Source organism: Silurus aristotelis, assembly GCF_946808225.1.
Source record: "Silurus aristotelis genome assembly, chromosome: 11".
Lineage (NCBI taxonomy): Eukaryota > Metazoa > Chordata > Actinopteri > Siluriformes > Siluridae > Silurus > Silurus aristotelis.
Window position 1 is genome coordinate 10,163,854 of NC_139584.1, and position 72,089 is coordinate 10,235,942.

The window sequence follows — 72,089 nt, forward strand, 5'->3', positions numbered from 1 at the left end:
GGTTTGGGTCTCATACTTTAAGTGAGGGAAAAATGTCATGCTACTGCACCTGAAGACATGCTATACAATTGTGAGCCTCCAGCTTTGTGGTAACAGTTTAGAGAAGAACTGAATATGCCTGGAAATGTCCAGTGTAATAGTACTTTAGTCAATTGTGTGTTTTTACATTTGTTGGAATTCAGAAATGTTGTCACTCAATTTACTTAACTCATTTGGGTCCAGAATTTTTCCTTCTCTTTGTTTTGCACAGATGCTGGTAAAGATGGATTATAATACATGCTTTGATAAAAATGTTTCAAAATATTACTGCTGTGTCAGCACATCACATTACCTGCTGTATATTTACTGTTTAGCTCTTGTGAGTAAAATAAAAGAAGAAAAGACCAGAAGAGGACCTGAACGTGTTGGGAATCTTGGGGGTAATGACAGCTGCACATGGGTTTGTAGTATCATAAAAATGATGAGCTTTCATGAAGTCAAATACAGGATTAGAGCTATATAGAAAGACTGTGATTCTTTATTTTAAAATAAGTGTTTTGGCTTTTATGTTCCACAGAGAGACATTCATTTTATCAATAAACAAAGCAAAATTACAACATTTTCCAGAGCACATTGTGCGAATGACCCGTGATAACTTTTTTTTTTGTGCCAAACAACATGAAATATTTGACATTGTTTGTTCAGAACTTCAAAAATGTGAAAAGTTTTCTGGATATAAATTTGTTCATTTAAACAAAGTAGAAATGCAAAATGAACTATTTTATGGATAATTCTCAATGTAGGAGAAATATATTTTTTATGTATTTTCTTTTTACTAATTTTGTGTCATTCTGAGAAATGTTGAGTTGCTGAAACTGAGCATTTGCATTTCGAGGCTTTTATTCAAGTGAATAAAGTATTTAACCAGACATTTCTGGAAAACAGATGAGTGAACTGCTGATACTATGCATATGTAAGGACTAAAGGAAGGAAGGAAATGTAAAATTTCTTCCTATTTATTATGCAATATGTTGCATTCTATACTCACATACAAACATTCTTCTGTAACATTATGACTATATGACTTCAATTCATCAAATTGAAATATATTCTACAGAAAACATGTTGCTTATAACTTTTGCATATACATATGTGAGAGGAGAAATTACCTGTACGTAAGACATTTTATTAAACTTCAGTTTTTAGACATACTGAATATTTTCCCAACGACTGAGACATTAATTTTTGATGGGTCACTTGACTCAAATAGTCAATTCCGCTTTATTTCAGAAGGGGGCGCAAAAATACAAAAGAAACAACAATTCACCTTGGTTGAAAAAATCAGGTGTTAATTCTTCCCACTATCTCCATCTCTTGTAAATGCAGCGATTACGTTATGTATTTACATCCATTCACGAAGTTATAAATGTATTTATATTTCCATTTTTAATGTACACTTCCTGAATAAAAGAGGCCTACTTTGTAAGTCATAGCCTAATGCACATATATATTAATGCGCATAGTCAAATGATGTATAACGATTCAAAATGTTATGTGTTAGAATAATATTTATAAAAAAGAAAGAATGTGAAATACACGTGGATGTGAAATAAATCACGTTTTCCGTAAAGACACTGCAGACAAAGAGGCGGCTACATAGGTCGGGTCTTTAGCCCCTCCCACTACACCTCTAACTCTTCTCCCATTCGTTAAAGCCTGCAAGTTCCCGCTCTCTATTGGTTGGCTACTTTGTCACCGACCCCAAGTCCATTTTTTCCCGCAGGGAATGCTGTACCATACAGTTCATAACAGGACATTTGATGCGTTAATAGCAGAAATAATCTGGGAATTGATGAACCACTACTGGATCGTATGAAGGTGAGTGGAATTGAGCTTTCACACGTTTTTCTGAGTGTGTGAGTTGCGATGTGCGGACACAAAGAGGTTATAAGGAGAGGCGGAATGTGCCATTCCTGAGTATAGTTCATAATGATGTTACCTACAGATTTAAAATCCACAGCACAGTCTGTGTGTAACGCTTATCGTGGTGTACCTGCATGTGGAAATAACTCTGGCTTTCTATGGAAAGCTTGCAAAGTTATCATTCAACGTAGATTCTTATTGATCATTGACTAGTATAGGATTTATTATTATTTCCTTTGCCATGATGTTTAACAGGGTGGCACGCGCTTTTGAACGCACCCTGTGTTCACTACTCTCATGATGTATTGCTTTGATTTGAGATATTATTTTAGTGTCTTGAGTATATTTTGTCGTTACTAGGTGTGTACAAGAGATATACACTGACTCTATGAACAGCACACAATGTAAAGGGGCATAATAACTTCTAATAAAGCAGAATTGTCATTCCCATGACCATCTTCAATACACTAAGGAGTAGGTAAACCCTCACTTCCTGCGTTTCTTTAATGTGGTGTGATTAGGTGTGCTGATGGCACCCTGTCATGTTCTCTTAAGTGCAAAAAAATGTAGTCAGGCTTGTTCTTGAACTTTCAGACGCATTGTGTTATGACATCCATGTCATACACAGCCATTGTCAACTTTCCTTCTTTTTATTTGGACAGTTTTTCCAACTGAAAAAGCTCTGTGATTAAGGGGATGAGCTCCTAGCTACACTTGTTACGACCCTCGGCCTGGTGCTATGATCGAAGGTTGTAAGGTTAACGTTTGACTATTAAAGGTTACTTTGTTTTTAAGGTGATGTTTCTGTGCATTGCAGTTGCAGAGAATGAAACATTTAGTGAAAGTTTCATTTATTCTTCACTCTTCATTCATCTTCAGTGACTGCTTTATCTTGATCATGGTCGCTGTGGATCCTGAGCCGATCCTGGGAACACTGGGTGCAGTCCATCACAGAGCATTAAAGCATTTACACATTCAGACCCTGGATGAGATGGCAGTCTGTTACAGAGCACCAAAGTTCCCACATATTCAGAGACTCATTCACTCTAAGGGGAAATACAGAGTAGAAAATCCATTAACATGCATGTTTCTGTGAGTTCTTGAGGAATCTGAAGGAAACTCATATAGATACAGGGAGAGCATGCACACGTGCAAACAGACATTTCAAGTCATTTTTCACTGACATTGTATTTCTCATTTTGAGACCACTTTGCATTGCAAATGTTAGTATTAGAAAGGATGCTTGCTTTAAATAAGGATGATATGCACACACTTCATGGCTGTTTAATTCAATTTAAGACTGTAGAAGGTTTTGTTAATATTTGATGTACATTCCAAAGATTCCTGTAACCCATGCACTTTTCTTTTACAAACACACCCACACGCACACCCTGTGTACTAGATCTCAGTGATCCTGAGCATTTAATATGTCTGGTATGGTTTGGGTTCTATTTTAACAGATTCAAAGCTGATCACATTGTTTAGGAATAAGCAAAACATGCCATATACCGATATCTTTTTTTTATTAAGTGTAATCTGGGTTATGTGTGTCATCTATGGGAAGGGATTTGGGTTGTAAGAGATGTGTATTTAATCCTGTATAACATGAGGTTAAAAACACCAGACATCCAGAAGTAGGTTAAATGAATATAAATCTGTTTTTTTTTAAATGCTCGGTTCTTGTGCAGAAGCATGTGAAAAACAATCAGGAAAATGTTTCATGTTCTCACTGCTTGCTTTACAAGAATTTCTCCTTAAGATAGTGTAGAGGAAGTGAAAAGGAGCTTGTGGTTTGGTGTAATGCTTGTCTTTACAGAGGTCATTTATAGCACTTTGGTTTCAGTTGATCATTTTCCAGCTTTGAGGGAGTTGATTAGTTGATGTTATAATTCAATAGACAGTTTACAGCATCACTGAATAGCTGTCACATGACTGAGCACCAAAAAGGAAAACCGGAACCCCTCTGTGATGAGCACGTTGTTAAGAGGTTCATTTAATAATAAATATGCTCTGCAGCAGGCGGTCAATACCAGTGTATGTAGAGTATGGCAGTAATTAAAATCATTTGCTGTGATTGTATGGCCTTAAATCACAGCACCACTGAACAAGCAAATAATCTCTGCTGGCTGTGGAAATAATTTCAAAGATCTTACAACAGGTACTGTATAAATCAAAACCGGACATTCTGAAGCGAATGCCTGGTTAGAAGAGTGGATGAATGGGTTATTGTAAAGATGAAGCTTGTATTACTATATACATACAAACATATAACAATATTAAGCTCACAACTAGGGGTGGAAACATTTCTTGAATAAAAATCGAAGTGATGGTTGACTATTTATTCCAATAGCAGCACATCCCAAACTGTTTGACATAGTTTTATTGAAATATTGTGGAAAGTCCACACAAATGCAGCAGTTACTTCCTGTTATCACATTTATTACAGCAGCTATAGACAGTAGTTCGGAGTTGTTCCCTTTCCAGCTTCCTTTTTTTTCTCTTTTACTGGTTAACATAAAATAAAAGTCAGCTTGTCTTGTTTAAGGGCACAGTTTTACATCTGACTGTAACACAGTGCTGACACTGGAGACTCCTTTGTTCACACAAATGCTGAATAAAGCAGAATATTTGGTTTCTACTCATTAAACCTTCAAGCATATCAAAAATTATACAGTTTTTTTTAGAGCATATTCATATATACTCATCAAGCATATAGTTTAAAGTTTATTAGTAGGACCTCCCTTTGCACTTAAAATGGTGCTTTTCTTGTTACAGCTTTACGTCTGATTGGTACAAAGACACTACGGAAATGTTTTTGGGAGGTAAGGGGAAACTGGAGAGCCCCTGTGTATGGAGAGAACATGTAAAGGAAATCAGGATCAAACCTGGGACCTTAGAACTGTGACAATTCAATGCTACCCACATGATGGTGATTTTTTTATGTTGTGTAAATGTTTGTTATTTTTTTATTTACTAAGCAAGAAGAGCATTTGTATTGGTCTGTTTGTTACAAAATGGCACAGCGGTGGAGCTCAGTTTTGATTGATTACCTGGCTGTGCAGATCTTTTCAGCACCTCAACGGTTTTGCCTTCAGGGACAGAATGCTTTTTTTTTTTTATGTAAAGTGAAAGTCTTTAGGAATGACATTATTTATTTCTCAGGCTTTTGCTTACATATTTACTGCATCTAAAAAAGATTTTTTTGGCAGTCTTTATACAGTGATTGAATATGATGTTTTAAAAAAGAAGTGGGAACGTTTTAAATTATGTGTATGTGTGTGTATTTGAGCAGAGAAAGAGAAAGTAAGAGAGAGAAAGAGTGGTAATGTGGAAGTAATGAGCTGTTGTGGTCAGTGGTTTGCTCATGAAATAGAAAGCACTTTTTGGTCTGAGTGCTGCAGTAAATCTCTGCTACGTCTTTTTATCCATATACATATACGTCCTGCCTGTAAAGCATTATTCCTCTCTCTGCATTTTTCCAATGATTGTGTCCCACAAATTGCCACTATGGTGATCAGAGTTGTTAGGCAGTGATGTACTCTTAGTAAACATAATATTTATAAGCAAAGGAAAATGCAATAAAGGAAAGAAAGAGCTGTGATTTAATTACTTCTTTTAGTAACTATGGCTTTATTGCAATAGACTGACTAATCCTCCGAGCTAGATTTTGTTTGCTTATAGATATGATCAGGGATGCCACATAATCACACCCCTTACTGTTTTCACACACAGGGTTTATTCTGAGGGTGCTTTCACACTTACCAATATATTCACCCCGGGCTAAGTCAGAGTGGAATTAATATTTCTGGCTTGTTTGCAACTTGAAATTGTCCTCATAAAACTGGAAAAAAAAAGCTAAACAAACCTTTTGCCAGGTGTATGCATAAAACAGCAAAAATGCCTATGTACCAACAATATGGAGCAGGCACTAAATAAATATTGATATAATTATATTGAATGTGTTTTTAAAAGTTATGTGTATTGCATAAAGTTTTTATTTTCCGTTTTTTTTTTGATAGGTCGGTTTAGCAGCTCACATTGACATCTGCAAGATAGATCTCGCTTTAAAAAAACAGTGCTAGGGGGTGGAGCTGGACCTGATCTAACTTATCCTATAAACCTAACCCTAACCACTAACTCTATCAAAAGTGATGTTTTACAACATCGAACAATGTATTCAGTACCCTTATGCTGCATGAAACACACTGAGAGTTAGATTTTTTTGGCCTTTCAAAGAAGAATATTTGGGCACCTCTGGTCTACAGGGTAAAGTCAGACCTGAATCCATTTAGTTTCTTCATCCAGGTCAGGGGCGCTACAGCTTCGGAACCTATCCTGGGAATACTGGGAATATACCTGCACCGGACACCAGTTCGTCACAGGGGACCCATGACTATTTACACGACAAGAAATTAACAGCGTTGATTGATGGCTTTAAGACAAAAGCATTTTTTATTTTACCAAACTGTATTATATTAAAATTAAAGTTACCATGTTTTCCCTCATTTATGATTTGTTAATATTAAATAAATAGAAAATATTTCTCTGTAATCTGCCTAATGCAGTTCCATTTTTCACATTTTCTTATTCACACCTACAGTATATAGAATATAAGCTATATGGCCATATACTTTTAATTTCAGTGATCTCTAATGAGACATATGAAGCTGGTCCTTATTTTTTAAAAGATTTTTTAAATGTTTATTTAAATTTACCCTAATTTCCGGACTATTAAGCGCACCCAAATATAAGCCACAGCCACTGAATTTTACAAAGATTTTTATTTTGAACATAAATAAGCCGCACCTGTCTATAAGCCGCAGGTGTCTACACTGAAACTAATGAACTTTACACAGACTTTAACGAAAGACAGTGTCTGTTACACGGTTGAAATATGTTGTGGGTTCTTTAAGAGCAGAGTGGCATTTTGGGAATAGCCTGCCGCCACATTTTTCCAGTATTACTGCATGTGTGCAAGACCGAGGAATATGTCCTTATTATTTTCTGATGCTCAGTTCTAAGTTTCTTTGACTAACCCGTAACGCTGTTGCCAAGAAAAATAAAAAAAGCACGAGTTTTGGAAACCTGTCTGTGCTTATATGATTTCTGTTGCAACTGGAGTTAGCGAGCTCTCCCATGACCCAGACTCAACGTGTTACAACGGCTTGTATCTAAACAGTAGCCGACCAAGAAAGTCATTGTTCACTGTCTTCCTCCTTCTTTTCACAACGAACGATTGAACGATTCAAACCTGTAACACCACGGTTACCTCAAAGTCAAAGTGTGTTTGCTGATCTCTACCATATTGTGAGAAAAAACACAATAGTGTGTGCGATTCAAAAGGGGATAAACACTTCACTTGTGTAAGCACCCCATAATGAAAACTTGTGGATTCACAAAAATCCAATGTAAATATTTGTATGAGTGCTCTGAACACACACAATGCAGCATGAACAACATTGAAGTTATGTCTTTTAAGAGAGCAGTCTGACAGATTAATTAAACAAAACATGAAAAATATTTTTCGGAAACCCTTCTGACTTATTAATCCGACTGAAGAGTTATGTCTTACTGTCTGTGGAATTTACCAGAACACCCAAAATGCCATTGGAAAAATGGTCTGTTTGAAAATAAAACAAACTCACACACATGGTGTGTGTGTGTGTGTGTGTGTGTGTGTGTGTGTGTGTGTGTGTGTGTGTGTGTGTGTGTGTGTGTGTGAAAAGACTCTGGACATGATATCATCATACAGTGGAAACTCGGGAGAACGGTGTACTGTCCCAGCATATCTGAGTCAACATGACTCATTATTAGTGAGGAAAACCGCAAGGCGTACTGGAAAGAATCCAGATGTTATCATTGCATCGAGTGTTTGTTTAGGCTGACCGGTGTAGCAGTGATGATGCAAGGCAGAGTCAGGAGTCTAACCTCATAAATGGTGCACATTCAGTTTCGAGGGAGTGAGTAAGTGCGAAGTACAGTGCAAACGGTTTATCTGAGGTTCAGATCCAGACCGATTTCAAATATTTTGATTTCAAATTGTAGTCCTGTGTATTTTTTTTTTTTACTCTGATGCATCTCGGTCGTGATGTCATGAAAGGGCTGTGGGTGAGATCTATGTGTGTGTGTGAGCAGAGACCAGGCAAAGGCCATCATCGCTTATTCCACTCCTCTGTGTTTTCCTTATCCGCAGTAAGGTCACATGGTCACTTTTGAAGCTATTACAAATGCACAGCTGTAGAACTGTAAAAAGACAAGTACCATTTGGTGCCTGAACTCTCAAAGTCTTATAAATAAGCATTCCAAAATGGTAAATGAGCAGCTTTTGAGTCAAGGAGGTTTTGGGGTCAATACATGGTCAAGCTTTAGGATCAACATTATGTTTACAGTAGACAACTGATATTTTCCATCAACAACTGGGATGCATTTAATGTTGGTGTTTATCCACATCACATTTAAGGCATGTTTTTCGTGTGTGTGTGTGAGTGTGTGTTTGTGTGGTTGGGCTAGAGCAGACTCCCATAATTTAGATATGTTAATCGTTTTTCAAAACTACCCGAACCACAAAACAGAAATAGTGAACATCTGTGTGTGTTTGTGTGTGTGTAAGTGTGGGTGAGTGAAAAATATGAAGGTTTTGACCTTGTAAGATCATTTGGCTAGATAAGGAAAAGTGCTAAATTTGAAAAACTGCAGCTTTAATTAAAAAAAACAAAAAACCCCCCCAAAAAACAAAAAACAACTTGACCAAGCCAAGGGTGTAGCTGTAGGCAGTGTATTTGTTGGTGATCAGCCCAGGTCTGAGATTGACCACTACAGAACTAAAAGAGTTGAAGTCGTATGTGTAGGATCATGGACTCATTTTAATCATTCATGACATAAAATGCTCATGTTGCCAAAATTTGCTCGTACCTACCCAATTGTACGTTATCTTTTTGGATAATAGACAGTTAGAGAGACAGACAGACAGGTAATATAGATTGATAGACAGAAAAGATTTTTCTATTTTATTTAAATATGTTCAGTGGTTTTATTTAACTCATATTTTTTTTTGTTTTGAAATATTTTACCCACCAGTAATTTTAATATTGTTTATTATAAGAATCCATAAAATAGTACTAATATTTTGTGTGTGTTGCAGCGTAGCAGGATGGATGTTGAGAGTCTGAGTAAAGCAGAGCTGCTAATGCTACTGAGCATACTAGAGGGAGAGCTGGAGGCGCAGGACCTCGTCATTCAAACTCTCAGGGTAAGAACTGGCAACGCACACATGCACACACCCAGGAGATAAACAACACTATTCAGACCTCACCTGTGACAAACAAGCAGACACCCAGTTACTGAAAGCAGCCGCAAGTCAGATACTGATTATTAGAGCTTTCCAGTTTGATTCATTTTCTCTACAAGACATAGACTCTAAGGTTTATATTTAATGCTCCCATTATTTCCCCATTTCTGTAAAAAAAATTAAAACAACGATTTTCCAAATATCTGTATAATAGTTGTAAAGCTGAATTGATATATAGTTGATATATACAGTAATATTTACAAAATCTACATCTTGAATAATAATTGCATTTTGGAAGTTTTGGAAAGTAGTTTTCAGTGTCAATGCTTTAAGGAGAATAGAAGGTTTTGCAGTTTTCTGTAGAACATGACACGAAGTAAAAAAAAAAAAAGGCTGGTAAAAGAGCAAAGATTTATAGATGTTATACAACAAGGGATAAAAGGCACTCATGGATGTTCCACAACTTTGAACATAACAATAAATGAATAAACAGTTTGATGTGTCATTGTTTAATAAGTTCATATGTATTAATATGTAGCTTTGGTACATTGTCTAGTATACCGTATTTTTCAGACTATAAGCCGCTACTTTTTTCCCACGTTTTAAACCCCGCGGCTTAAACAACGAAGCGGCTTATTTATGAATTTTTCCTGGGTTTTTCCCGGTTTCACAAACTACAAGCTAAAAAACTGCACCCCATAACATTAGACCAATTAAATTTCCGAACAGAAACAAAAATACGCAACCTGTGTTCTGAGCTGCACGGCATCGGGAGAAAAAACTTTTTTTAAACGCACAACAATGCCAAAAGAAAAACTACCGAGAGAAATAGTTGTGAAAGGAAGGAGGAAGACAGTGAACAATGACTTTCTTAGAAGTCTACTGTTTAGATACAAGCCGTTGTAACACGTTGAGTCTGGGTGAAGTGAGAGCTCGCTAACTCCAGTTGCAACAGAAATCATATAAACACAGACAGGTTTCCAAAACTCGTGCTTTTTAATTTTTCTTGGCAACAGTGTTATGGGTTAGTCAAAGAAACTTAGAAATAAGCATCAGAAAATAATAAGGACATAATCCTCGGTCTTGCACACATGCAGTAATACCGGTAAAAATGCCGCGGCAGGCTATTCCCAAATGCCACTCTGCTCTTAAAGGAGCCACAACATATTTCACCCGTTACACCGTGTAACAGACACTGTCTTACGTTAAAGCCTGTGTAAAGTTCATTAGTTTCAATGTAGACTTATTTATGTTTAAAATAAAAATCTTTGTCAAATTCAGTGGGTGCGGCTTATATATGTGCTTTATAGTCCGGAAATTACGGTAAATTAAATTATTTACATTATTAACCATTTAGGGATGATTATTTTCCTTTAATTATCCCTATATGTTTGCCTTCTTACTTTTCACATTCTTCTTGTACGGCAGATCTACGCTGTTTCAGCATTTAAACTTAAACTGAATTATACAATTTTTAGTTGCATAGCGCAGTACACATTGCTGTGATCACCAAAGTATGCCTGGAAATAGAAGGAAACGTTTTATGTAGGTGTGTGTCACACAGGAAATCAGCAGAGTAGAGAACAATGGCGAGCAGTGCTATTCCTGTAAGTGACACACACTCGCTCAGTGTAGGAAATCTGCATCAGCGTTGCTCAGAATGTGTTCAGAGCGCTGTAGCAGGCAGCCAGCAGCTTTTCAGCCAAGTGTGTTAGCTCATAGCTCTAACACACTCCGTGACACACTGTGTCAAATCAAGGGCTGATCTCTGAACGCTGGAGCTGTTGAACCGTAATTTGCACCAAATCGTTTTTTACACTAGGTAGTTGCTTGCCCTTTTTATGTTATCATATGAGTAATCCATATGCTTATTGTATTTATTTATTTTCTCTTTGCCCCTACTTGTGTATTAACAGTTGAACAAGGTTTTCATATATTATGCAAAATCTCCATGTTTCCATTTATTTGATGTTTCGTCATGTACAGACTTAAAATCTGAGCTTCTTAATAGACTCGGACCAGGCTGATTGGTAGATTGTTACCTTGGTAGATTGTGCTGTAATACACAGAACAGAATTGTGTGCATGTAAAAGTGTGTTTAACACTTTTGTAAGTGGTACACTGGGAGGATGAAAGCCGTGATAATGACAGAGCAGGATACACAGAGATCAGAGCGGACCTCATTAGGGCTTTAACCCCAAAACACAACCCCCCTGCCTGTTTTACGGTCACTTGCTTATCAAAGCTTTGCGCATGCTGGGATTCCGGCAACCCCCACAGACATGCTCAGGAAAAGAAGACCCCAGTATTGCATTTGTGAACAATGCAGGTCTTGGACTAGTTTTTAAGATTTTGACTCAGGATGACTGGCAGGACAATATGACAGGAGCTGCATGCTGGACTGGATCATGTACAAGTGTGAAAGAAGGAGGTGGTTGGTTAGAACTGGTGGTTGGAAAAGAGTGTTGTAGACAATGAATTGCCTAAATAAAAACAACACATGCAGATGTGCAACCAAGTGAAACAGGTCCAACACATAACCAAGTGTAAACTATTGCAGCAGCTCTCATAATTTTTGTGTGAGGCAAGTGCCATAATATAGGATATCATTCGGTTAAAAATAGGAATCAGTATTGCCCCAAAATGCTTTTATACATGAGGAATTGGAGAACATGCCTCCTGAACTAATAGGCAATGACTAATTTTTAGAGGCCACATCTTCACAGGAATCGGACGAAGACATCAGGCCGTCTTTCTCTTAGACCGACAGACCTGAAGGGTGACACTCTTATTATTGGAACTAACATGCATTAAAACCACATATTAATTATAGGAAAGGCACAGAGGCCAAGACCTCTTTCACCTCTATGACAGGCATCAAGGCCATATCACCATCTCTAGAACTAACAGGTAAAGAGACCATATTTCTGTCACTGGGACTGAAGCCATACAGTACCTCTATCTTTATATCTAAAAGCCAAGGAGGCCATACTGCAGTTATTAAAACAAAGAGGCATTAAGGCCATACTGTACCTCTATCACTGGGATTAACAGACATAAAGGCCAGTCTATAACAGGTACTGAAAGGCATAGGCACCTGATAGAAATATTTTATATGATACACAGAATTTCATTTTCCATTTTAATTAGCGCATTAACCTTGTAATTGTGTGGTAAACAATGAGGACTTATTGGCCACTTCATGAAATGGAGAATCCGTTCAATTAATGTGCAGAGTTACTAAAGTAACTAAAGTGCAGAGTTACTAAAGCAGCAGATGCATTACAGATGGCCATAGTAACAAATTGTTTGTTGTAACTAATGGGCTGTAGCCCATAATTGTAATCATATTTGTGTGGTGGTCAGAGATCTGCTGAATTCTGATAGGATTAGATGAAATTGGCATTTCCTTTCTTTAACATTTTATTTTTTTCGATACTTAAAGAACCCCCATAGATTTATAATTCTTTAAATTTGTGAAAGTATTTTTGTATAGTTTTCTGGAAGGCTTATGTTAAAGGTGCTAGTTTGATCAAAACCAGGAAAAAAACCTATGATGTCCAAAACTTGCTGTTGTATCTTTAGGAATATGTATATGGTTAATTTAACTCCCATTTCACTTTTGGGTTTAATCAGGTTTAAATTTATAAAAGAACCTTACTTGTGGTTGAGGTACATTTAAAATGGTAACATTTAAAAAAATTTGTAGATGTGTGTATTTACAAGGTAGCTAGAAACTGAAGCAATTTTGCAGTGAAAATTCATATGGATGTATTACGGCATAAATTATACATGATCCAACAGGCTGAGGGTGAAAACCTGTTGCTGTTACATTGGTCATTAATTATTGTTAATTTCATTTTGTGTTCTATTAGAGGAAGAAAAAGTTTAACAGTATTATTAATACTGTGTTGCATTGTACTACCACTGTGCTTGCTTTTTTTTAAAGGCCCATTTAGAGAGGAAATACTATCCCAGGAAGAGTTCACATTTCGTTTCAGAAAGCCTCACAGCATCTTATTGAACACATGATTCTGCCCAGAAATATAAGTTGAGGGAAACTGAACAAGCATGCAGCTCTTCTGTAATCTGAGTATGTGAGATGGCTAGTAATGACAAAATGACTAACTATTAACTATGCTTGTTCCAATACTTGAATTTTCACACATTCACACACACTTCACTCACAGGGTGTGATAATTGCTCGGGTTACTGTGGTTAGTAGAGTTTTTTTTTTTCATTACTTAGCCTGGCAGTGGCACTATTGAAACACTGGGCCTGTGTGTTGAGTTTATTATCAATCAGAGTAGAGGGAGTTGCCTTCAGACCCCCTGTCACAATGCACCACTGCTGTTTCCTTGACACACACACACATAGATATGCTTACACAGACACACAGACACAGACACAGACACACACACACACACACACACACACACACACACACAAGCCCGCTCTCAAGCCTTTATTGGTGCAGGCTGTGTTATTCACTGGGGTTTTCTCTCTGCCTGGAGGCTGTACTTTTCTTTTAAGCCCTGCTTTTACCACCCTGCCGGAGGAAACAGTGCATTTGTGTGCATGTGAGAGTTACTGTGTATTATTGTCTAAATCAGGACGAAAAGGCCACTACTCACAGTAGAGACATTCAGAAACCCCCCAATGCTCTGGAGACTTTCAGTCCCTGATTGGAACTCTGGATGTGTGTGTATTTGTGTGTTTGTGTGTGATACTGTCTGTGTCCACTGGTCTCACGCTGGATCTATACTCTTCTCTGTTTCCTGTTAGGCATGGTTTCCTGCCCTCCTAGTGTGCCATGCTGGGAATTCTTCTGCTTGTTTTTAGCAACGGATGCAGATAATGTGTGTATGACCCGACCTTTGTGCCACAGATTCCTTCTCTAAAGGAATTCCTCCAAATTAGGAAAGCTATAGATAAATCAAATATATTCTGAAGATCTTATAAATCTACACAGGCTGATATCCTTGTCTGTATCGACTAGTCAATGAAAGTGCAAAAAAAATAGGGACAAAATCTCACATTGTAGTGCGACCTAAAGTTTTGCGCTTTTATACTACACCAAAATTGACAACTAATCATTTCTTTAATGAAAAAACGATACAAAATAAGTCTTACTTACGTTCTTTCCCTTTATCATTTGTTATAGTGATATGCCAGCTTAAACGCTTTAGCTTTCAGCTTTGACAGTCACAAATAACAGATACTGGCAAATCTTTCGAACTCTTTAACATTAAAATGCTTGCATTTTAAAATCGATGTTTTTTCCCCATCTTACATATAAGGAAACTAGACACAATGTGCATTATAATAGTAAACCTATGCAGCCAGAACAGTTCCTGTAAATTACTAAACACCTTATGACCAAATCAGAATCGAGTAATCGAAAGTGTATACATATAATAAATGTAATATAGGACGTGTGGACCTCTAAAAAACAAAACTGTTTTTTTATTCTGTTATTATGTTCCCATAGTGTTGCCCTAAAAGGTCTGGAATCCTGATTGTTACATGAATCGAGCCAACAGTCTTTGTGCCTGCTGTGGTTAGAAACCTGAAATGGTACAAACCATATCCAAATAGATTGTTTACACCAGCATGACTCATTCCTTGTTTTTTTTTTTTTTTCATGAAGTAAATATATAAATAGTAGATCTGTTCATTAATATATTGCATTTAAAGGTATTCTTATAAGGAAAGTTGAGAGTCCAGTTGGGTGGAAGTACTGGTTTGTGCTTTGACTGGCATGAAAGTACAGTATTGTAGTGCTTTGGGACATTATTTGTGGCCGTAGACAGGAAGAAGGAGAGACAGAGAGAGAAAATGTGTGAGAGAAAGCGATCAAATTGAGATAAATACAGGAAGAGGGAAACATTTACTTAGCTCCATGTTTGGTCATGGTTATAATGTATCGTTCTGTGTGGCTTTTGGCATGACACACCCTGTGGGCAAAATGGGACATTTCTCAGCACTGAAAAGACCTGGAATGCAATTGGGTTTCTCTGGAAGTGTATGTTAAGTGTTGATTTCTTTTCATCCAGTTCCTCTCCTAATGGAACAACATGCCCAGCTCTCGCATGTTATTATTGTTAATTGATGGGAATGTTGACAGTATTGTAGGTGTGTGTATGTATTTGTGTGTGTGGTTTAGATTTGCTTATAACAGTCAAATCCAGAAGTATTGCCACTCTTTGTAGACATGTTGTAATGCCACACATGTTATAGACATGTTTGCTCGGTTCAGTTCTTTTCCAAATAAATGCACACATTTTTAAGGCATTTATTGTCTAAAAGACAGTAGGTGGAGCTGGAGGTAGCAGAGCTGAAGATGATGAGATTTTTGTTGAGAGTGACGAGGATGGACAGGATTAGAAATGAGTTTATTAGAGGGACAGCGCATGTAAGACGTTTTGGAGACAAATCGAGAGAGGCCCGGTTGAGATGGTTTGGAATGCGCTGAGGAGGGACATGGGGTATATCGGTAGGAGAATGCTGAGGATGGAGCCACCAGGAGGAGGAAAAGAAGAAAACCAAGGAGGAGGTTTATGGATGTGGTGAAGGAAGAAATTAAGGTAGTTGGTTTAAAAGGGGCAGATGTAGAGAACAGGGGGGTATGGAGACAGATGATCCGCTGTGGTGACCCCTAAAAAGAGCAGCTGAAAAAAGAAGAAGCTTTTTAAAGCATATTTATTTTGATCTTGATTGTTGTAACGCACCAATTTTTTCAACCACTGGAAATATTGAGGTTCAAATAACTGAGAACATAGCAGATATTGGCTCTAGTATCAAATTTGACAAATTAAACTAAAAAAAATAAAAATATTTTTTGAGACATGGTACTTTCACAATTTTCTCAAGGTTTCAGTATTTGTATTGGTATCAGAAAGAAAAGTGGTGTCTAAAATTTTTACTTTCCTTATGTATATATCCACTTTGTGGTCAATGGTTTGTGTACACCTGACCATCACACCCAGCTTTGTGGTAACCAATGTGAACCAACAAACTATTTCATAAGCATTGTATGCACCCTCAAAAAAAAGGAAATTTCAAGTTCTAACTTTCCAACATATTCTAAAGATTCTCAAAGGGGCTTAATGTCTTGATTCTGTGGCAGCCAACCCATGTGTGAAAATGATGTCTCATGCTCCCTGAACCATTTTTTTCAAATTTGAGCTTGATGAATCCAGCCATTGTCATCTTGGAACATGCCCGTGCCATCAGGGAAGAAAAAAATCTGTTGATGGAAAAAACAGTCATTCAGTATATTTAGATAGTCAGCTAACCTCATCTTTGGGCACATAATATTGTTGCATCTAGACATAACAAACTGAAGGATCCCCAGATCATGACACTGCCCCCACAGGCTTGTACTCTACATGGGTGATAGGTGTGTCACTTCATCCACTTCTCTTCTTACCCTGATGCACCCTGTACTCTGGAACAGGGTAAATCTGGACTCATCAGACCACATGACCTTTATTGTTGTTGCTCTAGAGTCTAATCCTAGCAAAATCTTTCCATCAGACTCACTAATAAGTGGTTAAGTCCCAACCTCTTAAGTTCTGTTCACATTATGCTTGTGGAAATGCTCAAAATCTTACTTTTAAACATATCTGTGAATTCTACTGTTGTTTTATTAAGATTGAATTTTCGCAAACATGTAAGTGCACTCAAATTCAAGATCAATCATGAATTTGTTTTTCAGATTTTTTTTCTTTTTCGAAGATGATGGTTTACCACTATCTTTTCAGCTTTTAATAATGGACTGGACAGTTCTTGTCCCAATTTTAGTAGTTTTAGCAATTTCCTTAGTTGTTTTCTTTGCTTGATGCAAAGCAATAATTTGACTTTTCTAAAACAGAGTAAATTTTTCTCATGACCACAGGATATGCTTTATAAATTCTTCATGCCAGGCTTTTATCTCTAATAAATATTTTACATCATATTAGATATTAAACTTATGGCAAAGAAAGATGAGCTCAGTTGTGAAAGTACACTTATCTTGTTGAAGATGGTCTCAGACTGGACTATATCTAAAAGCACTATGCAGGCAGGTGCTGTTGAACTCAACCTCAACAACATAACGCCGTCCAAATGTATATGCCTGCTGAGATCTGAGGAAATTTTATTTGCAGTGTGGTAATCCTAATAGTATGTGGTATATTAAGGCTCTGAGGTGTGTTTTGCTGCATGAGATCATGCTGGAACGACTGAAGGCTATATTAAGCAGAGCTACGAGGTCTCTGGCCCTCATTTCCCTTTCATATACACACACACACACTACACACAAGACAGGCCAAGAGTTTATTTGAGTAATTCACTCAGGAAATTGTAGGTCTGGGTTAATCTGCTCTATATTTATTCACATAAAATGACTGTTCTTTGACAAAAAACTGATTTTGTATGCTGCTGTATTTGCATTATTAATAGCTATGTTGAGAAACTCCACGCCTAGAATTCCTTGCTTAGTTTGAAAACCTGATAGGTTTGATGAGTTCACTTGAGAACTAGACACATGCAGACAGAGCGGCTACTCGTTTCAAGCAGCATGCAATGAACTTTGTATGTGTTTTTAAATCTGAGGACTGAGAAAGCCACTGCTTTCCCATGCTTCAGTTAAACATGAGCCATGAACACGTCTGTACTTGCCTCCTCGCGTTCTTATTCACTCATTAGAGCCCTCCTCCACTGCTTTCCTTTCCACCGCTGTTATTTTCTCATTCTTTTCTCCCGCAAGGCGACATAGAGGCACAAAAGACCACCAAATCTTCTTGCTTGAAACTTGAAATCAAACTCAACCACCTCAATTCAATTAAAATTCTATAGACATTATCCTAAAGCAGCTGTATAGAAATAAATAAAGGCGAATATAAATTTGAAACTTCAAAATTTCTTATCAATAATGAGCAAGCCATGGGCGAGGATATCAAAGAAAAGCTCCCTCCTAATGGAGCTCTATACATTCTCTTTTTTTCTCTCCTATTTTCCTCTCTATTGCTTGTCTCCTTTTTGTTTCTTTGACCTCAGAATCAGGCCTCCAGCACCAGAAGTGGTTAGACATAGAAAAAAAGAGAATAGCTTTATCCCCTGGAGTGGTGGTTCAGCAGTAATTTGCTGCAGTAATGTAGATTAATGCTTTACATTCAGTAAAAGAAAAATAAACAGTGATCTCCTGGTGGCCCGAGATTATAAATGACCATCATCCAGACAGCGGCACGCCCAGTTACTTCACCCTGTATTTACAAATTTAACACCAATATGCTTTACATGCAAATCCTGGAAGACCTGTGGTGTGTCATTTGTATAGTAATTTGGCTGATGTATTTTTGCTGTATTATTCAGGAGAGAATTCAGTTGTGTGGATTGCTGACACCACAGGGTGACATTTTTATTGCAAGCTCATTTATAATGGAGTTTAATAAGTGGAAAAAATATTGCAAGAACTGCCTGACTGATAAAAGTCAGATTTAGAGCTATTCACTCCTAAAACAAAGGAAAATGACTTTTGCTCTTATTCACAGTTTCTCAGTGATACTTGACCTTTAATAATCAGAAAGCCACTGTATATAAGTAGAAACAACAAGTTAGACTGTAGGTATCAGAATGCATTCTAAAAAATTAAATTGCCGCTGCATCACTTGCTAGGTACAGAAATCTTTAATTACTCCTGGTTTCACTTATCAGCAGGAAACCGTTAACTGGGCTTGTGAGGTCGGGTTGTAATACACCGTCGTCCTCTCATGCCCCCTAATCATTGCCTATTAATGATAACATCGTCTGTGGCTTTGAAGGAAATAAAGGTTTGGCCAGACATATGTATCGTCTGGTTATATGATTACAGCAGAAAAAATACCTGACACTAGTTATGAACTTTTGTGCTTTAGTTTTTAATGGTTGGTATGTTTTTCTTTTATCTTAATTATTCATTAACAAGCCAGGAAGGTCAAGTTTCAAGAAGTTTATTTCTATAGCGCTTTTCCCATGGACATTGTCCCTTTATCATTTGGGTGATATCAAGAGTGTGATTATAAATATTTCAAACAATACAAAACACCAGACAGTGAGAGATACTATGAGCACCGGAACGTGTGATTATGGGTAATGTCCTTTCTACAGTCTTATACAGTCAATTGACGTCAACTCATAAAATAGCTCAACATCTGAGATCCAACACCAACTCCTTCATGCCAGAGCCCGTTAAAAGAAGTCTAATCTCCAAACTCTACATGAAGTGGGATCCAAATGGCGCTGGTACATCTCTAGATTGGGCATGGGTCGACATCTACTTTTTGAAAGTCCATAATCTTCACAAGATGGGACACAACTGGAGCTGGCTAGAGAACCAATGAAGAGGAATTAGCGTAGCTGCTGTTCATGATATTAACAAGCACAACTTGATAATGTGCATTTGATCAGATGTACTGGAACACAAAGTTATGATAGGTGATGTGTGTTATGTGTAGGCCCTGCTAAAAAGATACAATTTTAATTTGCACTTAAACTGGTAAAGTGTGTCTGAGCCCCGAACACTGTCAGGAAGACTATTCCAAAGTTTAGGAGCTAAATGTGAGAATGCTCTACCACATTTAATGGACTTTGCTATTCTAGGAACTACTAGAAGTCCAGAGTTTTGGGACTTTTAGTCTTTTACTTTTGAACTAGTAGTTACATTACATTACAACATAGTATTTACAGTACATTGTTCTAAATGCAAGTTGAAATGCTGGCGCTTCTGTGTACTGTTTTTTTGCACCGATGAGCAAAATCTCTGTATAATCAGAATCTAATAATAGAAAGTTATGCGGCATCCAATCTTTTAATTTTTAACACTCTCAGTTAACCTTTTCAATTGAGATGTTTTGTCTGGTTTTGATGAGATATATAGTGGGGAATCCTTAGCATAACAGTGAAAGCTAATCTAATGCCTTCTAATAATTTTTCCCAAGGGACGCATGTATACTGAGAAAAACAGGGGTCCTAGAACTGAACTTTGTGGCACCCCAAAATTTACTTGCATTAACCAGGATAGTTCTCCATTTAAATCTACAAAATAGTATTGATCAGACAGATAAGATTTAAACCAACGTAATGCCTGTTTATGAATGCCTATGTCATTTTGTACACGATCTAGTAAAAATGTCATTATCTATAGTTTTGAATGCAGCACTAAGATCTAGTAAAACTAACCGAGAGATGTAGCTTTTTGTTCTGAAGATAAAAACAGGTCATTTGTGATTTTAACTAGCACAGTTTCAGTGCTATGATGGGGCCTGAATCCTGAATGAAACTCTTTACAATGATATTGTTTTCTTGTGAGAAGGAGCATAACTGGGATGACACAATCTTTTTTGTAAAATCTTAGACATAAACAGAAGGTTTGAAATTGGACTATAATTGATATGGGTCTAAATTAGGTGTCTTAACAAGGGGCTTATTAACTGCCAACTCAAGGGGTTTAGAGCCGTGACCTGAAGATAGTGAGGAGTTAATAATATTGAGAGAGAGGCTCACCAGCTGTAAGTAACACTTATTTTACTAACTTAGTTGGAATGGAATCTAACAGACATGTTGTTGATTTGGCTTTGGTGATAAGATCACATAGCTCTTCCTGTCCTATACTTGTTAAGCAATGTAATTGTAATTGTTGAGCTTTAGCTGAGACTGGATCACAAGATGCTGTCAGAGGTTGGACCTCCACAATAGTTTTTTTGATACTTTTAAGTTTTTTCAGTAAAGAAATTCATAAAGTCCTTACTACTACTTATTGTGATGAAATACTCTTTTCAAAAACCTGATTTGTTGTTAATCTAACCACTGTACTAAAAAGAAACCTAGCATTGTTTTGGTTGTTTTCTATGAGTTTGCTCAGGTGCTTGGCCCTAGCATCGTATAGCGCCTATCTGTAGTCTGTAGTACTGTATTTGTGCAATTCTAAAAACCTCTAATTTAGTTTTTCGCCATTTTCTCTCCAGATTACTGGCTGCTCTCTTGAGGGCATGAGTATGACTATTATACCATTGGTGCAGGTGTTTTTACTCTCAAACTTTTTGAATCGGATCGGGGCAACCGTGTCTAATATGCTAGTAAGGATAGTGCCTATGTTGTTAGCCATTTTGTGAATCGTCCTTAGTGATCAGAACAATTGTGTGTACAGTATGAGGTATTGGTCTGTGATATCACTCCGAGGTAAAATATTTACATCAGTGACGTCTGCTCCGTGGAATATTATTAAGTCTAGCGTGTGATTAAAAGAATGAGTAGGACTAGTAATGTTTTGTTTAACCCCAAAGGAGTTTAGTAAGTCCACAAATAATAGTCCTAGGGCATTATTTGCATCATCTATGTGAACATTAAACTCTCCTACAAGCAGCACTTTATCAAAATTGACAAAGGGGTCTAAAAAGAAAACAAGCAAACTCTTAAAGAAAGTCAACGTAGGGCCCTGGGGGTCTGTACAAAGTGGCAAGAGCGAGAGATAGTAGAGGTTTTCTATGCATGTCTGAAAGTACAACATAAAAACATGCACTTTAAAAGGTTTAAACCTAATGCCTAACATTAAGAAGGACGCTATATATGGATGTTACATTACCTACAAGACCAGTCTGACAGGGCTCATGCTTATACACATATACTGACTTTGTAGACTCATCCAGACCAATGCAATCATTTGGTTTAATCCAGGAAGGTTTGCTCAATGTTCAGAAGTTTCCTTGAATTCACAAACTCACTGTACAAATCAGAATTCTATGTCTGAGGATTATATATGTTATATATTCCCAGAAATTATGTGTATTCATTTGGAAGTAGTACTTAACTTTTAAATAGAATTAGAAAGCGAATCAGGAACTGACTCAGTTTGAATCAGTGTCAAATGTAGATTCATTTCTGAGCTGATTTAAGTGCAGTAGGGAAGAGCTTCAGCAGAAGTCATGTTTGATTGCTTATCTGGCCTGGTCAATGTGTCACCAATAGTTCAGTGTGTGTGTATGAGTGTGTGAAGGGTGTGGAGAAAAAAGAAAAAGATAGAAAAAAAAAAGAAACTCTCTCTCTCTCTCTCTCTCTCTCTCTCTCTCTCTCTCTATATATATATATATATATATATATATATATATATATATATATATATATATATATATATATATATATATATATAAATAAAAAATATTAGTTTTTATACAAAATTTGACTAATCCAGGAAGCACTGTAAATTGTGTACCTCACTAATAGTAAATGGAGTAAAAATGAAGGGTAGGTGGTGGGAAGTGCTTGCTTCTATAAGTGAAGTTAAATAGGTCACAGTTATATGTGTGCATTTAGAGAAAAAAAGTGCAATACAATTTTGTCAGCTCTTTTTAGGACAAAAAGATTAAATTCCTTCATCAGTGCAAGCAAAGCAGTTCAGAGGCTGTTGTAGGTAAATCCTTTAAATCCCCCCTTCAAATTCCGCATTTATTCTTGCACCTCTTCTGCCTCTATTTCAGATTCAGTCCCCTATTTATCTCATTTTCTTTTCCTCCAATGCACCTCACTCATCCTTTTTGTCCTACTCCCCAGTTTGGGATTTGGCCTCCATTAATCTCACTTTATAATCCTCCATTTAGCCCCTGCTTATTCTTTTCCTCTGTTTCCTCTTCTTCCGTTCAGGCCTGAGGTGTACCATCTTATCTGCTTCCTCTCTGTCCATTCGGTTTACATTTAACCTTTTCCTCTAATTTTTTTTTTTCATCCTCCCTCTATTCGGTACCCACTCATCCGCTTCCTCACTACTCGCTTGCTTTCTCTGTCGTTTTTGGGGTCCAGCTGCTCTCTCGCTTTTCATTTATCTGCAGTCCCTTGGGTGTCACACACTGCAGACATTTTTATGCAGGTTTATGGACAGGATTTGTACAGGTTCATCACAGTGCCCATAGAATGCACACATTCCACACACACACACACAGATTGAGAGAGAGAGAGAGAGAGAGAGAGAGAGAAGGAGGAAGGGAATTGGGGGGGGGGGTGTATGCTGTACTCTGCTGGTTGTGTTGGCTAGAGCTGCACTTTTCTTTATGCTGGTCCTATATAAATTCATGGCACAGTGAAAAGCACCTTGTCTTGTACTTTACACAAATATATGGGTGTGCATGAGACATGCAAGTTCATCTATCAAAAAAGCAAAAAACTTATGTTTCAGCGTTGGGTTTTCATTGGAATTGGATTTGAATTTTCATTGGAATGCCTCATCTTCATCTGTTTATCAGTTTAAACACACTTAGAGTACAGCAGCAGAAGATAATCCCTCCTCTGTGTGTGTTCGTGACTAAGCTTAGCTGTGGGTGTCTTGGACACAAGCTGAAATATGACACATTGGACTTATATCATAATAACACACACACACACACACACACACACACACACACACACACACTGGCCATAGCGCTCCTTCTAAAAAAGCATTTCCACCCACAGGGTTGTATATTTTTGTATATGGGTTATTTGTTGTTGTGGACTTTGTTACTCAACCTGGCATGATTAGTCAAATGAAGAACAGTGACACAGGCTCGTAAAAGCAAGTTTAAATATTACCCCCACATATGCACCCTTTTGTTATTTCAGTTTGTCTTGTAATTTAGTAGCCTTTAGAAGGATAACATGCAGATAGTCAGTGAGAAAATGTGAAGCGAGTGAGATGAAGGGAAGCAGATGAAAAGAGGAACAGGTGCAGTCAGCTACCTTGCGATGTAAACAAGCTTTTTAAACAGAGAAAAAAATCCCATTAGGAGGAATTGTGTGTGTGTGTGGGATGGTTTTACATGTCTTTAAGTTCACACACACAGGATATACAGCCTTAGACTGTATACTGCACTAAAATGCCTGTGAAATATGACCTTTTTCATGTCCTCAATAAATTCCATTTATTCAAAGGCAGAATATGGAGCCGCTTCTCTCCCAGAGCCTTTAACAGAATTCCCGGAATCATGCGTTCATACAGTCCTTAGGCTAATTCCATTATTGGTACGCATTTTAGTATATTTGGTATGCCCTTGCACCTAAAAAAAGTTTATTTTAAATAACTTTTCCACATTAAATCTATATATATATATATATATAGGGACTGACCACGAGGATATGATCATCTCATTGGTACGATACCAAAATGACTAATCTATACAGTTTTAATCGATCAGAGGCATCACAGTACAATTTATTTGGCTCTGTTTCTCTATTTGTGTTCCTCCAGTTTTAATAGTAGCCATGAAAAGTGAACATGGGCATGCTGTAGGCTGCTACGCTCGTTCTTTGTATTGTTCGTTCCTTTACTATTGAATGCAGTACACTTTGTGCACTGGGTAACTTGGGTGTGGTAGAAAAAGTGCTTTTTGGTTTACAGTGCATGTTTTTAATGTCCCATATTGGCTTATCATCAAGAACAAAATACAGGGAAAAAGCTGTGATTTTCACTCACCTCGTGAGTCTGTAGATTCTCCCAGCAAGCACTATCTGCAGTGTTGATTGCTGCTGTATACCACAGCGAGCTCATTGTGCCAAGTTTTATATTTGAGATGTTATAATATCAGTACTTGTGTTGGAGTTCTTTCTCTTGATTTTTGCAGAGAGCACAGTTTGCACCATTTTTTGTTTAGAATATTTTAGCCATTTTGTGTCGACCCGTCAGTAACAGGAGCATACTCCGGCTTTCCGTCACATACAGTAAATTACGTGTTTTCAAATGTTGGTATAGGGTTTTATAAAAAAATTTAAAAAAATGAGCATGGGATTAGAACGATACCTGATTCCTTTATCTGTTTTAATGCTTGAGTATTTGAAAAAGTGTGTTCTGTGTACCGTATGTTGTAGGAACGTTTTGTTTTGGATTTGGTCTTGAAAGTAAGGCATCTTGTTACTTTGTGCAAAAATAGTTAATAGAGTATACCAGAGGTCATTACATGATTATATACTGTAATTGTTCTTTTATGATTATTAATGTATGATCACTAAATCATAAAGACTGTGTGCGTGTGTGTGCTTGTTGTCCCATCTGCCAATTCATTCATTAAGGATGGCCCATATTGACATGCCAAATGCAACACACACACACACACACACACACACACACACACACACACACACACACACACACACACACACACACACACACGTTCCAGCCTCACCAGCTGCTCCTTTTGTGCTCCTTTCTGTGGTGGTGGTGACCCTCACTCCCCAAGGGAAGGTTTAACACCTGCCTATGGTGGCCTTGTGGGAAAGTATGTGTTCGGGGATTTGGGGGCAGGGCTGTATTGTGTGTGTGTGTGTGTGTGTGTGTGTATGTGTGTGTGTGTGTGTGTGTGTGTGTGTGTAAAATTCAGGTGGTTATTACTTGTGAAACAAGACCTAATGAAGCCCAGGCTGCACCTGCTCATCTCTCTATGGGTCTGTTTGGATGTACAGGATGACCCTCATCACCTGGTTAATGTTAAATAAGTGCAGAGATCCCTGCTGATGTTGCCATGGACATCATGAGGAAGATCATTCTGCTGTCTTGTCTCACCGTGTCCTTATAGCACATGCCTCTTTTAGTTTCTCCCTGCTCTAGCTTTTCATCTGTTGGTCTTTTTTTTTTGGTCTCCCAGCATGCCATGAGGAGTTGGTAAGTAGTGAAGCTTTGAATGTAGCGCAAGGTCCAACTAAAGCAGCTCTTAGTTGGTCATACATTCCACACATTCTCCGGAGTGTGCAAAAACGCCACATTCTCTCATTACATTCGTCTTCGGCGACTGCAAAAACCATTTGAGGAAAGAGCTGTAATTGGATAAATGTCTGCATGGCAGGTTGATTTATTTCTGTGAGTCTTGAGAACAGTTTAAAAGTTCAAATCCCTGTACACTCTATATAATTTCTATGAAAGAGTAGAAGCTGATTGAAAAAAATTGACTTTAGCTATAATGTTTCAGGCAGATGTGTAAAAAAACTGAGATCAAGGCCTTTATGAACAGACACCTCAATAATATAGTGTATACACACTATATAAACAAAAGTTTTGGGACACCCGATGTGGTTCTTCCCCAAATTGTTACAACAAAGTTGGACGTACACAATTGTACTTTGATTGCAGCAGAATTTAATTTTCCCTTCACCTGAACTAGGAGAGACAAACCTGATCCAGCATAGCAATGCCCCTATGCACAATGTGAACTTTATGAAGATATGGTTTAGTGGTCCTCTATAGAACTTCGACCTCTACCCTACTGAACACCTTTGGGATGAATTGGAATGCTGAATGCACCCCAGGCCTCCTCACATCACTTACATCAGTACCTGATTTTCCTAACACCCTTGTGGCTGAATAATCTCCACTAATTTCCTAAATCCCACTCCAAAATTTTCCCAGTATGGAGATTATTATAACAGCAAACGGAGATTAAATGGGATGGACATATGAATCTCTCTCTCTCTCTCTCTCTCTCTCTCTCTCTCTCTCTCTCTCTCTCTCTCTCTCTCTCTCTCTCTCTTTCTCTCTCTCTCTCTCTCTCTCTCTAGATAGATAGATAGATAGATAGATATATAGATAGATAGATAGATAGATAGATAGATAGATAGATAGATAGATAGATAGATAGATAGATAGATAGATAGATAGATAGATAGATAGATAGATATGCTTAGATGACATTTTGTTAGGAAAATATTGTGTTAGATATTGTGAAAGACTCTCTGTATCCCCAATGAAGTATATGACATGAATAAACTCACATTATGACACATTAAACTCATATTTGTAAGCTTCTTTTGATATTTATTTCATAAATAACTCCATTTCCTTTGCTGTTTTTACATTACACCACCCAACAATTAACTTTTAATGAGACCCCCCTCTGGAGAGTCAATGACCAGACGGCGTTTAACCAAATCATCTCATTACAAATGCATTACAAACATCTTCCCATATATCACTGAAAGAAAGCATGCCAATAGCATACCTTACCTGTGCTCTAACCTTTGACCTTCTGATATCCACCCCAGGGACAGCAGCGAGACGCATTTGTGCAGGAGCGGTACGGGCGCTATGACCTCAGCGATCCCTTCATGGCTCTACAGAGAGACAGCGAGGCAATGCAGGGTCACGACCAGGGTCAGCCCCAGGCTCGTGGTCATGGTGGGAGAGGCCAAATCAACCCAAGCCCGCTGGCTGTCCTGAAGCTGGTGATGAGCCACTGCAAGCGCATGCAGGAGAAGATGATGACACAGCTAGCGGCGGCCGAGAGCAGACACAGACGGGTGAGAGAGCGTTAGATGCATGAGCTGTAGTTCTAAAAATGAGAAAAATCTAAAATATGGATGTTTTTTTTATAATGTATGAATTCTAGTGAATGAATTATTTGATTAATTCAAATTCAAATTTGTATTCTATTCAATTATTCTATTGATTAATCATTCATTCATTATAATTAAACCAATAATGCAGGTAGCGAGCAGAAATGTAAAATGCGAACGAAAAATCGAGTTCATTTTAGGAGACTGAAGAACTTCATACAGTAGGAAATGTCAAAATGAAAACCATGAGAAAGATCCGGTTCTAAGCGGTTTACCCTGTGTTTATGCCTATTTAGTGTGAAGGAAAATATATCTGCCACAGAGGCACCAGAGAACTCTTCCTGCTTTCACAGCTCACATTGTGTGAAAGTGAAAAGAGATACACATATTTACTCAGGGTACAAATAGTCCTGGATCTGGATTTGTAACCAAACCCTGAACAGCCATGTTTTATTAGCTGACGTAGTCCAGCATCTGTAGTATGAAAGAGGATTGAGTACAGCGTGTCTGTATTGGTGTGTGGAGATGTGTACAAAGCCTTCATTCGTGTTTACTTGCACACGCCCTCACGGTTTCATCCGTGTTTACCTCCTGTCTGGAGTCCTGGAGACCAAAAGCAAGCAGCGTCATGAAGCAATGAGATAAGATTGGAGAAAAAGAGGAAAATATGATTTATACAAATTCAGGTTTCTGAATTTACACTTTGTTTTTTAACAAGCAATTTTGGTCATTTCATTTTTGGGAGTGTGTGTGCGTGTGATTAAGCCTTAACTCTCTCGTCTTAGATGAGTCTTGCGACCTCAAAAGGAACAATAGGCCGCCTGGGGTGAGGAGAATGAGTTCGAGTCAGAGACAAGGAATATGTGTGTGTGTGTGTGTGTGTGTGTGTGTGTGTGTGCGTGTGTGTCGTGAGAAAGCAAGATAGAGGAAATCCACGTGTGTCGTTCTTGTCTGTTCTAAATTTCAGTTACATACAATGACACTGTTATCAAGCCACAGGTTCCATGTGTGCGAGTGCATGTGTGTGCGTGCATGCGTGAGTGAGTGTGTGTGTGTGTGCGTGCGTGCGTGCGTGCGTGCGTGCGTGTGCGTGCGTGCGTGCGTGCGTGTGTGTGTGTGTGAGGGAGAGTATTCTGTCTCACAAAGAGCGTCTTGAAAAGACCAGGACTTGGTCTCGAAACACAGAGACCAAGATCTTATTTTTCTTGTCTAATCATTTCATTATCTCAATGTCTTTCTCTTTCTCTTTCTCGCAGGTACATTTTTTTTTTTTTTTTAAAGAGCACTGATTTAGAAACTTTAGTCACCCTGTGCTGATCATCAAAGAGAACAGCAGGCCTTCCGTATGATCTCAGTCTAGGAGAAACAGGAATGTGTGTTTGTGTGTGAGAGAGAGAGAGAGAGAGAGAGAGAGAGAGAGAGAGAGAGAGAGAGAGAGAGAGAGAGAGAGAGAGAGAGAGAGAGAGAGAGAGAGAGAGAGAGAGAGAGAGAGAGAGAGAGAGTAAGTAAGTAAGTAAGTAAGTAAGTAAACAGTGAAGGCAGTGGTGATGGACAAGTATGATCACTATTAACATGTACACACATGCATTTGTGTGCACAGACAAACACACTCCAAATCTATACACACACATGCTTCAGTTATTAATTTTAAGATAAAAAGCACTTATTATTTATTATTTGACCATATTACAAAGTGATGAAGTGATCTATCTATCTGCCTTTCTGTCTGTCTAGTCTGTTTAATCATTTTTATTTTAGCACCCAAAGATGAAGTTTTTTTTTTTATGTATTTTTTGGATTCACCATTCTTTTTAATCTATGCTGGTGTGTGTGTTTGTGTGTGTGTGTGTGTGTGTGTGTGTGTGTAGGTTATCGCTGATCTGGAGGAAGAGAAGCGGCGCCATGCCCAAGACATGGCTGAAGGCGATGATGTCACATACATGCTGGAGAAGGAAAGAGAGCGACTACTGCAGCAGGTAACCTAGCAGCGCTGCCAAAACATGAACAAACACACACACACACACACACACACACACACACACACACACACACACACACACACACACACACACACACAGGTATATACTCAGTGTTGTGCCAGTGTTAGCAGAATGCTGCATGTTCAGAACATTGCTGGATCTGCTGTGGTGCAGAACTGCGCTTTGTACTAGGATGAAATACGGATGTAAAAAAAAAAAAAATCTTTAACACAATGGCCCTTCTGCCCTTGTAAGTGTGTGTGTGTGTGTGTGTGTGTGTGTGTGTGTGTGTGTGTGTGTGTGAAAGAAAGAGAAAGAGAGAGAGAGAGAGAGAGAGAGAGAGAGAGAGAGAGAGAGAGAGAGAGAGAGAGAGAGAGAGAGAGAGAGAGACCAGCAGGGCTTCTGAGTCCAGAATTGCTTTATAGGAAACCAACAGAGGAAAAGAATCCATTGTTCAGTGTGCTGCTGCTGCTGTGTGTAGTATGGGTAGAGGAAAGGGTGAGAAGGTCAGAGGACAGACTAGACCATATTACGTAAAAGCTCTTTCCTGCCTTCAGGCCCTGCCCAAAATAAAGCCTGCACACACACCCCATACACACACACACACACACACACACACACAACACACATCATATATATTCATTACAAGACACACAAGTAGTGATATATTCTATAAGTAGCTTATATTGATCTCTTTTTTTCCCCAAGTGCTCTTACAATACTGCCTTGGATTTTCAAAAGCAACATCAGAGATCATCAGTATTATCTGAGCATGTTGTGTTCAAAAACAAATCCTAGAGTAATATACATATTAAAAGCACATGTATGTAGTTTGTGTTTGCATCAGTTCAGGCACAGGTGTTATTCAGATTGTTCAGAAACAGTCAGCGCTTTGTTTCCCCCTTGTGGTTGTAAAACGGTACGGCATAGAGATAGCTTGCTGTAATAACGAATATAAAATAGATAATAAATGTAACTGTCATCGTAAACGTGAGGTACATGGACATACTGTATAATAATAATAATATAATATGATATATTTGATATAATAATAATTATTATTAATATAATAATCTACTTCTTCTACTTTTAGCAGCTCTATATCACTCTGTCTACATCTGTTACCAAACCATGTCAATCGCACCTCTCTCAGCTTTTCTCGAAAACATCTTACCTGCACGGTCCCTCTAATAAACTCATTCCTGTCCATTCTTGTCACACCTGATGAAAATTGTAGCACCTTCAACTCTTCCATCTCAATCTCCGCCTCCTGTCTTTTGGTATTTAATGAACATGGATATTATAGATTTATTCTGCTATTTTAAATCATAGTTTATAGCTTTTTATAATAGACAACAATCATTTATTACTGGCAAGCTAAATTTGTGGGGAAAAGAAAAACAAAAAACATCTTTCCAAAGTTCATGATTATGTGGATTTCTCACTCCTGCTGTTCCTCCAGCTAATCTATGTTTTTCTACAGCTCACCTAGCATACTTTTAAACACTTTGTTAAAAACTATGGCAGCAGTTCAACGTCCAGACTCGTTTCAGCAGGCAGGAGCTCTATAGTACCCCAGCAAACTACTCATTACACTCATAGAAGGGCAGAAGAGCAATTCATGAGAAATTTGAGGTAGAAAAGCTACGACAGCAGAATGGCACATGTTCCAGTACACCAAGAAGAGGAATCTGTTTCCTTTTTTTATTTATTGATAGAAAACTACTGTCTTCCTATTAAAATGTAAAAAAAAAAAAAAAAAAAGACCTTTTCAAAAGTCTGGTCATAGTGCAGCCTAGGAGAATTTCTCACACGTCAGCAAGTTGCTGTCACATGACCCAGGTGTTCTAGATAATTTCACTCACTAAGTCAGCGACAAAAGCGTTGAAAAAAAGAAAGCAGGAAATTAGGAGAGACATTTGCAGCTGACTCATTAATGAATTATTGTTGATCACTCTTGTCTGTGTGCAGTTGGAGCTAGAGAGAGCACGGGCTGAGCGTCTGGAGCGCGAATGTCACTCGCTTTCCGCCCAGGTGGAGGAGAACCAGGCACAGCAGCAGCAGCTCTCTTCTAACCTGGCTAAAGAATGTCAGCGTGCCAGTGCCCAAGCTCAGGAAGAGAGTGAACGTGTTGCTCAGATGTGCAGGCAGCTGGAGCAGGAACGCAGTGCCACGCAGGGTCTGCAAGAAGACCTGGAGCGGGAGAAGGCACGTGCCATGCAAACAGAGGCCAGAGTCGAGCGCCAGATGGCCGAGTTCGACACGGAGCGCGAGCAGATGAGAGCGAAGCTGCTCAAGGAGGAAAGCCACAGCCAAGAGCTCCGAGAGCTGATCGAGCACCTAAGGAAAGAGCTGGAGGATATGAATGAGAAGGAGAAGGGATGGAGGGAAAAAGTGGAGGAGGATAGGAAAGCAGCTGAAAAGCAGACAAAAGCATTGTCAGCTTCCGCAGCCTGCCAGACTGAACCAGATGGGAAAGTGGTCGTCACTGAAAAAACCCAACGTCTGAGACTCAACGGGCATCAACTGCGTAAAGAGAGTGAGTCTTCAGAAGAGAAAAGTACTGAAAATGGCGGAGCAGAGAACGGAGGAGCTTTGAGCTCACCCGTGCATGCACTCCAGTCGCCTTCTCCAAGCAGCACGGCCTGCTCATCCCTCTCCTCCTCCCCATGCTCCTCACCTGTATTGGCCAAGCGCTTGGTGTCGCTGGGCACCAGCAGCCCCACGTACCCATCATCGTACCAAGCAAGCGTGAACCAGCGCTTCCATGCTGCCAGGCACAAGTTCCAGCAACAGGCGGAGCAGAGCGGAGCGACGCCCCTGTCGCCTCGTGAGCTTTCACCCACCTCTACACCAGTGCCCCCACTGTCCGAAAACTCCGCTGCAAAGCAGATGGCTCGCAACACTGTCACACAGGTTCTGTCACGCTTCACCAGCCAACAAACAGCAGGCAAGGCACCCGCTCCAAACAGCTCACCGTTTGGCACTGATTACCGTACACTTGCGACCGCCTCCTCACCCACCAGCAAAGCGGCGTGCCCTCTGTCTCCTGGTATCCGCTCGCCCATAATCCCACGGGGTGAGAGAAGCTTTGCATCTCCTGTAACCCAGAAGAAGCCTGGCACCAACCAGAATCCAGGCTCACCCATATCAGCATCGTCGCCTCGCTCTTCTAACTTCCCCGAGCTCTCAAATAGCTGCGGGATAAGCAGCACACAAGAGGGCGCTAAAGAGATTGACCTGCTCGTGTCCAAATCCAGCTAACCACTAACAAGGCTTCACCACTAAAACTTTTTTAATTTAGCACTAGGCTTACTAGAAGACTGGTATTCTGGAAACTGTACTTTGGTGAAATCCAAAATGGCATGAAGCCCTAAACATAATGGACAAAACTTATAGAAAAAAAAACACTTGCACATACTAAGGCTGCAGATTAACTAATGAGTCAAATCAAACACTGATGATTTTTTTCCTTTCTTTTTTTTTTTTTTTGCATGGTGAACAGTGAAGCTCAACAAAATATCCAAATCCGACGAACTACAGGCCAAAGCCACAAATAGCTCAGATTAAAGGGACTTATTCATACGCAGACCCTCTCGACTCCACCGGTATCCCTTCTTTAAAAGATTACCGAGCACTCGAAACACTCAAAGCACTCACACTTTCACTCCTCTGTTCCTTCACTCTCCAAATCCACACATAAAAACAGATTGGAGAAGCAGAGCAGGGGACTGTAGACACTACATGATCAAGACAACATTTATTTAAATGTCCTTTTTTTTTTTTTTTTTTTTAGTAAATACATTATAATATTAGCATCTTGTATATGAAGATATATTATTTATCCCTTTCAAGCTCCTCTCATGCATATTCTAAATTATAAAAAGCAAAAAAAAAAACCTAATTCTGATTTTAACCAGCAATAATTAATGACTCAGGTGACCAATCAAGGGTTAGAATAAACATGAACTGATCGCATTTAATATAATGTAGTAAAATGAAAGATATACGCTCTAAAAACTATTTGCAAGCAGAACAAATTGCACTTTGGATCTATGAAACCCTCCTGCTTTCACTGTATATTAAAGTGGCACCTCTTCTCATGGATGGGAGGACGAAAAAAAGCTTTTTCGAGCTACATGAGGAAGAATATTTCATAACATTAATACACATTTAGAGAATTTAATATAGTAGAAGACTTTTTACAGCTTTGAGACTCCGTTGTTCAGGACTCTGAGGATGTAGGTAGTAGTAATAGAAAAATGAGAATAAATGATTCAGTCTGCGCTGAATTGCTGCTATCAGAGTTCTGTGAAAGCAGCATTATGCTCGTCAATTTGCTGTGGCCTCATTGTGTGTCTTTTGCAAACTGTTAACAGCATATTAGCAGAACAAACTAATAACCTGAAGTTAGCGAGCTTGATGAAATCCTTACTTAAAGAGAAAAGAGTCACACCGGTATAATCTCAGAGCAAAGGCTGTGTGCATCTCCTGGATTTAGGGAGTGAGCAAGCTTGCTAGTTAGAATAAAACATGTAGAACAGATACTGATACTGTACTGATTTACTTGCTTAAAGTATCAAACTACTCAGAAACTTACCCAAAAACTGCTAGTTACATTAAAGCTAGTTATCTATTGACTTTTTTTATCTACTCATTGAAATACAAATTCCTCAACTCCAAATCAGATTACATCAACACTGCCAACACACCAATCACAGGACAAATAAATGCCTTACCTGTTCAAATAGACAAAAAAAAGTCAGTCCTGAATCTATTTTCCTTTTTGACTAAATTATTTCTCTTCTCTGATTGGCTGCCTGTCACTGTGTAGACTGCTTTCGTGCCTAAAATTAGGCCTCCATCTCTAACCAGACACAACTCTGACATTCAATTGAGTTTTATAAAGATTATAAAATCCTACTCTGTTATTTAAATCTGTCAAAGAAACAACAAAAAGCATTTGCATTATTGTCGAGATCAGAGGTGCCCAAACTTGTTCCTATGAGGAGGCGAAATCAAACTCGAATGAGGCCATTGGGCAAAAAAATCTATTTTGAGTTATAGCAAACACAATATTAAAACTGTGGTTTCTCTTATGATTTAATAAAAATGACTCTGTAAACTGCTTGACGAATGCAGTTTTATTTTCAAAGTTCGAGTTCAGTGAAACTTATAATACAATGAAAAACAATCCAATTGATTAAACACTACAGTTCAAGGCCTGATACAGTGATTCAGTGACCTCTAATAATAGACATAAAAATGGTCAGTGTTTTTCTAAAGTTTTTCCAATTGGCATCGCCCCCCCCCCCCCCACCCATTTTCTTCTCTTGGCATGGTGGTCCAAACCAAAGGTCACAATGTTTGGGCGTCTCTGGTCTGAAACCCAGTCTTTTGTGTTTTCATGTTACATTTTCATGTTATTTTGTGATGCATCACCTGATTGTTCACTTTGATGGATTTGTTAGTGAAGCTAAACTTTTACTTATTAGTCATAAAGTGTTTATTGTGACATTTTTGTACTTTTTTAAAATTGGAAATGATCTTAAAATCCCTTTAAGGAATATTATTTTCTTTTACAATTCTTTGTACTGTATACTATGCTGCTACTTTTGAAGCATCTCAGATGCAGGGTTGAAAATAACTGAATTTTTTAAATAAGTTTCATGCAAAGGATAAAAGTAAAAAAAAGGTTCTTTTGAACCGGATTATTTGATTGTTTAAGGCGATTTTATTCAGTCTAAAGTTTAATCTTTGACTAAATGTAAATCTGTGTAATGCAAACCATCATCCTGAGCATAAAGAGCATGTTCTTTTTAAGCAGTGAAATATAGAAGAGCAGATTTTTTTTTGGTCTAAGCATGTAAAGAAAGACAGCATAATTACTAAAAATATTTAACTCGAATTGACTGAGAGAACTGGGCAAACACCGCCCTCTAGTGTCAGTAATGAGGAAAAACTCTCACTCCCATTTAAACATACAATTCTTTTTACTCATTTGGAGCAATATGTAAAGTGATAGTGTTTTCTTTTTACTTTTTTTTCTGGAATAAGAGGTAAAAAACAACAATTCTCTCTGAATCTGCAGCCAGGTGGTAGTGTAGGTCAACTCTAGCACATGCTTTGAAACAATATATAATCTGAAAAATCATTAGGAAATCAATGAACCAGGACTTCCTGCATGCTTTCTTTTTTTATGTGATCATGTAACATCTAAAACATTTTTGCCTCATGTATACACAATTCGATCCACTTTATAAAGATTTGTATGTAACTATGTAGTCATTCATTCAAGATACTAGAAATAGCATACTAGGAATGAAGGTTACTCATTAGATTAAGCACAAATGGGTTCAAGAGGAAGGTTTTGTGATGATTTGAATCTTTTTCTAGGGCTGTGGAATAGATGTGAAGAGGCTTTAAAAAATATATACTATCACTTAATGGATTGTTGTATATTTCATGTTTTGAGTCTTACCGGCCGTTTAAATATTTCCTTAATCCTGTCACTCTGGTCGAAATGATTTAGATGCATATTGAAGTTTGAAACACTTCAGTGTGAAGTTTAACCTGTAGGTTCTAAAGATGATGTTTAACTCCTTCTTGTCTGATACCTCACACAGCTTTTACTGTACATTTGTTTTGCCCAGCACAATCCTGGGCTTGTACTACTGTACTTTTTGTGACTTTTTATTTTTCATAATAAGCCTGTTCATCTTGAAGATGGTGAATATGCATTTTAGCTGGTGTTCTTTAATAGAATTGCTCCACCTTGCAGTTTTTTTTTTTTTTTTTAAATACTTGGGAAAATAAAAACTTTTGGAGCTCAACTTATTTAGATGCAAACTTCTTTTTTTTAAATACTATTTAATCTTTATTCTCTTTTGTAACCTGTGTCCTGGTAAAGGCCTCAGCGGGTCCATAACCAATCCCAATCAGTGGAAGACAGGAATGGCAGTATTTTAATTTTTTTCTTTAAAATTGGCCTAAAAACCTAAAAGGCCTAGGAGTCGTCTTGTATTTTCTGACCATCTTGCATATGCTGCTATTTATTGAATTTAAAACACCTCAGATACAAGATTGAAATGAACTGAATTTCAAATGAGTTTCAGGGTGTAAAGTACCAGGATTAAAGTTGAAATCTATTGAAAAACTAGGAATTCGGAGTAATCTTTGCTGGCAGAAGCCGATGTTGGACTACATATCCATAAAATAGTGCAGACCACATTTAAAGGGTTTTGAATCCAGAACTTGGTTCTTTCTTTAGACTGGTGCTGGGATAAAATCATTGCTATGTGCTGTACCCCTGTGCCAGTCTGCATTTCATTTTTTAAATCAAATAATGTTAATTTTGGAGTAAAGCATTTGTTAAGTTTTGATTTATATGAGGGAGACGATTACTTTCTAGGTGCGTTCTGGAACTGCGTTATGTAACTTTAGAGACTTCACTTTGAGGACTTTTAGAGTTTACTACAATATAAAAATCACTTGAGCGTGTCAAAGCGGTCCAATCGGGTCAAGGTAAAGTCCACTAAAGCCAATAATGAATTACACTGAGAGTCAAAAAGCTATAAAAAAAGAGCCCTGAAAGAGGAAAAACATTCCAGACTGTTCCAGTCATCAGCTTTGATGCCAATTCTTTATTACCTGTGAGTAGCATAGACTTTGCTAAAATCAGCATAAGAGCTTTGTTACAGGACAGAGAGAGACAGAGAGGTGATGTGAGTGATATTATACAGTGTGACAATGCTTCTGTGTTCAGGGTGAATTTTACAGTGGTGAAGCACCGAACAGTACCATGACGTGAACATGCGACAGCAACACTGATGACGCCCCCTTCCTCTCCAGGACAGCAGAGTGCATAGAACAACTCCGATTTGCTGTTTGCATTGTAAGACTCGTTCGATTCCTGACACCCCAAAGCGCACAGGATGCCTAAAACAAAAGAGTGCTAGCGTGGGTTTTAAGGACTGCTTAGTAAAATATAACATCTGTATGTATAAATATGAAACTCAGAATTAAACAGGGATTTCTCTGCCATGAGAAAGAGGACTATTTATTTTTCCTTTATTGATCCTGGAAAGCATACATATTTTAAACATATTCCTTTTAGGGAGGAGGGTTTAAGTTACAGGTGGAAGGAGGTACTTAGAGTGAGGCATTAAGACAAAAGACCAATTCCAACACTCGGACACAAGCCTCCTGTCCTTACACACTCTGTAAATGAAAGGACAGGAGGTTTGTTCTAAATATTGTACTGCAGTCAGTAGTTGCTGATCGAGACAGACAACAGTTCTCTGCTTCTCTTAAGGACAATTAAACCGTACTCACAAACACCAAAAAACAAACAAAACAAAAAAAAAACACAAAGAAAAACCACTACACTGTACACACCCTTGCAAAAGAATTTGGATAGACAGGTCAGATGAATTCACATAAATGCAATAATGGCATCATTTTGCCAGAAATTTTGATCCAGACTCCCTCTAAGCTTATGTCTGACCCTCCTCCAATAACTGAGTCCTTTTACAAACCCAAAATTGAATGGAATCACATCCTCTTAGTAACATTGATAGAGCAAGTTCCATGACTTGGTTTTTTTTTGTTATTTTTTTTTTTCTGTTTTCTTTTTTCAGAGTTTGGGGGTCTCCCTCTGGTTAGAGAACAGCATGTGGTTTTCTTTTTGACCGGTTCTGCATTGAGAGAGGAAGAGAGCTGGAACCAGGCACGTTCTAGGCATTCTGCATCTCTTTGCCAATCTTGTAGCTGAGAATCTTGTTCCAGTCGATCTTGGTGCGGGTGACAGGGAGCTGTCTGCGCAGAGCTTTGAAGGTCGTGTCCGACATCGTCTGGTAGTTCTCACTGATGGCAGTCTATTGTGAAAAGTTGAAATGTCACTTATCTGAGAGATATATATCTTATAGTTACTAACACCTGAATACCAGATCTGCAGCTTATATTTACAAAAGGAACCAATGAAAGCCTTTATCAGAATCAGGGTTATTGGCCAAGTGTGTTGACACACACAAGGAATTTGGTTCCAGCTGTTAGTGATTTAAAAGTACAGACAAATAAAAACAAAAATTTACCTGGTAATCATTCTCTGCATTTTCAATTATTTTTACAAATTCCTTCGCGGTCGATTCTTCATCCTGTAGATAAGGAAAAATAACAAAATATTGTCCCATACCAGCATTAAAGGATCTGAGAGCAGAAATACTAGTATAAACAAGATTTGAAATGTTAACTTACAGAAACTATGATGGACTCCTCCACCTCTTTATGACTGACCAGCTGCACATTACCATCCTCATAATAATGCACCTGTCACAGCACAGTCAGCAATAAAGAATTGCACACAGTCAAATACAATCCAAATTTTTTATTAATATTTATATATATATATATATATATATTTATTATATATACATACATACATACACACACACCCCAAATGAGAGTCAGGGGCACTGCTTTAAATCATACTCCTAACAAGTACATTTACAAAATTCATAGGAAAATTAAAAAAGTGTTCTTTATCTTGCTGGAAGGGCACTTGTTGAAGCTGAATTCTCACCTGGATTTTCAGCACCCCCACCACTTGAGAGGAAGACTGGTTGATGGTGAACTTCCATTCTGACCTGCAGCGCCCATTCCTATGCACGTGCACACAAATATCCCATTGCACAAATGTTTATGTTGTCCATGAACATATTAGTTGTACTGAAACCATATTAGAAGCACAACTATATGCTATTCGATATGCTATTCTGACAGTAAACTGAATTCAGGCTTGTAAATGCCCGCAAACAGGCAATAAAATGTATATAAGCATGGAATTTTGGGAAAAATTCTTTACCAGAAGTTTTTAGGCTGAAACTGATGTCCTTCGATGCAGGCAATAATGGTCTTCTGTCCATCCACTGTTTTTCCATATACCTGTTCAAAAACATTACATTGAACACCAATCATGATCACTAAATTGTACTCAAATTCTTCACACCCATATATATGCGTGTTCCTGCATGTGTACCGTGCACACTCCGGTTGGGTAATGCTCCTTGACGTATGCACTAAGTGCAGTATCACAGGCGTCTCTCCAGGAGTGCAGCGCAGTCTCACCCTGGTAGGGCTGCGGATCACAGGCCTCCTTACGCAGGTGATCAAAACGGAATGACCTGCGGCTCTGTGGGTCAAAGAAGCGCCCCTGACCCAAATCCCCATGCTCCGTAATCAGAACCTAAGAGAGGAAAAGTAATTATTTACCTAGAGATTTTTTTTTTTTTTTTTTTTTTTTTTTTTTTTTTTAAAGGTCCCACATAGAGCAAAAGAGGAAGTTAGTCTATAAAACAGTTCTGCCATAAATGCACAACCTGCAGTGCAGGTTTTAACAGCCCATAAAAGCACAGGACAATTTCCCACATAATAAACTGATTAAATATGTTTCATGTACTGGTATTAGCAGCCGTTAGACCAGACAAACAATGAGATGGTAATGGACCAATTATAATACGAAATATAAAAGTTAGTTTAAAAAAAAAAAAAAAAAAAAATCCTGACAGGCAGACTAAAGGTTAAAGTAAATAATGAATAAAATTATCTATAAGGAGGTTTTAATAAATAATTGCCTGAGCAAATGAATTCACACTGCTCCATCTCATGGTGTCATATGATCCGAGCTGACTGAAGATAGAATGTTCCTAAATGACAGAACTGTGACTCCGTACTGAGACATACACTATAAGTATAAGTAAAATAAACATTTAAATATTAATAATTTTTCTACACAGACATTATGCAAGAGCAAGGCAAGTAAATCATCCTTAATCATTTTAGTTCAGCCAGAATAGGTCACTCAAATCAATGGAAAGTGACCACCATATGACCACCATTGGACAGATATTTAGGAGGATGACTATTTCTAGCACAGCAGTGATACTGACATGCTAATGTGTAAGGTATTGGTATACGTGTTTTTTTAACAACATTACCATTTAGAAATTAATGTAATTACAAACAATGCTTGTTACTCCACTTTATACATATGCAGTGACTATCTAATCCTAGTCATTGCTATCCATTTCTGAACAAATGACTGCTATTGGCCAGATATTTTGGTTGGCAGACTATCCTCGACCCTTCACTGTTAGAGTAGGGTGCTCCTAACCTTGCTACGGTAATTGATTAAAGGGAGCGACAAATTGTGGTTGGCAACAGATTGTCAGACTGTCAGCAATTGTGCAGTTATAGACATTTAGTCACACTCAAATAAACTGGACATGTACATCTTGGCTATAATGTGTAAAAAAAAAAATAAAAAAAAAAAAAAAAAGAAAAAGGACTCTCCATCGGGAAAATTATACACCAATAAAGTAACGCCTGTAAGAATTTTCTTTACCAAAGGGGACATGGTAAATCTAATCAGTACAGTGTCTAAAAGTTGTGAATCTGACACATAGGACAGACATTTAAAAGTACATTGTCTGTAGTACGTTAGGAACTACTCTTACCGACTCCTCCGAATTTTCCAGTTTAACAGGGGTGAACTGATCCATATTATACTGGGCAAAGGCACTGTGAGAAAGGGTGAAAAAGTGAAAATGAGATGAAAAATTCCTATACACAAAGAATAAAACTAAGAGTGAACCAAGACACTTACTGTGCTGCCCCCTCCCTGAGGAGGTTGTCATTGTTGAGTAGAAGCCGCACATCTGTAAGAAAGGCAAAATAATTTAGCAATCAAAGCTAGCATATTGTTAGACTTCTACAAAACAGGCACACCCATGCAAATATATCAAACTACGATCAATCCTAGAGAAAAATATTAGCAGAAATTTCAGTATTGTTGAGGATGTGTGCGTGTCAGGACATCTTCAGGGTGAGTAGGTGTTTCTATAGAATACTCATGACAAGTGGATCCTAAAATTGTTTGTTAAATACAGCATTATTCATTTGAATAACTCCCTCTGAGACGACATTGAAGCTTACCATTGAAGACTTCGTTGAACTCGCCAGGTGGAGCATGGGTAACAAAGTTAGCTGCTATGCGGACCTGCGCAGAGAAAGCGTTTGGCGCATGGAAACCATTTAGTTAAAACTCTTATAGCAATGACCCCTACACTGTTCATGTCCCAAAGGTGTGGCGAGTTAATAAACAGAATGTGCTGGAACGTCACTGAGAAAGGCAGGCATTATGCTCTTCCTTAACACAAACAACTGGGGCCACATCTACATGAACACTTGTAAATCTGAACCAGTCACCTCACCCCAAACGATGGGTTTGGTTTTTCATCCAGGAAATTGTGTTTAAAAAAAAAAAAAAAACAGCCCAGATTTTTTACGTCTAGACTTCCTAAATGGTGCAATCTACAGTAAAAATATTGTGGTAGACAAATACAAGTTTCTGCTTGACTTTTCTGTTAGTATAATCTGACTGGAAGTCTGGTCCGCTTGATCATTTTATTTATTTTTTTACTTAATTTACTTATTTTTTTTACAACAAAAAAAAAAAGTGTATTTATTTTGAGATGTTTTGCTTGACATTATAGTGGTCCTTGTTTCATTAAACATGCCTTGTTAAAATTTGCTACATTTTAAAAAGCACACGAGTAAAAAGGAGCTGTATATTGCGGGTTAGTATCCAGACAGCCACATCCAAAATCAGTGATCTGTCCACAGACTAACAAGCCCAAAGAAATTTTATTTTTAAGACTTGTATTACTGCTCTTTCTCAGTACTAACCAATGAGCTAAACAGCTTTCTATCCCGATCATGAAGTGGGAACTACAAAGGTGCAGTAGCACTTCCTCCATTTAAGCTACAGATCAACATAAAAGGACTAAGACTAGCCTAAATGAAACACACAACAAACCACAGCCAAGCAGCTGATTACCCTTACATGGATCTTATGCTGAGATGAAGAAAAAAAGGGAACCACTAAAAGAGCTGGTGTTAAAACAGGTTTCTCTAGGTAACAATATCTGCCGGCTCAAGAGGTAAGCTTATGTTTCATGCCTCAGTGGAGATAAAGAGTGGCTGGACAAAATATCCTAAAAATGTCAAGGCCTTAATACATTAGCCTGTTTAATCCATACAATAGTTAAATATTTTAAGATAAAAAAATTAATAAATAAACTTTCTACCATGGGCATGTTTTGATACCACTATCTGAAAGTTCAGATATAAACACAAACAAATATCCTTTTAATAATAAGAAAGACAAGTATACAGACTGCTAATTTATGACCAAATCTACTTCTCTTGCAGGTCTTGGTTGGGGAAGTTAGGGAAATCAAAACATTCTGATCACACTGACACATAAGCCAGTGCTGCCCCATAATAATACACAGACAACAATAGTGTTGCATTACATTATTGTTACAGTTGTTTCCATATGCGCATGAGCCAGACATTAATGAAAAGTGAATTAATATTTTAAAAGAATACATTTCAGTAGTTGCACGTGAATTTTTTAACAATCCAATGGATCTAAAAAGTTGGATCTCAATAAAAGTATGAGCAGACAACTAAATTAAAACATTTGTCAAGATATATTTATTCATTTCTACACAAAGCCCTGTGTTTGTAATTTTCTGGAATAACACTGAATAAACTTATTTCAACTATTTTATGTTAATCTATATATTTGTCTCTTTATTTCATTCATTATTATTATTTTATTTAATGATTTTAGAAAAGCTCTGCTCAGGGACTTTTGACAGACCCCAAGACAAATCCAAAAGCTTCAGGTTAATATTATGGTTATAATAAAAGGTTTATTATTATGTTGATTATTTGGATTATCATCAATCATTAATTAATTATTAAGGAAGTCTTAGATCAGGAAGTCTAACTCTGTGCGCTTAAGCAATTGTATTACTTACTTCCTAGAAACACATCCTGCTAATGTCTGCATGCAAGGTTTCAGACGCCATGACAAAACCAAACAAGCGGTACTATTATTTGCACAAGCACGCAGATAAGTCCCAAGTTGGCCGACTCAAAGTCAATGTATTTGCTAAGTAAAGACGTTAGTAACTTTAATAATCCTCCGTCTCTGGGCGAGCTGCATATTAAAGTTACACCCCACCCCGTGTCTGTAACTAGTTTCTCAGCGAAATCAAACCCTACAGTAGAGTGAGAATAGAGAGGACTATTTATGGCAGCTAGCTAGCGACTCGGCGCTACTTCCTGTACAGTTAGTCATTTTGACAAGTTAAGCGAGCTAACGCCCGGCTAACTCCTTGAACCCAGACGCGTTCAATCAAAGCAGCGATTCCGGAACCCTCGGTGCATAACCAAAAGAGATGTTCATCCATATCGCCTACTGGATGGACCAGCTGAAAGAAGTGTCAAATGAAATTAAATTCTAAATAAAGCCAAATATTCGCTTCGTTAGCAAAACAAGGACTGTTTACTACTAGGCTGGGCATTCCCTAAACGGGCAGCTATCGTGTAGCTTCCTGTGTAAGCTAAGTAAGCTAACCAAGCTAACGAAAGCGCTAGCCGGCTAAACGCGGTCAGATTTTTCCCTGAAATAGGCACCGAATTAACGCGAGTCGCTAGATATGAATTTAGAAGCTGCAGAATACTTCACATAGGACTTTTTGTTGCTTTCGACCGCCGTTAAATGAAGTATAACCCGTTTACCTTCTCGTCGTCGGAGAGCGGTTCCTCAAAGTCGGTCATCTTAGCTCTAGCAGACCTGCCTCAAAACGCAATGCATCTTGGGTACCAGCCTGTCACGTCCATTACCATAATAGGTCAGGAGAATCTGATTGGTCCAGCGAGGAGCGCGAGCTACAGGAGCTCATTACAGCCCTAGAGAAGCGTTGATCAAAATGAAACTAAAATTATTTACAACATAATTATAAACTCTTCAGGTGTAACGCGCCCCGCTCTAAAGGGATAAAAGCTAATCAAAAAGGTCAGGGTTTATTAAAATACTACACATCTCTTTCTCAACACTTAAAATATGCAGCTAAACGCATCCGGACCAACGCGGTGCAATGCTGCACTCTGATTGGTAAATAGATGAGCCTTAATGTACAGTAAAGAGCAGCTCGAACAACAGATCCGGCATCCTCGTGTGCTTATCGTTTCTTTTGCAATAAAAGGGCGTGTCATGATGATCAGTAAAAAACAAAAATAAGCAAAAAAAAAAAAGATGCTGTTGAAGGAACAATTGTCTATAATTAATGTCTCATGAATGTTAAATGTAACTGAATAAATAAAATGAAATGCATATGCATTATATTTGAAAGTAGTCAACGTGCAGCTTGTATAGAAGTCTACATCTACTGTCCTCTAAAAACAACTCAACACACATCCATTATTGTCAAGATAGCTGACAACAAAAGTAAGTACACCCTAAGTGATAACAAGTGTACATCACATAGCTATGCAAAGCTACATGTCCTGTTCATCATGTTCATGTTTTTGTCTGCTTGACACGACCATACAAATTTTGTATCTTGTATTAGAGCAGTTAAATGTGATGCTTAAAGTACAATTCTCTCATACTGACCACTGGATGTTCAGCAAATACTCTCTGAGGATTTGAGTATTAGATTTGTTGCTCTCCACAAAGATTAACGAGGCTATAAGAAGATCGGTAACACCCAGTTGAGTTCAGGGTCATACAGAGGTTTTCCAAAACGGGTTCAACTCGGAACAGGCCTCGCAAGGATCGATCAAAGAAGTTTAGTCCTTGTACTGTGCATCAGGTGCAGAAACTGGTTTTAAAAAACAGATGCATGAGTGCTACAGCAATGCTTCAGGGGTTGCAGAAGTGGAAAGTCCGCTCGTCAGTGGTCAGACCATACGCCACACACTGCAACAAGTTGGTTTGCATGGCCGTCGTCCCAAAAGGAAGCCTCTTCTGAATTTGGCTCACAAGAAAGCCCACAAACAGTTTGCTGAGAAAAATTTTGGCTCAGATTGTGTCCAGCATGTGTGGCGACACCCTGGTGAGGAGTACAAAGGAAAAAAAGCTGAATGAGGCTGCATAAGTGCTGCTGGTATGGGGGAGCTGTGGTTCATTGGGGAAACATGGATCCCAACATGTACTGTGACATTATGAAGCAGAACATGATGCCCTCTCTTCAGAAACTGCAGTTTTCCAACACAATAACGACCCCAAACACACCACCAGGATTACAACTGCCTTGCTGAGGGATCTAAAGGTGATGGAGTGGACAAGTATGTATCCAGACCATACCCCTATTGAGCACCTGTGATTTTTTAGACATAAAATCATACTTTTGGATTAGCAAGTCTACTTCCAAAAGGAAAACAACAGACAAACTGGATACTCAAGATTGGGAAGTTGTTTTGAAGAATTAGGAGAGACCAGAGATGAAGAAACAAATAGAAGAAAGAAACTTTCAAAATCTGATGAGATTAGGGTTTCTTCTTTGAAAGACATCCAGAATTCCAGCAAGGACCTGGCTGAGCATTTGGCAGCTTCAGAATGGCAAATTTATCTTTCTACTGTCCAAATAAGCTTGCTCAGGAATGGTCTATCTGGAAGGTTAGCAGTCAAGAGGCCACTTTGTATAAAGCAGAACAGGGTAAAAAGACTAAAATAATCTAAAGCTCACAAAGACTGAAATAAAGATCAGTGGGAAAAGTATTTTGGATCAACAAAACCAAATTTGAGATTTTTGGGTCTAATCGTTGACAATATGTGAGAAGAATAGCTATAAGAATGTTTGTGGCCTTAAATAAAACATGATTGAGCGTCTGCCCTGGTTTGGGGCTGCAGTTTGTCAGTGGTATTGGCGATATTGTCCCAACTGATGGGATCATGAATGCTGAGAGGTTACAGACAGGTTTTAATTCATTATTCAATTCCTTCTGGAAAGCATTGTAATAACAGTCCCAAGCACAATGCTAATGCAGTGAAATCATATTTAGAGAGAAAAACTGCTGAACGCTGACAATCCTTGACTGGCCTCCAAATAATCCAGGAGAAATAATAATACAAATAATAAATGATAAAAATAAAAGAAATAAAAGACAACCTAACTCTAAAAAAGGAAAGTGATTATATATATTCTTTTTATCTGGTTACAAAAGTTCTAATGTTATGCATTTCACATGCCTAATATTTCAGACAATAAAATTTTTTCTTGCCAAGCTGTTAATTAATTTTCTTAGATATACAAAATGTATGTATTTTATTTTAATGCAGAATTTTAGCTCCAGTACATTTTCATTTAAAGAGAGACTAACCAGGAGGTGGCGCTGTAGATTTGTAGAATGTAAAAATGTTGGTTTCACTCGCAGGAGGATGTCATTTAACGGAAGGCGCCTCTAAAAAGCTAAGCACCTTTCTTCTTTTTTTTCTTTCTTTTAAACTAAAGCAATGGGAAGGGAAAAAAAATCATGGACCTTTTGCGATAATATAATTGAAATATAATTAATGTATGTGCTTTTTGAATACAATTTAAAAACAGAATAGGAATGTAAATCACATTTATTTATAGAGCTTTTTAGATTATATAAAAATGTATTAATAAGAGTTGGTAGTAGTTGTAGCAAATCCCTCCCTAGATAGATAAATCAAAACATATTTGCCAATATAAGTGATCAAACGTGCATGTTACTGATAAATATGCTGTATTTGGAGGACAAGAGACTAATATTTTGAAGATGGAGAGAAGAAAAGCTGAAAATCTTGATTTTAAGAAAGGTGGTAAGGGATTAGACCTCAACTTTAGGCCCTGGAACTAATCTTCTTGGAGAAAAGAAAGACAGTGAAAGACATGCACTGGGAGAAGAGTGAAACAACTCTCCCTGTTGTTCACGATTGTGTAATATGCTGTGAAAACTTATCTGTGTCCATTCATTTGCTGCTGACTGCCAGCAGCAACTCAAAAAGCCGAAGTGTTCCTCCAAAACTGACCTGGTGAAGACTGTATTTTCTGTGTGTGTGTGTGTGTGTTGGAACATAAAATAAATTTCAGATATTTCATAAACCAGCATGATATGATTTGGGGGCCCAGTGGACGTCAGCTTGTGACATCAGAGGGAAAGGGTGATATCTCCTGGGTTTGGTCTGAAGAAGTTGGAGAAAGAGGGTGATTTCTAAGAAAAACGAATCAGAAGGAGACTAAGCTGAATCAGTGTGATACACCATCAGTCAAGAGCAAATGGACAGAATCCAGACTGAAACAAGACTCTGAAGTGACATCAGCCTGACCAGATTGGACACACCATATATTGAAATCAGACAGAATCCATACCGAAAGGAACACCAGTCTTTGCTGAAATAATATTGTTTCCAGATTGTTCATAGTCATCCGCTGTACCACACATCACTAAAACTACATTGCATTGTACAATAATAATGGACTCACTATTAAGGGCTGTCCTTCCAGATGTCATGTGTCATCTATGTATGCATACTGTATATGTAGAAAACACATGCCTTCTGGATATAGTCTTGACTGGTGAGTCTATTTTATATTCCATACTGTATGTTATTATATGTTGCTATTTATGATCGTTTACAGTAGGATCTGATTCAGCTTTTTTGTTTAGTTAATCCAGATGCTGTGGCTCATGTGCTGTATGCTGCATTTGTATTGTACATATTGTATTGTTTTGCACTACTGGAACTGCAGACACACCAGCCTTCATGCATTTTGTACTGGGGTTCCATTTTTTAACATAACTCTTACATTATCTTTTATTTATTTATTTATTTATTTATTTATTTATTTATTTATTTATTTATTTATTTTACAGTTGTTGTTTGTTTGTATGTTTGGAATAAAAAAAAAAAAACCTGATATAGTTTTTAGCTGAAATAAAGACATATAGAAGTCAGTGGCGGGCGGTTTTCTTCAAAATGGATTTTTAATTATGTCCAAGACCAAATCAATTTATCTTCCTCCGTAGGCGTTAAAAAGTCTAACTCAGATGTATTAATGTGTGCAAAACGCTACAGATGTGTTTTGCTAGTCGAACTTGGCTGTAAAAGTTTCCCTCTGACCAACCAATCAGAAGACGGAAAAATGCTGACGCTATTCTTGGCCAGCTAGCTGCCCTGTGAGGCAAATATGAAATCTGATTGGTTAAAAAAACAGATTTATTTCTTATATTGACTAGGGTAAAAAGGCCTACAGGACAGACTAGGAAGGCCCTGGGCAGATTAGATTGACATGGCAGCACATAGAGGCTGAAATCTGAATGGACAAAAAATCTAACATCCACATGCACTAACTGGAAGCAGTGCAGCTGAGAGAAACGCTACAAAATGAAGAGAATAAACTGTGGGAAATAAATTAATAAAATTTAATGGAACAAATATCAAAATTTAGGTTGCAAATGTAGGTCAGTGCTTCTGAGTTTAAGTCACCACTGCTAGAAATATAGACATGTATTGTAATGGTGACATAAAAGTGGCTTCATGTGTGTTTTCAGTTTGAATAGCTGATTAACAGTGAAAATGTCAGCCATGTGAAACACTTCATTGTATCTACACGAGACAATAGACAAGCAATTTGTAGAAGTTCTATACCAAAATGTGCTTTTATTTTGATTGTGTATCTTCTATTCTCAGGTTTATGAGGGTGTAGTTGAACCGTATAGTAGTTGAACTGACCCAGATCATGTCTTACACTTGTCACAGAATTTACATTATGCTGTCTTGTCTTGTATTTTGCAAAATGGTCCTTGAAGCACAGTAATGAGGTGACAATAAAATGCTTGACATGTTTTGCCACATTTACTGGCAGACCAGAGGTAAGCGTGCACAACTGTGACTCAACCCGGCTAACGAACAATAACAATCATTTAGTGAGAACCATTTCTGGTTCTGTGAATGCTTTAGTCATGGTCTTTGACTGATAGATATAGAGAGAGAGAGAGAGAGAGAGAGAGAGAGAGAGAGAGAGAGAAATGGAAGAGACAGAGATTCGGGATGATGTGCAGCCTTTTGTCGCTTGTCAAGCTGTTGGTATCTGAAGCTGCAGCTGCTCCCACGGAGATTACCTCTGGACACACAGAGCCACAAGACAGAAGCAAACTGGAACCAATGTGTGTGTGAACCCCCTGCATCATCCCACTACTTTGCTTTACACTGCAACATGGGGAGAAACGGGTCTATTAGATTAATATTTTATGCATTTTTCTATCTATTTATCTATCTATCTATATATCTTTCTCTTTTATGGCAGAATAGCAAGTAAACCAAGCTAGCGTGGTAGTAAAATAAGCTAATGGTTAATATGCCTCATACAGGCATAATAAAAGGGAGACACGCTCATGGCAGTCATTTAGCTGTTGATGCTTGTCTGTCCACCATTAATCTCAATGTCAGTAGCACAAGTCCATGTCTAAAGGCTTTCTTTTTCAGGCCTAAAAGAGTGTCGGATGTTTTTTTATTGCATTTGCATTAGTAAAAAGCAAAGAATGAGGAGGAGTTTTGGAAAAAAAAACTCTTAGTTTAATGCCCCACTAAAAGCTAGGCTTTTAACTAAGCTTTATAAGGTCATGAATGATGTTAAGAGCTTCAGGCAGCAGAGGGAATGTCAGATTGAGGCAGTATTTAAGTGATTTTGACCTTCTTCTGCATGTTTCAGGCAGCACAAACCTCTATTACGGTTAGAAAATTTGTCATTAAAATAACCCTATAAAGTTGAAATGAACTTCTGAAAGTTTGGTTGACTCGCATGAACTATAAATGCGGGTGAGCAAGCGGGGTATGTTTGAGCACGAAGATGGCATGCGTGCTGTTTGAGTGTGTGCGAGTGTGTAAAGGAATGGTCTATTCCCACGACCTGAGCACTGGTAACATTAGCCGTCTTTGATCTGCAGCAGGACGACGAGCCTGTCCCCCCCCCTCATGTGGACGAGGCTGCTGATGGGATGTGACAATTGCGAGGCCTCTCTCTTTGATGTGGTCTAAAATATAAGGGTATTATCCTCTCCAAAGGCCTACCACATACACAAAAACACCCACACGCACACACAGATGTACACCCATATAAAAGTGATGCTTATCTGTCTGGCTGAGAATAAATTTTTTGGAAAATAGCAACCATATGAAATGTTACTACATGAAAGCAATTTTAAGATACTTATGCCATTACATATTTAACATTTTTATTTTTTGGGGTATCTGCAGTAGTAAACACAAGGCACTACAGTTTACTTAGAATACAATAATGCAGGATCCATTCATCTCAAAATTTACCATTTATTATATAAATAAAAATCTGTCATTTTAATGTGACTGAAATGACAAAACAGATCCTCAGTGTCACAGTTCCTAAGTTATATTATTATTGCCATCAAATGTTTACTCTTATTCAGTCACTAATAATGCTGTATAATCCAACAATTGCATTATCTTAGTCCTCAATATCATCTATTGAAAAAACAAAAAAACCCAAACAGTAATATTTTTTAAGCCATTCTCTATTTATATCTGTGCCATATGAGCTGTGTTCACTATCTCTAACAGTAATTGTCCCACACGTACTCATGTTCATTCATATGACATTCATGTCATACTCACATAATCATTCACAGAAAAAAAACAACCAAACAAGAAACAAAACAGAAATCCACACATTGCTTGAAAAGTCAGGGGTTCTAATATTTTTGTCAATATAGTATATTTGTTTGTGTGCATGTTTTTCTCATGTACATGTTTTACTTGGGCTTAATCTGCATTCTCCAGTTTCCTCTCAATAGGTGGAATGGCAACTCAAAATTGCCCCTAGGTGTAAATAAATGTGTGGTAGCTCATCTAGGATCCTATGTTTAGTGATTTTCACCAGATTCACTGCTGGACTGACCAGGACCAAACTCTTAATGTAGATAATTGATTAAATGAACAAAGACGACTTCATAAAAATGTTCTACAAAAATATTACTTATTATCTATTATCGAAAATATTTTATATGTGATCAGTGAGTAATGATGTTCTACTTCAAACTGTTACAACAAAGTTGGAGGCATGTAACTCTGTAGGGTGTCTTTAGGTGAGGGTGCATTACATTTTTCCCTTTACTTGATGGAGAAGACTGAAACCTGTTCCAGCATGACAATGCTTAATGCACAAGGCAAGTTCCATGAAGATATGGTTTACATTGATTGGAGTGGAAGATCTTGACTGGCCTGCTATACAGCTCTGACCTCAACCCTACTGAACACTTTTGCGAGTAATTGGAATGCTGACCACATCCCAGTACTTCCTACATCAGTATCTGACTTTTATAATAGCAAATGGGTACTAAATGTGGAATGGGGCATTCAAAAAGCACATCTTATGTGATCATATTTTTAGGTGTTTATAAAGTGTATTTGTAAATAGGAAGACTTTAACAGAGGAAAGAATTTGTCATTATACCAAACGCTTTGTTAAACCTTTCTCTTCTGTTTGTCTATCGTTAGTGTAGTGTGATTCATATCCCATGCTGACATATTAAACATTTATTGACTGTCCCTAACAACTGCCCTATAAGTAATCAGGTTTTCCCTCAGTACTAAGACCTTATTATGTTAAAACAATTGTCTGGCAAGGGGTTAGGTAGGGCAGGCAGGGTTCCTCTTTAATCATGAGACCAGTTCAAGCTGCATCAGTAGACATTATAGTAAAGTACCTGGCAAAGCCTCTAAAGATACACTATCTTCAGATCATTACATGCAGGTGGGGAGAGATGAGAGGGTTTGGGGGAGTTGCGATGAGGCTGGTTGGGGGGGGGTGGCGTGAGGACAGAAGGTCAGCTTTGTTTGACGGTAAAAACATCACAACACCCTCTGGCGTTTGTTTTTGCTGATAGTGTTTAGGGAAGCAGGACAGGGGAAGCAAGTACTATCTGTCTTTTCACAAGCATGTGCATGTGTGAGCGTGTGTGCACTAAAGCCTGAAAGAGTTATTTTAAGTCGACTCCTGGGGGAAAAAATCTCTAGATAGTTTAAGGTAACATGTCAGTGACATCCACTCCACATGAAGGTAGTGGCAAGATAAAGTCAATCTCTCTCTCTCTCTCTCTCTCTCTCTCTCTCTCTCTCTCTCTCTCTCTCTCTCTCTCTCTCTCTCTCTCTCTCTCTCTCTCTCTCTCTCTCTCTCTCTCTCTCTCTCTCTGTTTCAAGGATTGAGCCACTTGAATGCCACATGAGACTTATACTTACTTACTTACTTACTTACTTACTTACTTACTTACTTACTTACTTACTTACTTACTTACTTACTTACTTACTTACTCTTAAGAGCTCTAATCGTGCACAGCAATCAAGATCATTTACATGTTGCTTAGGTGAAAATGGGAGGATAAACAAAATTATTAACCTGATCAAAAAGTGTAAAGGAAATCATCAACCTTTAATTAATTCTTGGCTCAAATCTGGACATGGTGATGGAGAAGAGAATGGTGCCCAATTTGATGTCCACATACATCATAAAGAGTGCCTCTTATCATTACCATGGTCATAATGTTTTGTAATTAGTAACAGGTTAATTCCGCCATGATGTAGCAGGGACTATTACATGAAGTCACAATGTACAATTTGTCTTATGATCATATGCAGCAGACACCACACAGTGTTTTTTTCAAACATTTTGGTATGAAGTACTGTACAAAAGTTTAGGCAGGTGTAAATACATACTGTAAAGCAAGAATGTTTAAAAAAAAAACTGTTAATAGATTTTTATCAATTTATAAAATGTAAAGTAAATGAACAGTAGAGTGTTCGCAGTGCCTGCAAAACAGCATCAATTCTTCTAGGTATATTTGCATGCAGTTTTCAAAGGGAATCAGCAGGTAGATTGTTACAAACATCTTAAAAAAACTAACCACAGATCTTGTATGTATGTAGGCTGCCTCAAATCCTTATGTCTTTCCATGTTATCCCAAACACACAGGATGATAGATCAGAGATTGAGATCAGAGCTCTGTGGGGGCCAATATATCGCTTCCAGTAAAAAAAAGTATTAATGACATTGCCTGTATTTTTGGGGCTGTTGTCCTGCTGCACAATACATTTGAGGCCAAATAGAAGTCTTTTTAAGGGAAACTGCATGATGGATAAGTATCTGCCAGTATTTCTCAGAATTGATCCTGACCAAATCTCCAGCTCCATATGCAAAAATGCAGCCTTGAACTTGCAAGAAAAAACTCCTTCATGTTTTACTGTTGCCTACAGACACTCATTATTGTATCTCTCTCGATGGCAATTAACCTGCCCCCTGCTCCAGACAAATATTTCACATTTTGACTCATCACTCCAAAGTGGTGCAATTTTTTTCATTAATCCAAAGTGATGCAATTTTTTTCCACCCCAATTCCTATGTGTCATGCATAGTTGAGTTGCTTAGCCTTGTTTCCATGTTAGAGGTATGGCTTTTTGGTTGCAATTCTTCCATGAAGGACACTTCTAGTCAGACATCTCCAGATAGTAAATGCGTGTGCCACTGGTTTCTGCTAGTTTTTTGCTGCTATACATCTAGTGTCTTATCTGCTGCATTAAGTTTCCTTGCTTGCTTCTTTGTGCTTTTTCAAAATAGCTTGAACTGCACTTCTTGAAACCCCAGTCTGCTTTAAAAATGTTCTTGTCTTGCCATGGTGTATGTCCTGTTACATCAACCTGTCTTCCACAATTTCACCTTAGTAGCAGAGTTTGGTTGTTCCTCACACAGTTTTAAGCTTCCTACATATCTGTTTCTGATTTATGACTGTGTTTCAAAATCATTAGCACCTGCATGGTATAATTGTTTAATCTGAATCTAATCCTACAAAATTCTTGGCTTTGTGCATGTGTACAAAGTGTGCGTGTAATAACTAATGCTAGTTTGAAGCCAAAGGGTGTTTGCACCAAATATTGATTTGATTTAGATTTTTCTTCTGTTTGCTCACTTTTCAATTTGTAAATTAATACAAAATAAACAATCAATATAAAAAACTAAGTTTAACACACTAATTTTAATTAATGCGTATTTAATGCAGTGCACATTTTTGTTTGACCATTTTTTAATAAAGCTATAAATATGTATAAAAATGGCGAAATTAAAACCTTTAACACAATATTAATTTATTCAATACGTCCTTTCGTTACTCAGATATTTAAAAAAATAATAAACTCCACCAAAAATTTATTTTTAATTACTAAACATTGCATTGCATTGGAAACAGAATTTATTTTTGAAATCTTTTTTTTAAGGCATTTTAACTTTACAGCTTTTCTTCACACCTGCCTAAAACGTTTGCACAGTCAAACAATTTCTCATAAAGTCATGATTATTGGATTATTTTCCTCTCCTTCTTAAACAAATAGATGGGTAATGGAACTGCACTGAGTTTTGTATAGCTGTTGTGTAACAAAGCAATTGACTTTATGAAATCAATGCCGTATTTATTTATCTTAAGATATTTTTCTGAAACTAAAAACTGAAGCTTTGCCTACCTGGGACCACTGCTTTCAAAATTAATCTGATACAAGTTTGGCTTCTTTATTGTTTTTAATGCCTGAAATGGCCCATAATATTGTCAGGTTTTGGGATGATGTCAAATCCAGGAACCAAAATTCAGTATAGAGACTTTTGGGAACCTGGTCTGAGGCTTGCTGGTAGGGCCTGCTGTGGATACATACAGCCTGTTCTCAAACTTCCAGAAGTACTACACTAAAGCTTTCAAAATGTCCATGTTAGTGGTACACAGGGAGAATGGAGGAGTAATAGTGTTTATAAAGCAATGATCCATTGGCCATTATCAGCCCTCTTGGAGCTACTTACCCACCATAATTCACCATAACTTTTTGTTTTGAGTTTAATAAGCATACAGAACATTTTGGGTGATGAATTCTAAAGTGCAAATGAGAGCTTGTGTGAGACAACACATTCTGTAGGACATAATGAAGAGTGTGGGAAAGGTAGAACTGCTGTATAACTTACCATAGACTGGATTAGAGATATATGTGTGTGTGTGTGTGTGTGTGTGTGTGTGTGTGTGTGTGTGTGTGTGTGTGTGTGTGTGTGTGTATGGGTGTGTGCATGTGTGTGTAGAAAAGTGTGACTAAGAGGTGTATATAATGTGCTATATCTCATGTGCTCCGATATTATCCACACCACCAATATGACTGAACTTTCCTTATGAGAAATCTTTCTTTGCCTTCACAGAAACAGTACAACTGTGTTCCCTGGAATAACAAGAAAAAAATGGAAAGTACTCAAAACAGTCAGAAATCAAACCATCAATTGTTGATCAACTCGAGAATTCACTACTTGTCTTATTCTATTTTATATATTTTTTTATATCTATTATCTATTTGTGTCTGTTAAGCTGCTTTAAAAATATCCTTTATTTAAAGCGTAATACAATAAAATGTATTTAATAATTCAGTGTATGTGTTTTTACTTTTGACTTTGTCCTATTTTTTAAGCTGGTTATGTTGTACTAGAACATGTAGTCACCTGTTGTGATAGCTTGTCCAATCGGGTGGTAATGCAGTATGCAGTAATTGATAATGATATAGTGTATACTACTGTAATATGACTGAAATATATTTGGAAATCATTTTCACTCTGACTGTAAATCATTAAATAAAAGTGTATTTGCATAAAGCATTTATTTGGCAGACAAATAATATAAGACGAACTTTTTTATCAGAAATCTTGTAGTTTTTATTTGCTCTAATGAATAATCTGGGTTGACAATGGCATGAAAAAAATCTAGAATATTGTGGATAAGAGTGTTTGGATATGCACCGGACAGTCTTTGTAGCTAGGAGAGCAGATTATTTATAATTTTTTTACAGTATTCAGATATCCAGATATATTTTGTTTTGAAAGAGGCAGATGTAGAGGACAGAGTAGTATAGAGACGGATGATCCGCTGTGGCGACCCCTAATGGGAGCAGCCGAAAGAAGAAGAAGAAGAAGAAAAAGAAGATATATCAAGATATATTACTGATATACAACAGTCTTGTGCATGAATGAAGTCTTTAATGCGTACATTTTCTTTAATAGAATATGCCCTTATTTAGAGATAGTTACAATTGTATGAACAGTTGAGCGTTAAGGTGTTAGGCCCAAAGGCCCAACAATGATATCTTGGTGGTGTTGGGATTCAAACTCACAAACTTCCGATCATCATAGCAGTGCAGAAGCTCATCCAGGAAGAAGAAGACAAACTGTACTAAAGTTGAATATCAGTTCCTCATGTTTCTGTCTTAAATATTTTAAACAAGTTTTAGGAAGATGGAGTGATGAAGATTTTTTTCGAAAGATATTTCCCACATACAGCGTTCCATAGTGTATAAAGAGACTACTGCAAGGATAGAAATGTTTTCCCATACTAAGAACTTTGTATTGAATTCTAATGTCACTTTAGCTCTAGTTTGTCTTTTAATGTGGGAATATTCACATAAGTTCATATCATAAGCTTATAAGATCACAAGTTGACAATGATAATGTTATATGTCAAAAGCGCTAACAGAAATGGTCTAAGGAGGCATAAATATGGCAGCATATGTGTATAGAGCATCTGTTCCAGCAGGAGCATCAGCTGTTTGGATTACAGCAGTCAGCTGATGCAACTCAGATTCTGAGGGTGACTAATTCTAGTTTCTCAGTCTCCCACTCTGAGTAGGGGAATGGATTTCATCTGCTGCTCATGGGTTTAAAAAGTTCATGGCTTTTAGTCACCAGCTTAAGTCATTATTTCATTTTAATTTTTTTTATTTTATACATAATGTCCCTAATCTCAAATATTATGAGAAAAATCTCACAAATCATTTTTGCCCAATGAAGCTGATTTTACTGTGGACCTATAATTTGCGAGGATATATGTTTTAAAGTGCAGGAGGTGTAAATGTGGTGGAAAAAAGTCTGAAACAAGCTGTAATCGCATTAGTTTACTAAAATGGGATGAATGCCCCCAGGAGCACACAATCAGATCAGAGCATGTACAAGATGCATATCAAAGGGAGGTTATGCACCATTTTAGCAAATGAACCAGTGTTTGTGTGCGACTTGATTGTTTCCTGGTCACTCCGGGGTTACAGAACTGTTGCACGCTAATGTTAGCGAGGTCTACATCTGGATGCTCTTTTCCACCTGATCTTGGCACTAAGTTTGTACATATTGTATCTGTTCTGAGCACTGGGGAAGGGGAAATAGGGTGAGTGCTGTATTTAGTTTGGTAGGCGTATTTTATCGATTGTATGTCAAGAGAAAAGAAAGCAGTTAACATTGTTCTGGCAAAAAGGTTATCCTTTTTAAAATCGATCCATTTACAGTAAACACAACCACAGTGTTGAGGTTTTTTTTAGTGGGAGTGCTTAGCAAGATAGATCCCTAGCTTTTTGCTAGATGTTCTGGAATTTTCCTTTAGTTAATGTTTAATAGAAATAAACTCTAATAAGAGAGGTTCATAAAATATTATTGCAACAAAATTTTGTTTTCCAGCCAGACTCTAATAAACAAAGGTATGAGAAGCAATCAGACTGTAAACTCCAAGATCCTGAAGGTTGCAGCCAGAAAAGTGTACACACAGAGATAATTTATCTATGATGATACAAAATGTATGGAGTAGAAGAGAAGGGATATTTGGAATTAAGGTTAAGAATAACACCCTGTTCACAAACACTTGACAAGATTTTCCACACACACAACATATGAACACAATTAATGAGCGAATGACGTAGACAGGCTCTAGAGAAATCTGTAATCTGTAAGTAATGCTGAATTTCTTTGCTTCATTAGAAGCAGTTTAGCTCAGTTATCACAGATTAAATTGCCCTTTTGCCATCCTTTTCTCTCTCTCTCGCTCACTCTGTCTCTCTATCTATTTATCTGTCTCTCTCTCTCTCTCTCTCTCTCTCTCTCTCTCTCTCTCTCTCTCTCTCTCGCTCTCATACACATACACACACATGTGCACACAAACACCATGACTAGCATGAACCCACCCACTGAGAGAAGTAAGAGAGTTGGCAGGTGAAAAGAAACAAATGTCAAGATGCGAGACATGATTTATACAGGTTTGTGAGTGTGTATGAGCGAGAAAGAGAAAGAGAGAGAGAGAGAGAGAGAGAGAGAGAGAGAGAGAGAGAGAGAGAGAGAGAGAGAGAGAGAGAGAGTAAGAGGAGGGGGATTGAGGCACTGGACCATTGTAGATTCCGAGAGGTTATGGAAAGGATATAAAGTGGAACTTGCCCTAGTAGAGCCCTCGACTCCTTAATAGTTGTTTAGCTGAAGCCATGTCATACTGTTAGTAGACACTGAGTTATATAGCTACTGTGCTTATGGTGTTACCCTGATTTTATATTAGAGCTACTGAGATTCACTGGCTGAGGGACATGCTGTGCTCTGTCACTGGAGTAGGGGTTGACAAGTGGAGGGATGAAGAGAGAAGAGAAGGGTTGAGAAGAGAAAAAGGCAAGGAAAGGAAAGGAAAGGAAAGGAAAGGAAAGGAAAGGAAAGGAAAGGAAAGGAACGGAACGGAACGGAACGGAAAGGAAAGAAAGGAAAGGGGAAAAAGAGAGTTGAGGAATGGAATGAGTGAATAATTGAGAGAGAAGCAAAGACGAGAAACTGAGAGGAGAGTAGCAATCCAGCAATCAACTTTGGTTAGCAATATGTACTCTGAATCATGGAACGTTTGTTCTGCGAAATACGAGAATCTGTCAAGTTGTCTTGACATGTTTTTAAAGACATTATAAAACATACAGAGTTTTCCACAACACTGCACCAGCACTTTACATAAGACGGTGATCATAACGATACAATCGTTCCTATATTCAGTCTGTCCCCGATGATTGCTTTTTTTTATTTTACGTTTAAATTAAAATGTCTTTAAAAATGTCTAATGCCTCATCCAAATGTGGCTTTATCTACTTAAATATGCATGCATAATTGAATAAAAAAAAAAAAAGTATTTTTATATTTATTTCACTGTGCAAAATAATAATAAAAAAAACATTATATGTTTATATATTATATTATATATGTATATATATATTAATAAATACATGAATTTAAAAGTGTTAAATGTATATAACAAAAAATATGTCTATCATGATGACATACATAACATGCCTTTTGTTTCTGAACATATAACCTACACCAATAAAGGTTTGTTAAGTATCTCATTCAAGATTTTGTCCTTTTTTTGTCCCTTCTGCTGTTATAATGACCTCAACTCTTCTGTGAAGGCTTTTCACCAGCTTTTGTAGCGTGACAGTGAGGGATTTGCCACAATGGTAGTAGTGAGGTCAAGCAGTGATGTTGAGCGAGGAGCCCTGGGGCACAGTCAGCATTCCAATTCTTTTCAAAGGTGTTCACTGCAGTTTAGATCAGCATGCTGTGCAAGACACTCAAGTTCTTCCACATCAGCTTTGCTAAATCATGTCTTTACAGAATTGGCTATGTGCACACGAGCACATGCTGAAACAGGCTTGGGATCCTTTGAAAGGAAATCTTAAAGTGTACAAAGACAGCTAATAAAATGATGTATTTCTAACCTGTAGCATCAGTTTGGGGTTGAGCCACATATAGGTGTTATGGTAGTGTTTGCATACCTATGGACATGATGTGATTTTGCCAAGGAAATAGAGCATAAGCCTTTTGTAATGCAGTAGGAAAAAACACTAAAACACTGTACAACCTGTTGATTAATTAGAATAGAATAGAATAGAATAGAATAGAATAGAATAGAATAGAATAGAATAGAATCGAATAGAATAGAATAGAATCGAATAGAATAGAATAGAGACATGTTACATACCTATAATGCTTTATAATCATGTTAGTTTTGGTCTACATTAGGGCTATAACAACTAATCGATAAAGTCAATAATAATCGATAGTGAAATTTGTTGTCAACGAATGCCGTTATTGGTTAGTTGGGCTGCTCAAGTTACAGGTAAGCATGATGGTAAGACAGCCACTTACAAAATGGCAGAGAGTACAGGGTTAATTGGCAGCAGGAAATTGTATGCATCCCAAGCCACTGATGAAGGCAAAACATCAGAATGGTAAGCAAAAACTATATATCCTCATCATGTGAAAATTGTATAGATAAATGAAGTGCTATTGTGTAAACTGTTTGTTTGCTAACTTCGGGCCGGTCACACAAGATCTGTGCCAGCGTGACTTGCGAGCATTAGGCTGACCAATCACCTCACTCGTGACACAGTAATGGATTCAATTGAAAAGGTGCAAAAAAATAGCAGCAGTAAACAATAATTTTTTATTATTATAATACATTTTTATTCACTGTTGTGGCTTTCAATAAATGCTTCTGCATTTTTACACCAATGCATTTTATTTTATTTTTTTTAAGATGTTATGTACTGCAGCTTTACAATGTTCAATTTAATTTATGCATATATAATGTATTTATTATACAAAATTAAATTTAATATATATTTTAGATGCTTATATTTACAATTGAACAAGATTGTTTAAAAAAAAATTGTCTAAACAATATTGTATTATATTTTATATTGATTTTTAAGCATGGTTGCCAACGTGCCATCTGCAATTATCATTTAACAATACAAATGTTAATTTGAACAAATTGCATTCCGAAATGTGTTTATTTATTTATTTATTTATTTATTTATTTATTTATTTATTTATTTATTTATTTATTTAATATAAATAAATAAATAAATTCATAAGGCAGCCATGTAGCTAAATGTGGTTTTTGCTACACTTTTATTCATAAATCTCAGAATCAGGGTTTTATATAGTTAGAATATGCAAAACATCTAATTGAAAAAATTTGTTTTCTTTTTTGTTCCTGAAAAATAAAATAATAAAATCAGATTACGATTACGATTAATCGGAAGAAAACAAAATGTATTGTCTGATTGATCGATTAACAAAATAATCGTTTGTTGCAGCTCCATCTATTTAAATATTTAAAAAACACACTAAGTACATGAATATGTAACTACAGGGTAATTTTAGACTGAATGACAAAATAAGTTTTTTTTTTCTACAGATTCCTTGTGTACAGATTTTTTACGATTTAATATGGATCAGCAAAACAGTCTTTAAAAAATCTGCCCAAATGCAAGCAAAAATTTGTGGGATATTTCATCACATTGAACATCACAATTAGCAATCGGTTTTTTTATCTACATTCTGGGTTACAAAAAAAACCAACAGGCCAACTTTTTTTACTTTATACATTGCTGAATAAAACCCTAAGCCAACTATTAAAAGTTAGTTAAATGATGTGAATAAGAAATATGCAGCCTTATTCTATGTATTTAATTCCTACAGGTATTAAAAGGTGCAGGCAAACAGAAGCGGTCAGGGAGAAAAGAGGTTGATTTTCTCCATATGTTTAATCAAACTATACGGTAACCACATTCAAAACATGAAGGACTAAGAAGAAGGGAGCAGAAGGGGGCATTAAAAAGGACACAACAAGACACAACAAGACTTTACTTCTCAAACCAACCACAGCCTTCTCTCTTCTCTCTTTGTTTTTTAATTTTTTTTTACATAGGTTTGCTTCATATGCAGTGATGACCATGTGTGTGCGCGTGTGTGGCCTAATGACCTGCTTCTCTATGTGCAAGCAGCTAAAACACAAAATCTGGTTTGTATCTAGAAGCGGAAACATGCAGGCTAAGCCTATACAGCTTGGCAACGCTAGCTACCGACGTTCAGTGCGAGTTTGCCATGATGAGGTGTGAATGAGCACAAACGCTCATTTACAAACAAGCATTGGGTTGCTGACAGGGGCGACTTGAGCATTGTTTGGGTCTGGCGTTCTGATCGTCCCTCGGACGCCGAGCTGGGTCAAGAGAGCGCGGCGCTGTTTGGAGTAGAGAGATAAGTGCAGAAAAACATTCTGTGGCTCGCGAGCTGAGGGAACTCACACAAACACATAAACACAGCCATAAGAGGTCAACAAATGAGCGTGTGCTAAACAGTGTTCTTTGATTTCATGCTTATTGTAAAGAAAACCGAAAGAAATAAAATAAATTCACTATGCACATTGCCCATATATATATTCCTGTTATATGTTCAAAGTCATATTAATGATGATGATTAGATGTAATGGCGAATCAAAGTTCTAGAAAACGCTGCAGCAATACAACACAGCTGCAGAACCTCGACTCAGCTAGATATCAGTCTGTGAGACGACGAGCATGTAGTTGTTGACAGTGGTTTTAGATGAAAGTTGGAATTTTGGACCCTGATCTGTTCGAGCAGAGTGTACAGATGAGAAGGTGAGAGAGCTGGACAGAGAAAATGAATAAAGCACTGCAACATTGCCCATTGGAGCATTGGAGATGAAGCAATCGTTACATCAACACAGAATTGAATTATACAATAAATCTTTTACATAACTGAAGAATACCTGAATACCTTAATATGCAAGTCATTCGTTTAGCATTACACGTGAGAGTAGAAGTACAAGGGAACTACTACGTGCATAAGCATGTATGTAGTATAGCCATATAAATCTGAGACAATCTGGACAGTCTACATCATCATGAGTTCTGGATAGATGTCTGGCTACAGTACAGAATCCTATGGAATGGAGTCTGATTGCTTGCAACATAATGCAAAGGCTGCCTGATGTTAAAAAAACTTTTTTAAATATAAATAATTCAGACAGACTTAATTTTCTTTTTTTCCTAAAAGGATTTTTACTCTGGTTCAGTGGCGCTACTGATCTAAATAATTCTTCTGGGGACAATTAGTCAAATAGTGGAAAATAAAAAACAATTATAGCGCAGTGGTTAAGATGTTGGACTTCTGATCAGAGGGTCATGAGTTCAAATCCCAGTACTAACAAGCTGCCGGCTCTTGAGCAAATCCTTAACCCTCAACTACTCAGTTGTAATTCTTTCTGGATAAGGATGTCTGTCAAATGCTGTAAACAAATCCAAAGAACCTGACATTAGTCTTTAAGTATGAGAACATATAACTTGAACACACAGATAAAAACGAATAAAAAACAGTAAACAATATGTAGTAGTATCCTATATTATGCATTGTATACCAGGTTCAGTACGTAGTAGTGTAGTAGTGCTGGAGAATGAAATATGTAGATTTACCTAAAAGAAAATCTTTCAGTAATATTTTGTTTAACTTGCCCTCAAAAATATTGCTACTGTAACCTCAATAGATGAGAAAAAAACAAGATACTCAGTATGTACTAGGGAACAACAAATCATATAAAATGTGTCTCTCATGATGTATTTTTTGCATGAAAAGTGGTCTCTTATGTGAAATATTTGTTCTGATACATATTTTTTTAATGGAAATCTAATCTAAAATCTAAATTAAAATCTAACAATGTATAAATAAGTGTGAACATTGTTTTACATGTTTCATGAGATCTCTGTACCAGATATCTCTGTACAGGAAGAATCTTATTCAGGTTTAACATGCTAAGTTGTGGGACACTGAAACAGCAAACATACCCCTTATTTTACAGTATTTTATGAACTTTACAGGATGTAGGTCAATTGGCTTTGTGACTATTGCTCTTATGTATGAATGTGTGTCCCCCCTTATATGATGTTTCAAATATAGAAAGTGAAATATAAAAACATTCAAATACAAAGAGACAGGCAGAGAGAAAGAGAGAGATCTGAGAAACATAGTAGGCCCATCTCCACTTGTAATCTGATGACACCATTTCTAACGTCCTGCAGGTGTGTGTGTGTGTGTGTGTGTGTGTGTGTGTGTGTGTGTGTGTGTGTGTGTGTGCACGCAAGTGCATGTGTGTGTATGTGTATGTGTGTGTGAACAGACAACAGGAGCACTTTGAAGTAAAAGCCAACTTGGACTTGCACCGAACCCACACTAGCCAGCACACTGTTTCGCTTCAAACACAAAACACACACGCCGACACACTTATGCACACTCACCTTCACAGCCACTCACACCTGTACCAATTCTTCTTTGTATGGCAGCACATTTTGTTCAGGTTTTAATCACTGTTATATTATATCATTCCTATTTACAACCATTTCCTTTGTAAAATAACAGAACACAAACAGTAACACAGCCTGTGACTGTGCAATTCAATATTTCACATTTACATTTTCTTTGGATTATTCATTAGCTTAGTATTTAAATATATTTCACATTCCACATTTACCATTTTTTGTTTTGCCTTTTAAAATAATCCAAAGCACACTCAAGATTCTATATAAGAAGCTTATATCTTAATTAAGAAACCTAAATATAGCACAGCTGAACCTTGTTGAAATAGTTGTTCACTAGTTTTATTGCATTTAATGTCATAATAGTGTTATTCTTGGAGATGATTTGATGATTGATAATAGTTGTAGATGACATTAGTGTTTCTTAATTATTTAATTGAACCTCCATCTTCTTGATATGCAGCTAACTTTAAACACATTTTTAGCAAACAGTAGAAAATTATTTTGCTTAGCTAGCTACATCAATTAAAAAAGCCATAAACTAGAACTAGCTACACAATTAAGGCAAAACAGTAAGTTTTTATTTTTGTTCATAAGCATTTTAGCTAAAAAGAAAATTAGTGAACTATTATCAATTTGGAAAACATAATAAACTAAATAAAAATACATGTTTTGTTTTTTGTTAGTGTTGCTTTCTGGCGATTGCTTATATAAAAATCACACAATATTCATAATTCAATTTATTATTGATCTTCCTTAACAAAATAGACACATTTACCCCAAAAAACTATTCTCAATGTTTTAATAATTCTACCGAAATCTATGTGCTTGATCTGGTAGTGGAGGTTGAAGATCATTGGCTTTTGTGATTCCTTGTTGACAGACCAGTGGGTTCTGCGGTTTTCGCATATGGCTGCAGTCATATTTAATTTACCAAGTGTACCACATTATTCCTTCTTTCAAAAAAATTATATTTCCAAAAAATCAACCATTACTTTATCTAAACGGCCATGGCAGGAGAATGATTTGTGCTCTTTCATCATCCTCCAGAGAGCGAGAGAGATGTTCTACTCAGTTTGGCATTCTTGAATGTGTGTCAAGTGATGCTGGAAAACTAAGACACCTTTGTATTCTTGACAGGGTGATATTTCTCTGCTATCATCTTGATGGAATAAAGAGCTTTTCCCGTGGTGTGTATCTGTGTTTTGCCCCATTGTGTGTGTTGCTTTATAGCATAGTATTGCTTTATTATTGTCTTCCTACACAACCTGCTCTCGTTGAATCACAATAACCTTCAAATCTGTGTGTTTAACTTATCTGATGCTATTCTTAGTGGACTATTCTTGAACAGAGTCAGTTTGCTACTCTTGATGTGATGCTACCTATTATTCTGTGGGTGCAGTTAAAAAAAAAAACAGGTATATAACACCGCCACTCATTTAAAGCAGGGGTTGAAAGAGATTAACTTTGGAATGGGTTAGATATCATTACAAATAGCAAAAGGGCTGTACACTGTAGCTCGACTGTCAGCTCAATGAAGATGAATTTGCTGTTACAACACAGGAAAATAAACCAATCCAGACCAATTGTCCACAAATGAGACAGAGCACGAGGCTGGGGGAAGATGTGGTGGAGGTGGTGGGGATGGAACATAAAGTGGGAGAAAGGAACAGGGAAGAACAGTGACAGAGAGTGAGTGATGACTGAGGCAGAAGGATGGAAAGAGTAGAGAGGAAAAGTGGAAATGGAGAGAGAAAACAGAGAGAGAGAGAGAGAGAGAGAGAGAGAGAGAGAGTGAGAGAGAGAGATATGACCCAGAGAGCAGTGAACTCTAGCTCTGTTTAAAGCCCCTACTACAAACTGTACTCAAACATGCTGAACCCTTTAAGACCCGCACACACTGAACTCTTTAAACCCCCCACTACATCCCTGAATGCAGCACACACACGAACACACATGCACACAGTCATGCTGAACCCTTTAAACCCCTCATTACATCTCTTTGTAGAACACACACACGCACACAGAATTTCCAAAATGTGTCTGTTTCTGGACCCTACTGCTAAGTTCATGATGACTGAAAAGGAGCCTGGTATTCATCCTACACCTTGCAGAGACCTAACTCAATTTGGGACACTGCCCACCTCATATACACTGCCTCTGCCTTCCGACACTCATTGTTACAACCATGACCAGGGCACTGACAAACACCAAAGAAAAAAAAATGGAAATACCAACTGAGTTTATGCTTTGCCTATTGGCATGTCAGAAAATCCAACATAACCCCCCTGGCTCAAATGCAGTAACACAGTTCGTTCCTGGGAGAGGCAATCCCTTAAGTTTGCATCTGGAGGTTTTTATTTGCTGGGCCACATAGGCTGAGAGGTCATAAAGCTTGGTGGCTTGACTTTTAATTTATTATTATGAGCATTGTGCATTTATGAAGCTTCCATAGTTCTTTCCCACTCTGGTTATGCAGTACTGTGCTTTGTCTTATAGTTTATAGAATAATACACTAATGAATGTGTAATAAATAATACCAGTCCATCACAGGAAGGAAAATAATAATAATAATAATAATAATAATTATAATAATAAACAATTATTGTACATTTGTTTGTCATGTTATTTTGTTGGTTAGTCTTGAATTTGAGATGTTCTGCCACTGAAACATGTGACACCTGTATCATGCAGCATGTCCCCGTCCATCAAACAAACCAGGATCTTGTTCTAAATCCTAGTCAACATCCTACAATCATACAAACAACATTTTCAGTGATATTGTGATAATGGTGGATATGGCATGATGCCATAAAAATGCAATTTTTTGTTTTATTTAGAGTTACATTTAAATGTTCTGAAATGTCTAAATTTGCTCCAGTTATCACTTCTGATACTGTCTGTCTTTTTCTTTCTCTTGAAGTTCAGACAAAAAGTAAATACATAAAGATTGTCATGTTATTGAGGGAACCACAAAACCTTTCTGTCTTAAAGACTTTCCCTTGTTGGAAATGATAAAGTTTCTAAACAGCTGTTGCAGTTAAATGCTAGCATTGGAGACTCATTTAAACTAATTGGAAACCTCACTATATCAATGATTCCCCCTCTTTTCTAATCTGCTTTGCATGAACAACCAGTCCCTCAATAAGTTGTACCTGCTGTCAAAGTTTCTATCATAGAAAATACCATTAGACCATGCTTAATAACTATCTATATACTATGGTATAACTGCTCTTGTCAGAATAGTGACCTACAAATAAACTAATGTTTAACTGGTGCAACTGGATGCTGCACTTGATGAAATGCTCATGATTGTAATGTTGTTCTGATTGTGCAAGCCTGGGTAAAAGATAGTGTAATATTACATTGTGAGTTTGCTGTGTGAAAACACGCTGTTTTATGGTGTTATTCAGAAAGAACAAATCTAAACCTGGCTCCCCTTCTTCCCTGGAGAAGCAGTACGACTGATGAAGAGCTCCTGGCTCTCAGTTTCTTAGATTGAAAGGTCACTCATTTTCATTCTCTTTGTAACCGATAAGTCAAGTCTTAGTCCAGGGTGAAGACTGAAAGTTGGAGCATTATTGTCTTGTCACGGGATAAAGCAGGGTGTGGCTGTAGCTATGGGGTCTTCTTGAGTGTTGTGTGTGTAAGTGAGCCTACTACATTATACCAAAGTCACACCAAGTAGCGCTCTAATGTTTTAAACTGACTCATCAGCACTTCTGTGTTTGCATCTTCTGTACATGCGCATTACCCTGGCTGTGGAGAGAGGCCATTTCTAGTCTCTGGATTTACACTCGAAGATTCCCTTCTCGCTTCAGTTCCTGGCTGCTGCACCGAAGGGAGAGAATTATGGCTCGATAGCTGCATGAATCCACTCTCCATTTCAAATGAACTCAAGCGCAGGACGGGCCAAATAAATCTTGCCGAACTCACCTCATAGCTGACAGAAAGAAAGAGAGCGAGAGAAAGACATAGAGAGTGTGAAAGTGAGAGCGGGAGAAAAGGAAAGAGCAATGTCCAGTGCAGATTCATATGGAAACAGAATCTTAGTCCCAGATTTTAGATGGATTTTGTGGTGAAGCTGCTCTCAGGAGCGGCAGAATGTTCTTTTAGCAATGGACCACATCACAGACTTGTTCTTCTAAAGTTCGGTCAAGTCATCAATTGATCGATTAAGGGTTTTTAAGCAAGCGTTTATATTGAACCATAAAGTAAATTACTGATTTTTATTAATAAAGAGTCACATCATACTTTGGTGCACATGTTTATCAGAATAGCAAAGCTGATGAGACATGATTTCATTTTTAAAGAAGAATTCATGCAAGTTCTCTTCTTCGACTGCACACATAATCGATTAGTCTTTCATACCAGCTACTGATTAGTTCACCATGAAGAAGGAGATATGCACATTCAAGGCTCAACAAAACTCTGCTAGATATAAAAAAAAAAGAGGGCTTTGTGATTTATGGATGAGAACGTTGGAATGGAAGAAATAAATCCATTTTAGTCTCCTGCTCTTCTCTCTGCCCAGGCAAAAGTCATAGCAAGGGATAAGAGAGAAATGAGGGATGAAAGACAAGAGAAAGGGCAAACGGGGAGATTTCAGCTCTGCTACACATTATCTTGATCTTTCAGTCTTAGCTGGACCAGTAAGATAAAGGACACATGTAATGGGATTATGTATTTCAACCACAAAAAAAATCCAGGTTTTCAAACTGACAAACACATTTAAAAAAAAATGTGCTGACTTTTAGGATTATATTAAAATCTTCAACAGCAGATATGAGAGTTATCATGCAGCACAGGACAAGACAAATCATAAATACAAAATGGCAAATGCAGCACCGCGAGAGTTAGCATGAGCCCATAGGAGGGCTCAGATCAGATGGAAACGCTGCCAACAGACTTTTTATACTTTAGAATGTGACTGTTAAATCGAATTTTGTTCAAAAACAATATGAAAAGAAAGTCAAGACTGAGATCACTACGCATTGTGTTATGTTATTTTGTAAATTGCGGGTTCGTTCAGGTACACGCACTCAAAACCTTGACCACAACCAGTCTCTTCTCTCTGTATTAGCGCAGCATGTGCTTCTAATCTAACTTGCAGTGGTCTCTCTCTATTTCTCTCTCTCTCTGATGTTCTTTCTACTCATTTGAAAAGAAAATGATTTTCAGCTATTGTAATTTAGTGGAGGATAATACCAGGCTATATTTTTTAGTGTTTGTGCATTTGAAAATTTTATATATATATATATATATATATATATATATATATATATATATATATATATATATATATATATATATATATATATATATATACACACACAAGCAGGCCTGAGCTTCCATTGTTTCACATATTGTTTGTGTAAGGCTCGATGTTCACGATGCAAGTTGTCGCTCATGATAAGTAAAATTTTTATAAAAATTTTCCTCGTCCTGCAAAGCATTGTAATGCATGTTACTCCAATCCAAGGTTCCACTGTACATAAATCATCAGGACACCAAACAGAACTTTTGCCATGTTTCCACACTGATGGTTTTAACTACCGGATGTGTGCATCATGGTGGATTTTGGTGCTTAATTTGAGACTTGGCGCATCAGCAAAAATGTTTAGTGATGTATTTCACGGGAGTGTATTTTTATATATATTTATATTTACATATATATATATATATATATATATATATATATATATATATATATATATATATATATATATATATATGTGTGTGTGTGTGTGTGTGTGTGTGTGTGTAATGAAAGGACGTCATAAATAGTTGCATTGATGGTTTTAATTTAACCTCTTTTATATATTTATTTGTTTATATATTTTTTTTCATATTTATATATATAAATGAAATTGTGTTTTTTTATATATAAAAAAAGAAATAACAGTCATCATTGTGATCTTCCAACAAACAAAGAAAAAATAATCTATATTTAATAATTGGAAACATTTTAAATTGTTTTTTAAACTTTTAAAAATAACCTACAACACCATGATTGCATACGTCTGCTCACCTGTTCATAATGTGGGCTCTTATTGGCCTCAGAGTTAACAAGTCACATTAAAAATTAGACCTTTAAATGACATACACCTGTCACCGATTATAATAATCAGTGATTCTAATTAAAACAAGATAAAAGTCAGCTGTTGCTGTAGTATTTGTATGAATGTTTGGGTTGCATTCTACTTAGAGCCATGGGCCACAAAGAGATGCCAAGAACACTTGAAATTGTTGAATGTTCGCAATCAGGAGGGGATATAAAAGTATATCGAAGGCACTGAATACACCATGTAAAACTGTCAAAACCATCATCAATAAGTAAAGAAAATGTTGCACCATTGCACAGATCTACTGATCTGTGCAATGGTGCAACATTTTCTTTACTTGCCTTCAAGGTATGTTCGGTGCAAATACAATTCAGAGCATTATCCAAAGAATACCATACGGACAGTAAAGCATAGTAAAGCATACGGACAGTAAAGACAGTATTGTCAGGGTAGCATCATGGTTTCTCTTCAGGTCGGCCAGGAGCACTTGTGAAGATAGAGGGCAAAATAAATAGCTTTAAATACCAAGATGTTTTGCCACAAAACCTTCTGTCCTCTGTCAAGCTGAAAATAAAGAGGAATTTCACATTTCAACCTGACAAATCAAGGCTTCAAATAGGATATTTCAAGTCCTGAAATGGCCCAACCATAGCCCAGACCTCAATCCCATCAATAACGTATGGAATGACCTAAAATGTGCTGTACACAGGAGATTCTCTCACAATATTGAAAAGAACTTTAAATAAGTTGTTATGATTTGGCTTTATATTTAGCAAATCTGCAATTTCATAAGGGGTTGTAGCCTTTTAATATCCACTGAATGAATGTGTATATACAGCATACATTACTAAATTATAGTATATTAGTTATATGTTAATAGATTATGCATAACTATGTGTTATAGTACATGTTAACCCACTATGCTTTATTAAAAAGATTCATTATTGAAGTTGTGTTCAGAAGACATTATATTACTGACACAAAAGAGAGGGAAGCCTGGAAGTGTGGAACTACTCAGAAATCTTTGGCAGTATAAAATATAATACAGCTGTGTTCGTATTTTTAAAACAATTATTGGAACTATTCATTGAACCCAGCACAATCGTTTTCAAAATAAAATAAACAAAGTTCTTTAATAAATTCTTTGCAATATCTTTTAACTGAAGCATGTTTTCAGTAGCACTTCATTTAATTTGATTTAAAATGGATCATAACTTGTGGAGTCCATTTCAACTCGAGTTCACACTGTACTAGACAAAAGTGTGTGTGTGTGTGTGTGTGTGTGTGTGTGTGTGTGTGTGTGTGTGTGTGTGTGTGTGTGTGTGTGTGTGTGTGTGTGTGTGTGTGTGTGTGTGTTCATACTTCAACTACTACCACTGTATAAAGAAGCTAGTGTTGTTTCCTCTCTGAATGGAATCCCCAACAATGATGTGGTGGGACAGAATTAAAGAGAGACACCATGGGATTTGCATTGATGTAAAAAAGGAAATCAGTGTAAAAAACAACAAACCAATCCATCTGGCAGCCATCTGATGATTCAAACATTGACAAAACACTTTACAATCAGTATAGAGGCCAATGGCAGCAACAACATTATTTTATACACCTGTATTATTATTATAAAATAAGACAGAATATATATTTATTTCCTTAATACACAGTATTTATAC

The 72,089-nt window shown here is 37.3% G+C and overlaps 2 protein-coding genes across 4 annotated transcripts; one reads left to right on the forward strand and one right to left on the reverse strand.

Annotated features, from left to right (window-relative positions):
* Positions 1–1,732: 1,732 nt before the first annotated feature.
* On the forward strand, positions 1,733–36,312 carry cttnbp2nlb (CTTNBP2 N-terminal like b). Of its 3 annotated transcripts, XM_083555375.1 has the most exons (6): positions 1,753–1,857; positions 6,208–6,637; positions 6,958–9,151; positions 27,206–27,460; positions 29,365–29,472; positions 31,447–36,312. In XM_083555375.1, the coding sequence occupies exons 3-6, from the start codon at positions 9,053–9,055 to the stop codon at positions 32,737–32,739; spliced, it is 1,755 nt and encodes a 584-aa protein (XP_083411501.1). In that variant the 5' UTR covers positions 1,753–1,857; positions 6,208–6,637; positions 6,958–9,052; the 3' UTR covers positions 32,740–36,312. The 3 variants fall into 3 exon arrangements, with proteins under 3 accessions (XP_083411500.1, XP_083411502.1, XP_083411501.1); XM_083555374.1 differs by lacking the exon at positions 6,208–6,637 and having other exon boundaries at positions 1,733–1,857; positions 9,044–9,151; XM_083555376.1 differs by lacking the exon at positions 6,208–6,637 and having other exon boundaries at positions 1,733–1,857; positions 9,049–9,151.
* Positions 36,313–37,089: 777 nt separating this feature from the next.
* capza1b (capping actin protein of muscle Z-line subunit alpha 1b) lies at positions 37,090–44,284 on the reverse strand. The gene is made up of 10 exons (XM_083555445.1): positions 44,128–44,284; positions 41,467–41,530; positions 41,138–41,189; positions 40,989–41,052; positions 39,512–39,718; positions 39,338–39,417; positions 39,056–39,134; positions 38,731–38,802; positions 38,568–38,630; positions 37,090–38,351 (listed from the first exon to the last, which is right to left on the reverse strand). Exons 1-10 carry the CDS (start codon positions 44,164–44,166, stop codon positions 38,211–38,213), a joined length of 861 nt encoding a protein of 286 aa, XP_083411571.1. The 5' UTR covers positions 44,167–44,284; the 3' UTR covers positions 37,090–38,210.
* Between the last annotated feature and the right edge of the window lie 27,805 nt (positions 44,285–72,089).

Coding starts and splice junctions, on each gene's coding strand:
- cttnbp2nlb (XM_083555374.1), top strand. Junction 9,152..27,205: donor TCGTCATTCAAACTCTCAGG/GTAAGAACTGGC, acceptor TATCCACCCCAG/GGACAGCAGCGAGACGCATT. Junction 27,461..29,364: donor CCGAGAGCAGACACAGACGG/GTGAGAGAGCGT, acceptor GTGTGTGTGTAG/GTTATCGCTGATCTGGAGGA.
- capza1b (XM_083555445.1), bottom strand. CDS start 44,166: ATGACCGACTTTGAGGAACCGCTCTCCGACGACGAGAAG. Junction 41,190..41,466: donor GTTCAACGAAGTCTTCAATG/GTAAGCTTCAAT, acceptor CCTTTCTTACAG/ATGTGCGGCTTCTACTCAAC. Junction 39,135..39,337: donor TTTCAGCCTAAAAACTTCTG/GTAAAGAATTTT, acceptor GCACGTGCATAG/GAATGGGCGCTGCAGGTCAG.